We start from the raw sequence: 72,089 nt of genomic DNA on the forward strand, positions 1-72,089 counted from the left end.
GAGGTCTTCTCCTCTTGTACTGGTCTGAAGGGGAGTGACACCTAACAGGTCTTCACAGAACGCTTTCTGGACTGGTCATATTGGGCTCTGAGACCACTTATTTTCTGTGATCTCACTTCAGATTTGAGTGGGTATGTTTGTTCAAAACCTTTATGTTTCGTCTCATAATGGTGTTTCACATTGGCCCTTTTTATAAGTGTCACAGTCTCTGAACATATGAGACACACTGTTTTAATGCTCCCAGTGGGAAGTATGAACAGAAACGAGTCTGTCCATTCCGGATTGAATGCTCTATTTTTGCTGTCCACTTTTCTTTTTTTGGAGAGCGCCATTTGTTACTTAATTCTCTACCTTTGTCCGGCTCCGTCGTCCGTTCCTCTCCCTTTGTCCGTCTCACTCCTGTTTCTCAACTTTCTTCACGTCAGTCGTCTGTATATCTCCCTTTGTTTTCTCTAACAGTATGCTATCTATCGTCTTTTCATGTGTGACTTGACTCAATCTCTGTTCTGTCTGCACTGTAGATTCGCAATGTTTACCGCCTGTAATGCACAGACTTGATTGGCTGCGTAGTATCACGTGGGATTGGTCTGTGCGTTTCCACAGCAGCTGAACTGCTACCGTAAAGACTGCAAAAGCTGCTGTGGTTAAAATGGAAGCGCGCCGTCAGGTTTTATCACAGCAGCTGAACTGCTACCGTAAAGACTGTCAATCATCTGGGGGGGCACTTGGGGTAGCCAATCAGATTTGAAGGGGGTCAAATGCCCCCGTAGCCACCCCTGTAGCTCCGCCCCTGATGTTATCAGCCTCTCTTGCGACAACAACCCCGACATTCTGGTTTTAGGGGATTCCATTGTAAGATTCGTGGACCTCCCTGGTGCCTTAACCTACTGCCTCTCTGGTGGCAAAGTTGCGGACTTTATTGAACTCACACCAACTTTGATAGATCTTCACCCCTCTGCACATACCATCGTACTGCATTGTGGGACAAGTGACGTAATGTCCCGACAGTCAATCAAACTCCAGTACGAGATTGAATCTCTCGCAGTAACTATTGAGAGCCTGGGTAAACACTGCCTCTTTTCTGGTCCCGTTCCCACCGCATCTAACAAACCTGAGCGTTTTAGCCGCCTTTTTAGCCTCCATGAATGGTTGAAATCCTTCTGTATAGCAACAGGCTATGGTTTTATCAGCAACTTTGATACGTTTTGGACAAGACATAACCTGTACAAATCTGATAGCCTGCATCTTAACTCAAAAGGGATCAAGATGCTGACATCTAATTTCATCAACTATATTGCATTTAACTCTGTCTGACTAACAGCTCAGCATGACCCAAGTCAGTCAGTTAATCTATCCAGTTTTAATAGCACGGGCCCTGCTGATCCTTGTCCCCCTTCTAATATTTCGTTTGGTACCTACTCCACTTTTGAATACCTATCTCCTACTCCTCTCAATATTGGCCCCAGTCCTGTCATAAATACAGTTCCAATGGATTCTGCCTCTGCTGTGGCTCGCCTGGGCAATCCATGTGTTTTTAAGGATAGAAAAGGAATTGGGTTGATCCACCTCAATATCAGAAGTATATTGCAAAGACATAAAATGGATCACCTAAATATTTTAATCGACCAAACAAACACTGATATCCTGGTATTATCAGAAACATGGTTGAAGAGTGAAGTTGATGACTCTGAAGTCAATCTTTTAGACTATAATTTATTTAGAATCGATAGAGCTGGCAGGGGCGGGGGGGTGGCTATTTATGTGAAGTCACATTTTTCTGTCACAGTTCTTTATTCCTTGAGTGAACCTAAGTCTTTTGAATTGATTGCACTCAAGGTATATTATGGCTCCAACAACAACTTCTTTGTAGTAATAGGGGTCTATAGACCTCCGTCAGCTGATTCTGAATCCATAGATCAACTGGCAGAATTGATATCTAGATTCACTAACTCAGAAGTTCTTGTGTTAGGAGATTTTAATATTGATTGGCAAAAGAATGCCTCCAACCAGCTTAGAGAAGTTTTCTCTGGCCTATTTCTGGATCAACTTATTGATGAACCTACAAGGCCAAACTCAAAAAACCCTTGTAAATCATCTCTTATTGATCTACTTTTTACTAATAAAATTAACAAAATTAGTGCAAGTGGTGTTTTTGATTTAGGGATCAGTGACCACTGTCCTATTGCCTGCATTAGGCATACAAACCTAAAAAAAGCACCGCCTCGCATTGTGGTTAAAAGAAACATGAAACATTTTAATGAACAAGCTTTTTTAAATGATCTCTATGAAAGTGACATTCATCTTACAGCAGCGGTTCCTGATGTTGACTTAGCTCTGCAGTTTTTCTCAAACTCATTTTCTTACATTGTTGATAAGCATGCACCATTAAAAAGATCAGAGTAAAATATAGAATAAATCCATGGTTTACCACTGAACTCTCCTCTCTCTTCCAGTCAAGAAATAAAGCTTGATCATTAGCTAGGAGGACCAAGGATGCCTCTGACTGGGCATGTTTCAGAAAAATCAGGAACAGATGCACTTTATCTGTGAGAAAAGCTAAATCTGACTATTATTTTAATCTTGTCTCTAGCTCTTATTCTAATCCAGCAAAATTCTGGAAGGCTGTTAATTATAAAAACAGTAAATCTGTTACGCCCATGCCTTCTTCCATTAAATTTGATAATTGCCTATTACAGGACAAATCTGACATTTGCTGTGCTCTAAACAAACACTTCTCTTTAGCCAGTCAAATTTTCGATAATAGCAATAGTCATTCCTGTACATCTCAGGCTGGAAATGTCTCTGCAAATGATGTACATATCACCGGAGACAATGATCAGCAATTCAAGATTCAGCCTGTTTCAAAATATAGAGTGCTATCTGCTTTACTAGCAATTGATAGTCGCAAAGCAACTGGAGAAGACCACCTAGATCCTTTTTTTTTGCGCACTGCGGCACACATAATAGCAGAGCAATTATTGCACATTTTTAACTTTTCCATGTCCACTGGGGTTGTCCCTTCACTATGGAAATTTGCTCACATCACCCCTCTGCACAAAGGGGGTGACAAGACTGACCCTGATAACTATCGACCAATTTCTAAGCTATCATGTCTCTCAAAAATATTAGAGAAGCTGGTGAATGATTAGCTAAAAGAATTTTTAAATGCTTTTAATATCCTAAGCCCTCTCCAATCAGGCTTTAGGCCTAAGCATAGTACAGTCTCTGCTGTTACTAAAGTAATGGATGATATTGTCACTTCTTGACAAGAAAAAACATTGTGCTGCCATGTTCGTGGACTTGTCAAAAGCATTTGACACCGTGGACCATTCTCTGCTCCTGCAAATTTTGCTCTGGTATTGGTTTTAGTGCAAGTGCTTGTAGATGGTTTCAGAGCTACCTATCCCACAGACATCATACTGTGAAACTGAGTAACACACAATCTGACCCCCTTTTAATAACTAAGAGGGTCCCGCAAGGCTCAGTTTTAGGCCCGGTACTCTTCACCATCTACATAAATAGCATAGTCCCTCTTTTCTCCAAATGCTCTGTGCATCTTTATGCAGATGATACAATTCTGTATTGTGTTGCAGATTCTGTTCACCTGGCCCTGGAACAATTACAGCAGTCTTTTAATATCCTGCAAAATGCCTTAATTGGTCTTAAGCTTCTGCTCAATGCAAGTAAGACTAAGTGCATTGTTTTCACTCGATCTAAGGATTGTAACAGAAATGATCTGAATATCTCCACTCTACATGGGTCTGTTATTGAAAGAGTTTCACATTATAAGTACCTAGGGATCTGGCTGGATGACAAATTCACATTTAAGAAGCACATTGACTGTCTTGTGACTAAGCTTAGACAAAAGCTATGTTATTTACACAGAAACAAATCTTGCTTTCCAGTTTTCTGTAGAAAAAAAATAATCGAAGCTACAATTTTGTCTTGCATTGATTATGGGGATGTGATCTATAGGCATGCACCACTCTCTAATCTTAAGGCACTCGATACTGTTTATCATTCAGCTCTTCGGTTCATTACTGGAGATCCCTACATTACTCATCATTGTTTGTTGTATGACAAAGTTGGGTGGGCTCCACTTTCTCAAAGAAGGGACATGCATTTATTTATGTTTATCTATAAGGCCCTTACTGACAAGCTTCCACTCTATATATCCTCTCTTTTAGTTAAGTATGCAAATCCATACCAAACCCGTAACAGCAATTTGCTGGAGGTACCGTATGCCCGCACTGAGCTGGGCAAAGCTGCTTTTAGTATCTGTGGACCTTCAGCATGAAACACTATGCAACAAAGGGTGGGTCTTGATACTTTTATGTCTCAAGACCACTTTAAAGAAATGCTCAGAGGTTTTTTACACATTCATGTACTTGTTTTAATTCATACTTTGTTTATTTAATACTTTTTTTATATGATATAAGTTGTGTATACGTTGCTTTATATATGTCTTATATATGTTTATTTTATATTTTTTATATTGTTACATTTTATATGTTTGTTTTTTACTCGACATCATTGTAAATGAGGGTCAGGCCCTCAATGATTTTTCGAGTTTAAATAAATGAATCAAATCAAATCAAATCAAGGCGGCTACGCTCCTGGCAGGGTCTGGGTGTAATGGCAGGCAGTTCGACACTCTCCTTGTTCCTCCTTGGAAGTAGGCTGCTACGCTCCTGGCAGGGTCTGGGTGTATTGGAAGGCAGTTCGACACTCTCCTTGTTCCTCCTTGGAAGCAGGCTGCTACGCTCCTGGCAGGGTCTGGGTGTATTGGCAGGCAGTTCGACACTCTCCTTGTTCCGCCTTGGAAGCAGGCTGCTACGCTCCTGGCAGGGTCTGGGTGTATTGGCAGGCAGTTCGACACTTTCCTTGTTCCTCCTTGGAAGCAGGCTGCTACGCTCCTGGCAGGGTCTGGGTGTAATGGGAGGCAGTTCGACACTCTCCTTGTTCCTCCTTGGAAGCAGGCTGCTACGCTCCTGGCAGGGTCTGGGTGTAATGGCAGGCAGTTCGACACTTTCCTTGTTCCTCCTTGGAAGCAGGCTGCTACGCTCCTGGCAGGGTCTGGGTGTAATGGCAGGCAGTTCGACACTTTCCTTGTTCCTCCTTGGAAGCAGGCTGCTACGCTCCTGGCAGGGTCTGGGTGTAATGGGAGGCAGTTCGACACTCTCCTTGTTCCTCCTTGGAAGCAGGCTGCTACGCTCCTGGCAATGTTTTTATGAACTTAGTCTTGTTTGTTGACATTCTGGGCAAAGGTTCATTAGTTATGGAACAGTTGTAACCGTCATCCATCTTATCTATAAGAAAACCAGGTCCTCCTGTACTTTTTCCTAAAAGCAGTTTTATTTCCTCCTTCTTGAGGCCTGTAGCTAACAGAATATCGTTTTGAACCTTTTGCTGTTGTTGTTGCATGTCATCAGCCTCTCTTGCGGCCTTCAAAGCAGAGTATTTTTCATTCTCCCTAATCTGGTCAGCTGAGGCACGTTTTTGTGCTTCCAACTCCTCATTGTATTTCATGTATTCAATGTTGGTTCTCCGTTTTCTCTGAGCAGTCTCCTCTTCTTGGGAGTCGTCAATCAGTTGGGCCTCAACCCATTCGCTCTCTCTCCTTTTGTCTTCAGCCTTCTTCTCCTCTTTTATTTTTGCCTGAACTTCTCTATAACTTATAATTTCTTTGAGGTCTGCAGCTCGTTTTGTCACCCTCTCTTTCTGCTGCTTCTCCTTTTTAGTATCGTAAAATCTGATCTCGAGCTCGAGTTTCTGTTTTCTTACATCTTCGATGGCAGCTTGTTCTTTCTTAATGGCCTCTAATTTGCGTGACGCTCTTTCTGTACGAACCTGTCGCTGTCTGATAATTTAATGCGACCCTTTTGGCCTTTTCTCGGCCTGTTCTTCTATATCCCTAACAACACGTTCTCTGCGTTCATCCTCAGCCTTTTGTTTTCTCAACTCCATTTCTTTTGTGAGCTGATGATCTGAAATGTCCTGATGTAGCCGCATTAATTCCCTTTTCTTTTCATTAGCCTTAGTGATGTCTTGCTTCTTATTTTCTTCTAGATATTCTTGGTAAAGAAACTTTCGTCTCTCATCTTCTCTCTTCTCCTCTTGCTTCTTCTTGTCAGCCATTTCCTTCCTTTGTCTGATTTGTTCAAACTGTTCTTGAACGTTAGCACATTTTTTAAATCTTTGCAGCCGAACCTTCTCCAGCTGCTGCTGTTCGGTTTTAGCCAAATTTAGAAGCATTTCTTCTTTGGCTTTTATGTCGAACTCTCTGTGAAGTCTTTCTCTCTCTCTTTTCATCTCAGCCAAGTCTTTATTGGCCTGTTGGACTGTTGCCACGTGGAGGGCGTGGATACATTTTCTTCCACATTGAATTGCAGCATCATATGTGTTTTGCTGTTTTTTAATTTCTAATGCGTCCGCAGTAAGCTTTCCTAAATATTCATCCACATTATTCACTGTCTGCCAGCGTGTCAGTTTCGGTTTCATTACTTTCTCCATTGTTAAAAACAAATCTGTGTGTCTGAGACAGTAACAAATTGTGTTTTTGCTTTAAATGTATTCTGTGCTTTGATATCAGATTAGAACTTCTATCTGTGTACTGCCAGAGGCATATACTCTGGAATGGTGATGTCATCTTTGAAGTCACAAATGATTATGCCTTTAATGTTAGGACAGTTTGACAGAAACAGGGGGCAGAGAGATGGGAAAGATACGCAGCACAGGGCAACTCTGTGTGGGAGTTGAACCGGGGCCAGCTGCAGTGAGGACTGTAGCCTCTGTACATGGGGCGGCTGCTTAACCCACTACGCCACCGACCGCCCCAAGTTACTCACTGTTTAAATTTTCTCATCAGATTTTCCATTGGGGTCTGTACATGTAAGCAGGTGCCAGAAAGAAAGCATTTGCCAGCTTGTTGCGCTCCTGATAGGGTCTGCGAGTGATTGCAGGAAGTTTGACACTCGCCTTGTTCCTCCTTGGAAGCAGGCTGCTACGCTCCTGGCAGGGTCTGGGTGTAATGGGAGGCAGTTCGACACTTTCCTTGTTCCTCCTTGGAAGCAGGCTGCTACGCTCCTGGCAGGGTCTGGGTGTAATGGGAGGCAGTTCGACACTCTCCTTGTTCCTCCTTGGAAGCAGGCGGCTACGCTCCTGGGAGGGTCTGGGTGTATTGGCAGGCAGTTCGACACTCTCCTTGTTCCTCCTTGGAAGCAGGCGGCTACGCTCCTGGCAGGGTCTGGGTGTATTGGCAGGCAGTTCGACACTCTCCTTGTTCCTCCTTGGAAGCAGGCTGCTACGCTCCTGGCAGGGTCTGGGTGTATTGGCAGGCAGTTCGACACTTTCCTTGTTCCTCCTTGGAAGCAGGCTGCTACGCTCCTGGCAGGGTCTGGGTGTAATGGGAGGCAGTTCGACACTCTCCTTGTTCCTCCTTGGAAGCAGGCTGCTACGCTCCTGGCAGGGTCTGGGTGTATTGGCAGGCAGTTCGACACTCTCCTTGTTCCTCCTTGGAAGCAGGCTGCTACGCTCCTGGCAGGGTCTGGGTGTAATGGGAGGCAGTTCGACACTCTCCTTGTTCCTCCTTGGAAGCAGGCTGCTACGCTCCTGGCAGGGTCTGGGTGTAATGGGAGGCAGTTCGACACTCTCCTTGTTCCTCCTTGGAAGCAGGCTGCTACGCTCCTGGCAGGGTCTGGGTGTAATGGCAGGCAGTTCGACCCTCTCCTTGTTCCTCCTTGGAAGCAGGCTGCTACGCTCCTGGCAGGGTCTGGGTGTAATGGGAGGCAGTTCTACACTTTCCTTGTTCCTCCTTGGAAGCAGGCTGCTACGCTCCTGGCAGGGTCTGGGTGTAATGGGAGGCAGTTCGACACTTTCCTTGTTCCTCCTTGGAAGCAGGCTGCTACGCTCCTGGCAATGTTTTATGAACTTAGTCTTGTTTGTTGACATTCTGGGCAAAGGTTCATTAGTTATGGAACAGTTGTAACCGTCATCCATCTTATCTATAAGAAAACCAGGTCCTCCTGTACTTTTTCCTAAAAGCAGTTTTATTTCCTCCTTCTTGAGGCCTGTAGCTAACAGAATATCGTTTTGAACCTTTTGCTGTTGTTGTTGCATTTCATCAGCCTCTCTTGCGGCCTTCAAAGCAGAGTATTTTTCATTCTCCCTAATCTGGTCAGCTGAGGCACGTTTTTGTGCTTCCAACTCTTCATTGTATTTCATGTATTCAATGTTGGTTTTCCGTTTTCTCTGAGCAGTCTCCTCTTCTTTAGAGTCGTCAATCAGTTGGGCCTCAACCCATTCGCTCTCTCTCCTTTTGTCTTCAGCCTTCTTCTCCTCTTTCATTTTTACCTGAACTTCTCTATAACTTATAATTTCTTTGAGGTCTGCAGCTCGTTTTGTCACCCTCTCTTTCTGCTGCTTCTCCTTTTTAGCATCGTAAGATCTGATCTCGAGCTCGAGTTTCTGTTTTCTGACATCTTCGATGGCAGCTTGTTCTTTCTTAATGGCCTCTAATTTGCGTGACGCTATTTCTGTACGAACCTGTCGCTTTTTGATAATTTCATGCGACCCTTTTGGCCTTTTCTTGGCCTGTTCTTCTATTTCCCTAACAACACGTTCTCTGCGTTCATCCTCAGCCTTTTGTTTTCTCAACTCCATTTCTTTTGTGAGCTGATGATCTGAAATGTCCTGATGTAGCCGCATTAATTCCCTTTTCTTTTCATTAGCCTTAGTGATGTCTTGCTTCTTATTTTCTTCTAGATATTCTTGGTAAAGAAACTTTCGTCTCTCATCTTCTCTCTTCTCCTCTTGCTTCTTCTTGTCAGCCATTTCCTTCCTTTGTCTGATTTGTTCAAACTGTTCTTGAACGTTAGCACATTTTTTAACTCTTTGCAGCCGAACCTTCTCCAGCTGCTGTTGTTCGGTTTTAGCCAGATTTACAAGCATTTCGTCTTTGGCTTTTATGTCGAACTCTCTGTGAAGTCTTTCTCTCTCTCTTTTCATCTCAGCCAAGTCTTTATTGGGCTGTTGGACTGTTGCCACGTGGAGGGCGTGGGTAAATTTTCTTCCACATTGAATTGCAGCATCATATGTGTTTTGCTGTTTTTTAATTTCTAATGCGTCCGCAGTAAGCTTGCCTAAATATTCATCCACATTTTTCACTGTCTGCCAGCGTGTCAGTTTGGGTTTCATTACTTTCTCCATTGTTAAAAACAAATCTGTGTGTCTGAGACAGTAACAAATTGTGTTTTTGCTTTAAATGTATTCTGTGCTTTGATATCAGATTAGAACTTCTATCTGTGTACTGCCAGAGGCATATACTCTGGAATGGTGATGTCATTATGATGTCATAAAGGACAATGATGTCATCTTTGAAGTCACAAATGACAGACAGCTGCCTGGCTTTAGGGGTGGAGTTACTAGAAACGGGGCGGGGTCAAGGGTCCCTTGAAAGTTGCCTAGCAACAGTATCAGCCTTAACCTTAACCCACAAATCAAGAGAAGGCAATTAACTACTGAGCTTTGCAGAGAGGATCCTGGAGGTCCTTCCTGCCAACACCAATAACTCTAACTCTTCACTATGAAAGTTTATGATGATTGTTTGCAAAAAGAGAAATGCTGCAACAAAATAATTCCATTTGGGATAAATAAAAGTGATCAAAGTTTAATTTTAAGAATTGGCATGACTATTTTATAATCAGGAACTGTTAGGGAGCTACCTAGCAGCCATTTGTGTTGGCAATTTCTATTTGTGTGTTCCTTCAGTTTTTGGGTAAGCTTCAGGTCTTTATCTTGCTGAAAATCGTGGAGCATTTTGACATGCTTGACAGTGACTGTGTTTGATGTTAAATTAAACTTTTCAACAACCTCCTTCCCTAAAATTATGGCATTTCCATTGACAAGTGCCGCTTTCATATTTTTGATGATGTGGGGAACATCAGCAATGAAATGCAGAAATCTGCCCTTTGTTTACAGTCCTACTGAATTTAGAGCAAACAATGCCAAAACATAGCCAAAGTGCACGATTTGAAGCACCCATGTCTGATGTTATTGCTGTCACATGTAGCCCAATGTCTTTGGCCTTCTTCAGTATCTCAAGTACAAGAGGCTTTAGTTTTGTGCCATCCACTGAATTGCTGGTGAAGTGATATCCAACTGTTTGTTTCCATCGTGTAGTCACTCCGGCAAGCATGAAGACAAGTGCATGTGTAGCTTCACATGCGAACTTTAATGGTAGACCTTTTTTGATAGTGTCAGTAGACCATTTTGTCCCCCGTGTACTTGCTTGGCTAAGTTTGTAAAGCTGATTTGTGTTGAAGACTCCTGATTCTACTCTCTATTTCTATGGTTCGCGCCATTGACGCAATTTCCGGTGTTACCCATTAATCTGTCCGAGAAGATTCGGACTGCATGTTCAAAAGTTCCATCGCACGCAGATCTCAATTAAACATGTACACATTAGGTTGGAAATATTATCAGAAAAAAAACATAAAGGTATATTCTAACTATTTCATAAAACCAGTAAATACCATACTTTCCTACTTTTCCATAAATAATCAAATCAGGATTCTACTTTTGTATTTAAATTGAATGGAAAATAATTAACATTGGTTTAATCTACCTCAAAGTCATATCTCAAATATCTTTTCACACAGCAGACTTTATTTATTATCACTGTGGAGAAACCACACAGTCTACAGTGCAGAAATAGACATTCAAATAAACACAAACGTGAATGATTACTAAATCTCAGGGGTGGAAGTAACGAATTACAAATACTCCCGTTACTATAATTAGGTAGATTTTTGGGTACATGTACTATTATGAGTATTTATTTCAAGTGTGTAATTTTACTCATACTTGAGTACAATTTACACCATGTAATCTAATTCAAAAGGTGCTGCTGAGTATGCCCACAATTTGAATGAATATTCTGAGCCAGTAACTTAGTAAATACAGAACTCGGATACCTACGTCTCAATATGAGAGAGTAACGCGGATAGTTTGACAAATACAAATCTAAATACAAAAGAAAAACATTGTGGGTTCCCTTTTATTCTTAAAATTTTATGTACAAGTGTGACTGATTCTTTTTTTAAATGTACATTCAATATAGAAAGTTTATATACGTAATATTACATTTCACAAATTGCACTAGTCTTTCACATAGATTCATAATCAAAGGCATTCGTCACGTCAGCAGAAGCTCATTTCCTGTGGTTATTTTTCACTCATAAATATTCTAGTGCTTTTTGCATTCTGGGGAGGAGAATTACTTAAAAAAAAATATGAGGCAGGCAAGAAGAGTAGCCTTCAGAGCAGAGTGTAGAATGAAGAAGATCAGAGGAATAAAAGGCTGGACATTAGGAGAGGAGATCTGTGTCATGACCTGACAGAACCAGACAGCTCAGCTTCCTTCTGAGGGTCACAGTCACATCATTTTGTGAAGAAATGGGACAGAGAAACAATACATTTCATCATCTCCTGGGTAACTTTTCTTTTCTTTTCGATGTTAGAATCCGTTACAAAGATTCGGAAATTACATTTACTAAAGAGGACAGATCCAGTGCACAAATGTGGCAAAAAACACCCTCAGATGAGTCGTGGCTTTCAGAACAGACGGTTAGGGATCGAGGGAACGGGATGAGGAGGGAGGAAACAACTTCCCAAAGACGAGCCTTGGTCTTCCCGCGTCTTTCTCATCAGAAAGAAAAGAAGAAAAATCGAAAGTAAAAAATATATTCATACAAAAAGTAAACTTTTTTTCTGTCATTGGAAGAAACAAAAGTGGAACAGGAACAAAACAAATGTGGTCATCCATTAAAACAAAGTGTTTTTGAAGACTTGAGTGTCCTTTGTAAAGAGGGGCTGGGGCTGAGATTGTGGTGAAATTCGGTGACGGCTCGCTCTCCCCAGTTGTCTTCCTTCTCCATCCCCTCTTCTGGGGAGCTGAACAGGTTCTCTCTGAGCCGCAGACGTGAAACTGCAGGGCAGCCTGGGTGCCTGAGCGCGACCGTGCGTTGGTCCTTCAGCCTTGGTCTCCAATGTCATTGTCCACAGGGGGTGGGACGCTGGGCATAACAGTGGCGCCAGTTCCTGCTGTCAGGTAACCTGCCACTCCTGGACCTAAAAGAAGGGAGGAGAACGGCAAGTTACGGCCCCGGTGCGACCTAAAGGTAGCTCGAGTGCGACTGGTGAACTGCAATGATGCACTAAACTGGAGCCGAGTGTCCACAAAGTGTAGTTTGGCACTTTTCTGAAATATTCATTATTTTTTTATATTATATTATATTCATTATTAGATTATATGATATTAAAAATATATATTATAACATATATATAATATATTATTATAATTATATTCATTCTTTTTTTCATCATACAAGTAGAAGTCATCATCCAGGCAACATAAACAATGGAAAAGAAGTACTTCTGTCTGCGTCTGTCCATCCTATACTGTACCGGAGAAGCTCAGCCAAAACGTTGGCGAGCATTTCGCTCCCACTGTAAAAACACTGTGTGGACACACCCAGAAACTACTGACTGTGGTTTATGAAGGGGTGATGGCTGCAGGATTCTAACTTTGGATGCTTTTGTACGAGGGGTTGTACATGGAGTATGAGGGTCAATAGTTGTATTCAGTTCTGTGGGGAGAACCACTAAAACACAGAGCTTCAAGGCTAGATGAGTCAGCCAGGAGTTTTAGGCGTTAAGCCAGAATTTGTCTTAATGGTAACTTGAGCATATAAGCTCCTTGGAGGCAGATTATGTGCTCTCTTCACTCGACTGAAGAGGCGGAGTGCAAGCATTAAAAGGATGCATCGAATGCTCCTTTTCTGTAAGCATGGACCAGGCCCGAGTGAGTAAAGATGAGTTAAAAAAGACAGAAAGTATGTTACAACCATGGTGATACCGACTGTATCCGACTGGAGTTTGTTGGTCCAGTTAGCACTAAGAAAGCTTGGCTATCCTGAACTCACTTTGCAGTTGATTAATCTGGATATTTTCTGTTTTTAGCATCTTTTTCTGATTAATTTGTGATGCAATTTGGTCCTTCCTAAGGACACCTTAACTCAGATTATGATATATACAGTGTATACACATAAATCTTTGAGAATTTCGATTTGACCGTTTTTAGCCAAAAGTCGTTAGCCTGGAAGTGATGAGGGCATCGAGTATCGCAGCTACAAAACGCTATTTTTATACCTCTTCTACAGCTCCAAACAACATAACACTTACGTGGTAGTGAGTAGAGGGTCCCTAAAGCCAAACCGAAGTGTCCCGAGGTCTTCATGTGGTCGGAAATAGAGTCCAGAATGAATTCAATCAAGCCAGTACCTTTCTGGAAATGTGTCTGCTGCCGCTACAGACCGTGGTGAAGTTGGTTTGATATTGGATATTCGACAGATATTCACAATAAGGAAATAAGGTGTCTTTTTTTTCAAACCAATATCAAACCAACTTCACCACGGTCTGTAGCGGCAGCTGCAGCAGACACATTTCCGGAAAGGTACTGGCTTGATTAAATCCATTCTGGACTCTATATCCGACCACATGAAGACCTCGGGACACTTCGGTTTGGCTTTAGGGACCCTCTACTCACTACCACGTAAGTGTTATGTTGTTTGGAGCTGTAGAAGAGGTATAAAAATAGTGTTTTGTGGCTGCGATACTCGATTCCCTCATCACTTCCAGGCTAACGACTTTTGGCTAAAAACGGTCAAATCGAAATTCTCAAAACACATCCGAATGACATGATTTTGATGTCAACTCAACGTATGTACTCCCAACATCCCGTAAATTGATCTAAAGTGCATTTTACTCCGGATTATCCCTTTAACTCAGATTATGGTATATACAGTGTAAACACATAAATCTTAAGGATGGAGCAGATGATTTAGTGAGGATGAAATGACATCTTTAGTACTGTGAGGTGAAAAGATGAGAGTGGAAAAGGGATGAAAGTAAAGAGGGAGAGGATGGTAGTAGTAGTCAGGTACGAGTCTACCTGCATCAGAGCAAGAGAGAGGAGGGCTGTGAGGGCCGAGCTCTGGAGTCTAAAGCCCACCTCGCAGTGGGCTGCTGGAGGCCAGGAGAGAAGGAGTGGAAACCCCTGAGGAGGAAATCCGGAGGACAGAGAGGAAGGGAAAGGTAGAGCCAGGTGGTTAAAAGACGTGGACAGACGGAAGGGTTGCTGGGTTTCAGGTCAAGTGAAGAAACAGCCAGGTGTTTGGTTTTGTTTTTTTTTAGGGAAAAGCAAAGCATTGAGAATACTTCATAGATCAGAGAGAGTAAGAGAATCAAGACCTACCTTTAAAGTAATCAAAGAAATATTTTGCTGTTGATAAACCCGTTACCTGTCAGGTAGCCTGCAGTCTGGGACTCTGAGATGAAGAGATCATGTTTCTGGTCTTTGAAGGCACTCCACACCTCGCAAGAATTTCATTCACCTACAAAGCAAAGGGCTTTAAGTCACATCCATCACTGTGATGTCACTGCATTAGTTAAACTACTAACTCATACCTGCTCTCCAAACTGTAGACTGCGAGTCATGGATTTGAGGGCTTTCACTATCTGGGCCTTGGTAGCTGCAGGGTTATCTAACGTCTCCAGGCCAATTCCTTCCAGTAATTTCAGGAGGTATGGAACGAGCTCCACTTTGAGAGCCTGTTAATCAGTTATGAGACGTTTCGTTAAGGCCGCGTTGAACGTGGTGAAGATAAAGCAACAAAACTGAGAACTCACCTGAGCAACTAGTTCCGTCTGCTCCTTTTGGAACATCCGGTTGAGAGCTTCACACGCCAGGCCGGCCATGTCTGCCCGAACCTTCATTCCAGCCATCAGAGGGCCGATCGTCTCCAGAGAAGCCATGGAGCGAACACACAGCTGTGCAAAACAACGCAGCTTTAGCACTGTATTATGTCGCAAAGAGAGGGGGAAGTTTAAGCCCCTGTTGGGCTTTCTGTGATCTAGTGTCAGCTCAGACACGGAACGCTTTCCTCGTTGTCCGACAGGACGTGGATGAGGCGGATGGAGCTCTTGGGCACGGCGTTGTTCTTGTGGTTGAGTGCTGCCAGGACGCGAGGCAGGTGGCCCAGAGGAGGAACCTGGTCAGCCAGCTGGCTCTGGGTGCTGAAGAGGCAAACTGCCGCCGTGGTAACCGTCTCCAGGGCCTCTCCCTGCAGGAAACCACAGATGCCAGTTAGAAAGGCAAAAAGAGCTTACACACACATGTACATATTACACTTATTATATTCATTCAATTGCTACATATAGATGTCTTTAACTGTTAGTTAAGTAGCCCCCTACAATTGTGTATTGTTCTGGAATTGTTGTGAAAAAGAAACAACCAAAAACACTAGAGGAGGTAGACTGTGTGCTTTTTTTTGTTAACTCATCAAGATGCACATTATTTTGACTGTATCAATATGTTTGCTCAAACTGACAGTGGTGATACAATGCTCAATGTAAATGTGACATTGATTTCTATTCCAATGTACCATACTTCCCAATAAAAATATTAAACAAAAAAAAAGAAAGGCAAAAATAATTAGTTTTTTTTAGTTTCCAAATAGCACATCTGCTCACGCTGGGGTTGTTCTTTTCCAGCAGCTCGGTCAGGGTTTCCAGGAGGGACACCAGGAACTCTCGAGGCTTGCGTAGCACCCACCCAGGCTGAGCAATAAAGATGCGCAAGAAGACTCCACCGACCTCAAGCTCCCCCTGACCCGCTCCATAAGCCACCGTGAAATCATCCGGCAACTGAGCACAAAGGCCAAAAAGTTGATTTTCACACCGAGCCACAAAACATTCGGACAAACTGATTAACACTTACCTTCCAGTTCACATCAGGATTGTCCTTCTGCTGCTTAAAGTGTCTGCAGAGACATAGAAAAGCATCGACATCACCCTCTGAGACAGTTCTGGTAACGGCTGCTTACACCACAAATCAAACATACTCAAGCATCATCTCCCGGACGGTGGTGGACACTTTCTCCCTTGAGTTGTCGTTCCAGATGAGCTCGGGGTTTTCGTGCGTTCCTTCAAATATGTGAACGGCCGCCTCTGCGTTGTCTCGCATCGCATCCATGAAAACACCCGGAAGGAAGCGCACGAGTGTGAGACGTACCTGGCAGAGAGCAAGAGACACAAAAGGTGAGTTATTTGCAGATATAATGATGATTATACAACACATCAGTCCAAGCTGACCTTTGGTCCAACCAGTTTGTCTGAGGTCATCTTGGAGAAGAGCTCCGCAGTCTGAGTGCGAACCTGGGGGTGTGTGCAGTTACAGAAGAGGTCCAGCAAGTAGATCAGAGCACCTGTGAGACACGTAGATAAACGGAAACATTATGCAGGCAAAAATCACACACATATAAATATATATATATGTAAAAAAGTACAAGTTCACCGACCTTTGGCCATAGCCTCTTTGACTATCTTTGTGTTTGAAGTCAGTGCATAGAGGGTTTCCAGCACCAACTGCCTGCCTAAAGATGCAAGAACATGAATTTAAGCTCACTGCTCAACAATGAAAGCAGAGAAAGAATCCCACACAGAATGATCGCTATTACAGCTGCTTACTGGAGGGAAGTGAGTGCATCAGCAACAAAAGGTTGGACAACACCAGGGACTCGGCGATGTTGCTCACGCATTCTTGGTTTGACGTCACCGTATTCACAACCTGCAGGAGAAACCGATGCGATTACGATGAGGCCTCACAGGGATCCACACAAGATATAAAAGTCCGGACCCAGATTTAATCGACTCTACCTCCAAAACCAGCTGCTGCACTCTACCGGCTCCATGCACCCGCAACAAAGAGAAGAGCAGCTTGAAATGGCCAATGCACTCGGATTCTGAGCCTGTGGTTGAAAGCAGAGAGCAGCTCAGAAAAGAAGCTTTAAAGCAACTAAATACAACTCAGCATTCATTGGTGTTCCTTCTCACCAGCGTTGTTCTTGATGACATTACGCAGAGCCTCCAAAGCCATCTCAGCGAAACGTAGCCTCTCGGCGTGGTGCTGGGACTCCACCTTGTTGCTCTGACTCATAGCCAGCAGAGTGTGGAGGTACTGAGCCTGCGAGCCGACGTAGTCCAGCAGACTGGCAGCAAAGGCTTTGGGGAACTAAACAGAGAGACGGTAGAGAGATTTACATACACTTCTGACATTAACAGCGATTTATTATTTGTTTAGTTATTTTTTATTTATTTATATTAATCAACATATCAGCAGAGCATCAATGTAAATATGCCAGAGTTAGCACAGTTGCTAAATTTCATCCGTTGTCCAAAGGTAGGTATCATTAAAAAAAAAAAAAAAAAAAAAACACCATGACAAACGGATATAACATGCATAAATCTGACACAAAAAACAAACAAACAAAAAAAACACTAATTCACATCAAAGTTAAGAGTTCATACACAAAATGGAAAAGACGGAGGGGTTACCCATGAGAGCAGGTCTGGTTGCTCTCAACCACTGTTGAAGGGTCTTTTTAAAGATGAGGCTTAAGAATGGAGCTTTGTGTTATCTGCCTGGAAACCTCTGCCTCTGTAACGCCAAACAACAACACGACTAAGCGGAGCTGGAACACTCACCTCCAGCGGGAAAGAAGGTTGCTCGTTGTACACCCGGACAAATATTTCCCCCACGATGAGCTCTTTGCTGTGATCACTGAACAGAAACTCTGCACCGAAGCTCTTGTCATTTTCTCCCTGTTGAACGAAACAACGCGGCTACGTGAGTAATCGCGCATGGACGTCACTCTGTCACCTAAATCTGAACGGCTGCGAGTCTTCCTGACCCTCTTGATGTTTCCCTCCTGTTGACCCTCCAGGAACTCCAACAGCTCGGCTCGTGTTCCATTGTTCCAGATCAGGTAGGGATTCTCAGAGTTACTATTCAGCAGCTTCAAAACCTGAAATCAGCACAAGGAGAATCTAATTATATCCTCTGATGATCCGTGACATGCAGCACGAACCCAACTCTGCTCGACCCCCCGTTCGACTGACCTCAGCAGGAGATCCTGTCCCCAGCTTCTTTGAGATGTACGGTGTGAGCATGGATGCTAAGCTCTTACGGATGGTGGGGTTCTCTGGAGGGGTTCCCTCTATGCCGTTGGTCTCTGAAACAGGGTTATTGCCATCCGGGGAGTGTGGCGTCTGAGCGTAGCCTCCCAGACGACTGAGTGCCACCAGGCTGAGCTTGGCCAAGCTGTTGGCAACCTCCTGCTGGTTTGTGTCCTGGTTAGCCTGCACTCCACTCTCCTCCAGGGTGTAGTCGTAGTTGAAGAGGTGGACCAGAAGGTGCCAGAGCACACCAGCGTGATACAGATGGGTTTGCAGGAAGAAATCCACCGCGAAGGAGCTGACACACTGAACTGCCAGTGCAGCAGTCTTTGGGAGACCCTGAGAGGAGGCAAGGTGGAAACAGAATGGATCACTGTTGGGCAACACAATTCCTATGAAACACTTCCATTTAAGCTCGTCTTTCTCATCATAACACATTAATAAAACTAATTATTTGAAAACTGATTCTATTCAGCACCTAAACAGCTGGATTCCATCTGTATTTCCTGATCATTTGGAGAGCAGCGGGTGGCTCTTAAAGGGGTCAAAATCACTGATCTAAAACTATTAGAGGCAGAAGAAAAAGATGGCTAGCAGTTATTTGTTAAGCAATTAACACTGATGTAAGATAACAGCCTCTGATGACAGCAAGCATTAACACACAAGTCATCAGTCAGTGGGGTTACATGGCACTGAAAGGATCGGATTATTGTCTAAATTACAGATTAATAAAACTGCATGTAGACACCTTAATCTGACAAGAAATTGGATCGGATTAAGACCCCGAGATAACTCGGTTGAAAGTAAAAGTAAACCTGCTTGTTGACCGTGAATCAGACTTTGCGTTCTGCGCATGCTCCAGATGTTTTCCCGGGGTCGTGACCCGGAAGTCAAAGGAGACGATATTCCGGTTGTTGTCGCCGTCAGAAAGAAACAAACAACGCGATGGAGAATGCTCCGTTGGGCATCGAGTTTGTGCAACAAGCAGCTCATCACAGACCAAATGTAGAGGGACGTAGCTTCATCTGGCTCTGCGTTCTCCATCTTTCTCCAATGCCTGAGTTTGTTGTTGTTGTTGGTGGTGAAGAGGTCAACAGGAAGTGGCTCTATTAGCAACAGCTGGAATGGGTACAGCGCCACCTATCATACCGGGGTATGACACGCTTTGTGCCTCTGATCCCATTCATTCACCGCCATATATCCAAGGAGAATTACCCTCGCTCAACTCATTCTTATTGTAATTTAGACAATCTGATCCTTTCAGCGCCATGTAACCCCAATGAGTGTGAAAATGTCAATGGGACACGTTCATATCTGATCAGAACACAGATCCAAACCTTTCCGTAGAACAAGATGTGACAGAGGTCCCGGATGATGTTGGGCAGTTCAATGATCTTCTCCTTGCATTCTTCAAACTGTGCTGCCACACTGTAGCACCTACAGATGTGCCCGCACACCTGTGGGTGGAGTAAGAGTTGAAGAAATCTTTCCAAATACCAAAAAACAAACAAAAGCATGTTCTGATCATTCTACCTGTACAGCCATGTCATCAAGCTTGCTGGATGCCGTTAACACAGCAACACAACGAGAGAGAGCCTCCAATAATATCTGAAGAAACAGACTCGGTTACCCGCAGATAGCATTCCCAGATGCTGATATTTAAGGGCTCAATGTGTCGTAAATACCTCGATGCCGTTCTCACGGCGCAGTTCCTCTGCATTAAGAGCCGAGCAGTTCACCGTGTGGAAGGCCAGGTCAGTAGCAGCCGGGAGGAGAGGTGATGTTTTATAGAAAAGCTGCTCGTCCTCGGTCTCCATCGTGATGGTTTTGATGAGCATGGGGTAACCGGCATATTTGTAAGGTTCCAGTTCTGTGGAGGAACATAACAATTAGCAACGATTGAAACAAAAAGCCCACATCACATCTTCACTTTCACTGTAACAATCTTTTCGACCTACACACCTTGTTTGTGTCGGTTGAACAGTATGCTCTGGGCTTTGAGGATGAGGATAATGTTTTCTGGGTCGGGGCCGTCCACGATTCGGGCAGACTTTGTGCAGAGGAACTCGTAGGCTTTGTTAACTCTCTCAAACATGTCCTGAAATACAAAACAAGTTGCTAAAATCATTCTGAATAGTTATTGTTAGGGCTGGGCGAGTTAACTCGTTATTATCGCATTAACGCGTGATTTATTTTCTTTATTTATTTTAGTTTTCGAATAAAAAAAAAAAAATTGGGGGGGGGCCTTTTGTGCCTTTAATGGATAGGAAAGTTCAGAGAAACAGGAAGCAGAGAGACGGGGAACAACACGCAGCACAGGGCCGTCCGATGCGGGACTCGAACCGAGGCCAGTTGCAGCGAGGACTATAGCCTCTGTACATGGGACGCCTGCTCAACCCACTACGCCACGGACCACCCGTTTTACTATTTATTTTATTATTGTAAAAGTCTGTTGCTCACAGGCTTTTATTTTGTAAAAGTCTGTTGCTGTCTGCTGATCCACCAAACATGGAGAAGGGTACGGAACTTTTACTCGGCCATTTTCTTTTTAAAGTTCTTCCAGACGGCAGAGTCGACAGAACCAAAGTCATCTGTAAACACTGCCAAGTTGAATTGTCTTCTCAGCGTAGTAGTTCCAGTCTAAAATATCACTTAAAGGCAAAACACACAACTGATAGCAGCAAGTCATTCAAGGAAACAGACAGTGGAGCGAGGCTTCTACATAAAAACTACAGAAAGATGCTGATGTTAAAAGTGTGTTTGCACAACAAATGTTATGGCACTTTCATTCATATGGCAGCACATTTAAAATAAAACTAAATGCTAACAGCTATACACTACTTTTGGATTTTGCGTACAAATGCGATTAATCGTGATTAATCAGGTAAATCATGTGATTAATTAGATTAAATATTTTAATCGTTGCCCAGCCCTAGTTATTATTATGCATATTATATGCACGCACCCTTCCCTCTGGGTTTTTGTCAGGATGGTACTTCTGTGCCAGTCGGAAGTAGGCTTTCCTAATTTTACTTTCCTCATGCCTGAAGACAAAAAAAAGACAACTTTCAATGACAGTAAGGGGCATAATGCCACAGGAAATCAACTCAATGTGTTGTGTACCATCTATGATCATTTTAAAAGCAGAACGTGTTTTTTTTTTTTACTCACTGGCCCTGTCCTTTAGGCAGATTGAGGACTTCATACGCATCATCCACAGACATCGAAGGAGGCTTCTTTTCCACCTCTCTTTTCCAAGCTTCAAGAGTGTCTTTCAGTAGCTTCACCTGCAGGAGTAATCAGAGTAGTGCCTCATGAACCCTTTGGTAGAAAACAGAAGCAGGACACTAAAAAAAAGTAAGGTGAGAAAACACATACAGCATCCCTAATGGGCCAGTTGGGGAAGCGAATGGTGTCGCACAGATGTCTGAGGTAGTAGATGTTGCAGAAGAGCTCGTTGTCCAGCTGAGGGAAGCTGATTACAGGAATGGGGCAGTACTGGTAAAGGGCTCGTGTGTTGCTCTGCAGCCTGGGGCTGAAGTCTGCAACATGAGCTGCTATCTTCTCTATCATCAGCCGCCTGTAACAGAGAGTTCAAAGACATTCACATAAACCAGACAGCCATCTAAATAAGAAGGAGCCAGGCAAGACAGAGGCCTCTTCACACCTCATCTCGCTGCTCCATATGGCCTCTGGTGTGTCAAATTCCCCAAGGAATATCTATTATTTTCACCTCTTCTGATTTGAAGGCTTGTTTCAAATGAGTGTACTTCAGGAACCTAAAGAAAAGAAGGAAATGTCAGATATCGCGGCACACACAACACTGACCTTTCATTTCTTTTCTTTCATTTGTGTAGAACATAGAAGTAGATGAATGTGTTAGACAGCGTGTATGGTCCATGACATGCTTTTACCTTGCAACAGGAAGAACGTTGGAGCCTGTGTACATCATGATGAAGAAGAAGACCCCTGTTAAATAGAGGCGTTGCAGGTTGGGGTTGTCCTGCATCACTAGGTACATAAGATTAGCAACCTTTTCCACCAGGATGGGGTCAAACGTCAACAGCAGCTGGAGTGGACAATGGGAAACCACAGAATGTCACTTCATCTTATCACCCCATCTACTCGAGTAGGACTTATATAGCACAACTTTACCTGGACAATGTGTGGGAGACAGGCATTGTCGCTGATCATCCTCTTGATCTTAGGTAAAGGACGGATAATGGCGTTATCTTGGTCCCTAGATACAAAGTAAATTAAGAGCGTTATCATAATTATTGTTCACCGATTTATCCTTCCAAACAAACCTTAAAAACAACCCGACAGGTTCATGAAATTATTACTGTAAAAAACACAAGATGGGAAAACAAAACACACAACCAGTAGTCCCCACCGGCTTGGGTAGTACGAGCACATGGTGATTAGCATGTTGAGGATCAGCGTTGCCAGATCAGACTCGTTCATCACTGCCTGTCCGGAGGCCAGGAGGCACCACTTCAGTTGGGGAATGGCCTGTAGAGGGCGCCAACCATCCATCCCCTGTGCCCAGCAGCGTGTCTTTGCTGTGAGGACACCTGTGCTCCAAAACTCCTGCATCTGGACAAAGATGCAACAGAAAAATGGTAAAGTAAAGCATTCCTGTTGGAAAGGATGAATCTCAAAAACCAGGCCAAAATCCCCAAAACTGGGCCAAAATGACCTGTCAGCAGGATGAATCCCAGTTAAAACTGGGCCAAAATGACCTGTCAGCAGGATGAATCCCAGTTAAAACTGGGCCAAAATGACCTGTTAGCAGGATGAATCCCCAAAACTGGGCCAAAATGACCTGTCAGCAGGATGAATCCCAGTTAAAACTGGGCCAAAATGACCTGTCAGCAGGATGAATCCCAGTTAAAACTGGGCCAAAATGACCTGTTAGCAGGATTAATCCCAGTTAAAACTGGGCCAAAATGACCTGTCAGCAGGATGAATCCCAGTTAAAACTGGGCCAAAATGACCTGTTAGCAGGATGAATCCCAGTTAAAACTGGGCCAAAATGACCTGTTAGCAGGATGAATCCCAGTTAAAACTGGGCCAAAATGACCTGTTAGCATCCCAAAAACTGGGCCAAAATGACCTGTCAGCAGGATGAATCCCTGTCAAAACTGGGCCAAAATGACCTGTCAGCAGGATGAATCCCAGTTAAAACTGGGCCAAAATGACCTGTCAGCAGGATTAATCCCAGTTAAAACTGGGCCAAAATGACCTGTCAGCAGGATGAATCCCAGTTAAAACTGGGCCAAAATGACCTGTCAGCAGGATGAATCCCAGTTAAAACTGGGCCAAAATGACCTGTTAGCAGGATGAATCCCAGTTAAAACTGGGCCAAAATGACCTGTCAGCAGGATGAATCCCAGTTAAAACTGGGCCAAAATGACCTGTCAGCAGGATGAATCCCAGTTAAAACTGGGCCAAAATGACCTGTTAGCAGGATGAATCCCAGTTAAAACTGGGCCAAAATGACCTGTCAGCAGGATGAATCCCAGTTAAAACTGGGCCAAAATGACCTGTCAGCAGGATGAATCCCAGTTAAAACTGGGCAAAAATGACCTGTTAGCAGGATGAATCCCAGTTAAAACTGGGCCAAAATTACCTGTTAGCATCCCAAAAAACTGGGCCAAAATGACCTACCACTTCAAAACTAAAAGGCCCTCTTCGTTCCTTGTCTGCATTACCAAAGTACCACTCCTTCTCACTTTCTCTCTTCATGTCCGGTGATGCCTCCAGCACGTTGCTCTGTGGAAACGGAGAACAAAGATTTTCACATATGGGATGAGCCGAGTGGAGAATTCTACTTTCTGGCCACAGTTCATACCTGAAGTGGCACAGTCGCTCTGCTGGTGTGCAGGTGGGCTATGGTGAGCAGGTCCACCAAGATGCGGACTCCATTTGAATCCATCACGTCTTTCACATTTTTCTGCAAAAATGAACAAGTTAGGCCCCTCCCTTTATCATTCATTTATGCATCTATTTTTTTTAACAATTTACCTTGTTGAGAATGAGCTTGTTGAGAAAGAGGATGAGTCTGTCCCTTTCCAGCTTGTCTGTACACTGTAACCAAAAGGTATGTGATGTAGATTTGAGCCTTTATTGATAGATATAAAAGCACCGTAAACGCTTGCAGGTACAGTTTGGCTGCACATACCCGGTCCAGCATGCCCACGATGTATTTTGTGTCTGCGAAGGGGCCGATCTCCTCGAAGCACTTGCCGTAGACTATCGCAAGCGCCTGCAGGCACAGGCACTTCATCATGACTTTGGGTGTAAGCAAAAAGCGGTGGTAGAGCTCGTTGAAGAACTCATATCTACAAGCACACAGAAGCAGGGTGATCAATCGTGTTTTTACGGAACCGTTGCTGAAAAGCAGAGGTGTCAAGTAACGAAGTACAAATGTAGAACTAATCACTTTTCAAATTAAGCTTGCAATTCATATAGTGGCATCTACCTTTGTGTGTGGGTTTTAAAAAAAAAAATTATTTAAAGGTTACTTTATACTTTTATACTTTAAGTAGGTTTTGGAGCACATACTTTTTCACTTTTACTTGAGTAAAAAGGTTAAGTTGATACTTCAACTTTTACCAAAGTGTTTTTAAACTGCAGTATCTATACTTCTACTTAAGTAACAAATATGTGTATTTTTGACACCACTGCAAACTGCTCGCTCGAACGGCTCAAGCCTGATTCTTACTCGGCACAACCACGCAACTGTTCTGGCTCGAGAACCATTAATGACGTCATCGAAAGCGCCAGCCCCTTCACAGTTCCTTCAGCTCATAAGCGCAGTTTGCGCCGAGAATGCGTCACATTTGCAGTTCTCTCCAGACCAGCGAGCGTCACTGTTGAGGAAACAAGCTGAAAAGCATACGAAGAAAGCATACACAATGCCACCTGTGGTGTCATTGTGGTGTCTATTGCTGGCTACTGCTTCCTCTGCGGATGCAGATCTCGCAAAGCTGCCTATTTCATTGTGGGCAGCTCATAAATACGATGTTGGCCTTATTAAAGATTGTGAACCAGTTGTTATTATTGTTGTACCCGTCTATGTCAGGGATACACTGAAAGTCCAACTATTTTAACACAGCATTGAAAGAATCTCTGGCTGATTTGACTCTGACTCCTGGAACTGTCCTTATCCAATACGTTGATGATTTATTACTTTCAGCAGGATTTACGGATCAATGTAGGACAGACATGTTGAAACTGCTTCAACATCTTCAAAGGAAAAGGTCACAAAATTTCAATTTGTGAATTTGTGAAGGAAGAAGTGACGTTTCTTGGTCATGTTCTCTCATGAGCAGAAATCTGTCCTCTCAGCGCATTGATGCAGTTCTGAACATCCCAAAACCTCTCACAAAGAAACACATGATGTCATTCTTGGGTATGGCAGGTTATTGCTAGCCTGGGTGCCAGCCGAACTTAGCCCCGCCCATAAAAGTTTTGGTCGGGAAGTTCGGTCTGGCTCTGCTCAGTTGGGAAATCATTATGCCCGACCAAGAATCGGTCGACCCAATCAGATTGCCAGGGCGGGCTTTATACGATGATGGACAGATGATCAACAGGGACATTATCGACTACGTCACTAAAGAGCTGAACATGGCTGCCGCTGGAGAGCTAGGGTGTGTAGATTCTGCCATCGAGTCTGTTCTACATTCATTTTGAAAGACGAACAGAGGAACGCGATAAAGGCTTTTATGGATAGAAAATATGTTTTTGCCGTCCTTCCTACAACAAATGTGTGTGTTGCTTAATCTACGTCACATACTACGTTGCTCTGATTGGTTGTAGGTCTATCCAATTGAGCGAAGAGGCATTTTTTCTCCTGGTTCGGTTGAAACACGCCCCATACTCAAATCTCTATTGAGCGGTATCAGACTCACATTCTGACTAGAATCGTGAGTATGACGTAGTCAGGCTAGGTTATTGCAGAGTTCACATTGCAAATTACTTTGAGCTGGAAGCGCCATTGGCCAGCTTAATATATGGGAGGGGCTTGGCAGCCCCTAAGCAGAATTGGCCTTCATTGATTTGAAAAACGCCTTGTCCGCTGCGTCTGCATTGGCCTTACCAAATTCTGAGAAACCATTTATCCAAATGGTGGCTGAAAAGGCTGGTTTCATGTCATCTGTGTTGTTGCAATCCCATGGTGATAAATTGCAACCTGTGGTTTATTATTCCAGTAGGCTTAATGCAGTCGCAGCGCTGTTGCTGCAGCTGAGAAAGCAGTGTTGGCGTCATGTGACATTGTTGGATATAATCCACTAACAGTTTTTGTTCTACATTCTGTTTGTGTCATCCACCTGGAACAAAAGACGTCTCATTTATCAGTAGCAAGGTGGCTTAGATATTCATTATATTATTGGACATGCCCAACATTATAGTTAAACGCTGTATCACTTTAAAACCAGCCACACTTCTGAGGAGGATGGTTAAAAGTCAACTTCTGCTTACTGAGGGGGATGGAGAGCGGCATGACTGCGCAGCTGTTTTGAATGTTGTTTGTTCCCCCGTCCTGATAACGGGACACCCCTTTGTCTAACCCTGATCTTTTCCTGTATGTTAATGACTCCTCCTCTCGTTTTGCTGTGGGTTTGAATTAATTGCTTTAACTGAGGCTTGCAAGTTAGCGGAAAGAAAACCTGTGACTATGTCAGGTTTTGTGTAGAGAGGGGAGGACACGGATGCGGACTTTCAAAAAAAGGTAAAGGGTTTATTAACAAAAAACAAAGTATCAACATAAAACGCGGCAGAGCCGGAGAATAACGAAGCTATAAACAAAACAAAACACTTAACATGGCATGGATAATAAATACTTAACTTAGTTGGAAACGTGGCGTGGAAACGTGGCACAACAAGCAACAGCGACAACAACATGCAACAACACCAGTGACATCAACAAAGATCCGGCCAACTGAAAGGGGAGGCAGGAAACTAAGTAGGGATTGAGTGATTAAGTGAGTGGGTGCAGCTGGTGCGGAATGAACAGGTGAGGGGAATGAACTAATGGCCTGAGTGAGGGAAGTGAAGGGAAAACTAAACATGGACTGAAAAGAAACATAACCTAAACATGAAAACTAAAAACATGAGTCTCTGGGCGTGACAGAGCCCCCCCCTCAAGGGGTGGATCCCAGACACCCCAAAAAAGTCCAAGGGTGGGAGGGAGGGGCTCGAAGCCGGTCGGGGAACCAGAGACGGGCGTGGTACCGGCTTCGGGCAGCAGGAGGCAGTGGTCTGGCGGACGCCCAGACTTCCGTCGGCGTGGCGGCAGGAGACGGCGGTGGTCTGGCGGACGCCCAGACGTCCGTCGGCGTGGCGGCAGGAGACGGCGGTGGTCTGGCGGACGCCCAGACTTCCGTCGGCGTGGCAGCAGGCGGTGATCCGGCGGACGCCCGGACCCCCGATGACGTGGCAGCAGGAAGCGGTGGTCCGGCGGGCGGCCAGACATCCCGTGGCGTGGCAGCAGGAAGCGGTGGTCTGGCGGGCGGCCAGACATCCCGTGGCGTGGCAGCAGGAAGCGGTGGTCTGGCGGGCGGCCAGACATCCCGTGGCGTGGCAGCAGGAAGCGGTGGTCTGGCGGGCGGCCAGACATCCCGTGGCGTGGCAGCAGGAAGCGGTGGTCTGGCGGGCGGCCAGACATCCCGTGGCGTGGCAGCAGGAGGTGGTGGTCTGGCGGGCGGCCAGACATCCCGTGGCGTGGCAGCAGGAGGTGGTGGTCTGGCGGGCGGCCAGACATCCCGTGGCGTGGCAGCAGGAGGTGGTGGTCTGGCGGGCGGCCAGACATCCCGTGGCGTGGCAGCAGGAGGTGGTGGTCTGGCGGGCGGCCAGACATCCCGTGGCGTGGCAGCAGGAGGCGAAGACCGTCCCCCGGTCGGACGGACCTCCGACGGGGGGGGAGCCCCCCCTTTAAGGGATGGATCCCAGACATCCCCAAAGTCTGGGGGTGGGAGGGAGGGGCTCGAACTAGTGAGTCCATGTCGGGCTCTGCCGCCTTATGGTCAGGCCCGGAGGTCTCTTGGTCAGGCCCGGAGGTCTCTTGGTCAGGCCCTGCGGCCTCGTGGTCAGGCCCTGCGGCCTCGTGGTCAGGCTCTGTGGCCTCGTGGTCAGGCCCTGTGGCCTCGTGGTCGTGGTCAGGCTCTAAAGCCTCGTGGTCAGGCTCTAAAGCCTCGTGGTCAGGCCCTGTGGCCTCTTGGTCTTGGTCAGGCTCTAAAGCCTCGTGGTCAGGCTCTACAGCCTCGTGGTCAGGCTCTACAGCCTCGTGGTCAGGCTCTAAAGCCTCGTGGTCAGGCCCTGTGGCCTCGTGGTCGTGGTCAGGCTCTAAAGCCTCGTGGTCAGGCTCTAAAGCCTCGTGGTCAGGCTCTAAAGCCTCGTGGTCAGGCCCTGTGGCCTCTTGGTCTTGGTCAGGCTCTACAGCCTCGTGGTCAGGCTCTACAGCCTCGTGGTCAGGCTCTACAGCCTCGTGGTCAGGCTCTACAGCCTCGTGGTCAGGCTCTACAGCCTCGTGGTCAGGCTCTAAGGCCTCGTGGTCAGGCCCTATGGCCTCGTGGTCAGGCCCTGTGGCCTCGTGGTCATGGTCAGGCCCTAAAGCCTCGTGGTCAGGCCCTGTGGCCTCGTGGTCATGGTCAGGCCCTAAAGCCCCTTGGTCAGGCCCTAAAGCCTCGTGGTCAGGCCCTGCGGCCTCTATAGCTGGGGCCAGCTCAGGAACGGCTGGGGCCAGCTCAGGAACGGCTGGGGCCAGCTCAGGGACGGCTGGGGCCAGCTCTGGGACGGCTGGGGCCAGCTCTGGGACGGCTGGGGCCAGCTCTGGGACGGCTGGGGCCAGCTCTGGGACGGCTGGGGCCAGCTCTGGGACGGCTGGGGCCAGCTCTGGGACGGCTGGGGCCAGCTCTGGGACGGCTGGGGCCAGCTCTGGGACGGCTGGGGCCAGCTCTGGGACGGCTGGGGCTGGGGCCTGGGATGCTGGAGTGGTGAGGGAGGGTGTGTACAGCGCGGCTACCTTCTGTGGCTCCATGCCAAAGATATCCAGCATAGCAGCGCGCTGTACACCCCTCACCTCTGCCCAGATGTGCGTCACTCCTGACATGTGCCTGAGAACCTGCTTTCGTACAAAAAAGTCAATTAGTTCATTGGCAGAGTTCAGTTTCTCCCAGGAGGTGCAGCTCGATGAGAGGCACCAGAAGTCCCCAGCCAGCTCCCAGAAGGTTGTGTAGTCCGCCGCGTCCATTTCTGGCCGGATCTTTCTGTCAGGTTTTGTGTAGAGAGGGGAGGACACGGATGCGGACTTTCAAAAAAAGGTAAAGGGTTTATTAACAAAAAACAAAGTATCAACATAAAACGCGGCAGAGCCGGAGAATAACGAAGCTATAAACAAAACAAAACACTTAACATGGCATGGATAATAAATACTTAACTTAGTTGGAAACGTGGCGTGGAAACGTGGCACAACAAGCAACAGCGACAACAACATGCAACAACACCAGTGACATCAACAAAGATCCGGCCAACTGAAAGGGGAGGCAGGAAACTAAGTAGGGATTGAGTGATTAAGTGAGTGGGTGCAGCTGGTGCGGAATGAACAGGTGAGGGGAATGAACTAATGGCCTGAGTGAGGGAAGTGAAGGGAAAACTAAACACGGACTGAAAAGAAACATAACCTAAACATGAAAACTAAAAACATGAGTCTCTGGGCGTGACAGACTATTTATTTATACAGATTCCAAATATGTTTTTGAGGTGGTTCACGATTGCGGAGCTTTGTGGAAAACATCGCTTTTTTTTTTTTTTTTTTTTTAAATCGGATGGCTGTACTTTTGCCAGCGGTTCTGGTTGGCATTTTTCTGATGGTAGGCCATGCCTACCTAAACATTTTTTTTTCCTTGTTTGCTAAGTGGACGGACAGATTAGATCATGCGTCCAAAGGAGGAATTCTGGATATGGTTGAAAAAATTGATATTGTTTATGTTAACTTTTGTGGGAGCTCTAATAATATAAATTAAAATACAGTCCATGTCCATGGTTCTATGAGATTAATTTAATTAATTTGGCACAGTGAACTATTGATTAAAAAATTCAATTGAAATTATATTATCAGGGATATCACGAGGAAGGGAAGGAAGGCATAGAGGATGTGAAATTCTGGTTGATTCAAGCAGGAAAGAAAGAAGGAACTGGAGAAAGTAAACGCAGAGAAAGAAAAATCAAATCAAGTCAAGTCAAACTGGACCAAAAACAAAGTGATGTTTCACAGAAAGGAAGATGATTTGTGTTTGTGTGCGGAGAATGAAAGTGGAACAAGAAAGTGATGATGATGGAGATTATGGTGGAAAGATATTTGTGAAAAGGCAAATGGAAATTAAGGCAAGAGACTTATTTGTTCTCAAAGGAGCTGGATCACCCCTTTATTGTTACAAATTAAATCTGCTAGAGAAAGATCCAGCTGGTGCAGCCACAGCCTTTTTAACTGAAGGAAAGAATGTAGTGTCCAGATTACAAGACTATATGTCAGCAGAAGCGTTGCATGTTACTTTTGGGTTTAAAAATAACCCGGGACCCGATGAAGATTATGAAAAATAATTAAAAAAGAGTAACCCCAGTAAAAATAAGTTTGTTTCTCATGTATATGCGGATGGAAAATAGATCCAGAGCTAATTTGAGCTAAATCCTTTTTGGAAGGCCCGCAAACACAGGAGGAAGACCCAATACTAACTTAAGCATGCTAATAACTGCTCATTTTGAATATTCCATGTTGGAATATCGTAAGGTTCTGTCACGTTCTCTTTCTGTCTCTCATCAGATAGTGAAAGCTGCCCTCCCTAGTGGCCGATAGACCTCGGCACCAGTTCCAGCCAGGACAGTGGGTGCTGATCAAAGAGACCAGGAGACGTCACTGGAGAGACAAACGGTGTAGAGGTCCGTTCCAGATTCTGCTGGTGACTCACACTGCCATGAAGGTCCAGGGAAAAGACACTGGGTTCATGCTACACACTGCAAAGTGTTCACCACACCATCTGAAAAGCATCCTGGTTCTGAACCCCCTACCTAGAGGGGCTTCCAACGACCGCCCACCTGTGCCAGACTGGTAACAGCCTGAAGCGCAGAAGCCACTCAGACAGAGGCAGCGGGAATTTATTTATTATTATATTGTTTTATGGTAGTGTTTCTTCTGTTTTATTACAAGAAGAAAGGACATTCCACTACGAGATTACAATGCAGTTGTATGGAAGATGGCCTGTTCCAACATTGCATTGGTACTGTGAATATTCTGATCACCCCTGTTTTTATTTGGGGAAAGGTACAGCAAAGACAGTTTGTGATTAATCTGAGTAATTATCCTAATAATACTCATCAGCTGACTCGAAGAGAGATTCATCACTTCCCTGACGATCATGCTGATAACAACTGGTGGCAACTGATGCATCAAACGGCGAGGAAAATAAGGAATGACAGTTGCTACGTTTGTTGTTTGACTCCACATGCTATTAATGATCAACCAGTGTTGATATTAATGACTTGTCAATTGAGTTAGGAAATCTTGCTGCTGTAACTGAAGACGGTTTCATTTTGCTGACAAAGGAACAGCAGGCCATAAGAACTATGAGTCTGCAAAGTAGAATGGCTTTAGACTACTTATTAGCTGAGAAGGGAGGTGTCTGTCATTTAATAGGGGAACGATGTTGTACTTTTGTTCCTGATATGTCTAATAACATGACTGACATCCATGGTAGATTACTGGAGGTTGGACCTCCTGGTTAATGAGGATTGGAGGGATTATTTTCTTTTTCTTTTTGATTTTGGTGTTTCTTTCGTGTTGCATTATTCCAAGGGTTAAAGCTATGGTAGTGAGACTGATTAATGTTTCCATGCTGAAAGTTGATATGAATGTAAACTTGATTTCTGTTTGTGTTGATTCTGCATTTGAGATAACAGATTGCATGGATGAGGATTATATTATATGAAGATGGAAATGATGATGTAATGACTCAAAACTGTTTGGGGAGTTGAGACTGATATTTAGAATTATTGTGGTATATATATGAAGTTAGGAATATCCTTTAACATTACTGTTCTCCTCATTATTTTAGCTTTATTTTGTTAGTGGTCTGAAGGATATTAGATCCAGGAAAACAACACATGTGTTTGATAAATTTTTTTTGTTTCCATTTTAATCTTTATGGTTTAGGACGATGGTTTTGTAGGATTTTAGTTTTATGTTTTGTGATTATCTTGTAATAACAAAGGAATGTGATGGGAAAATTCTTAGTGTAGTCTTTTAGTAAGTAAGTACTAGTGGTATTAGTTGTCCCATTTTATCCAAAGTCTGTTGTTTTCCATCTTAACTATTCAACTTGTGACCCCTTCTGTATGGTCAGTGAGGGAAAACAGATGTTTACTCTATCGGGGGAATGTTTATGGTCGACACCTTTCGGGGAGGTTAGTTCAGGGGGTCGTAAAGAGGCTACCTCACAAACTGTGTTATTTTAGATGTACAACAGAGCACAGAGCAGGGGGGGCTCTGTTGTTGTTTAAAGATAGCCCCCACCTGATGGGGATATTAAAGGGACATGTGAAAGTCTCCTCTTTGCTCTCTGTCCTACACAGGAGACTGTTCAAACGCTGTGTGCCTGTAAGACTGCAAAGGTAAGTCAAACCGTCCAGGCTTAAAAATGTCCAAAGAATGCACACCAAAAAGAGAAAAAACAAACATGATCCAAAAGTTTGCAGAGCTCTGATTCTTTTACATATTTCTCTTCATAGGGAACAAAACAGGTCTTACTTTACATGACCACAGGATGCCATTTTCTTATTCCTCAACCCCCAAGAGACAGCAAAAACAAAACAAAATCCCCCACAGTCTGAATGACACCCCTTTTAAATGATCAGCCTACACCACTTCTAATTCCAAAGGGGTGAAAAACCCTCAACACTAAACACAAACAGTCTAAACTCAAACAACATTCCTAAACATCTCCCCTCCCTCTCAACCAGTGTGGATTCCCCCAATGAGGGGGAATCCAATCAGCACTGCTCATGGGCGCGCTTCCATGGCAACACAGGACCAGATGACCTCAAAAAGAAGGAGAAAAGAATTAACACAAATCTTAAACATTAAGTTAACACGTCACCAAGTTTAAACCACATGGACGCAGAAAAAACCACATTAAATCAGAATATAAAAGAATACAAACATACGCATGTTAGTGAGGGGAAAATACATCCCCCACAGTGCCTTTGAATAAAACTTACAGAAAGACAAAATCCAGATTTTCTCTTGTTATTGAGTAACTTCTTATCCACCTTGATAAAAAAAAATCCACTACACTTGTTTCTCTTAGTTGAAAAGATCTTTCTGGAATGGTTAAGAAAACATCCTAATGCTACAATTATCATGGGAGGAGATTTCAATACTGTCCTTGATGGAAATCTTGATAAATGGCCGCCGGGTAAACCAAATGCCTCAAAATCAACTGTCAAATCATTTATGGAGAGGTTTAATCTAATTTAATCTAATCTAAACATTTGGAGAGCTATTCATCCACATGAGCATTTATTTACTTGGAGTAATAAGTCTTCATCTCAACAATCTAGAACAGACTTTTGGCTTGTCTCAGATTCAGTAAACCAGGAAGCTGTTACTGTTAATATCTTGCCTACCCCCCTTACAGACCATAAAGGAATCGAAATAATTATTTCATTTTCAGACAAAAGACACTCTCTTGGCTCTACTTCATTCTGGAAATTGAACAATTTATTGCTAAATTACAAAGAGGTCTCTACAAAGATAAAACAATTTATTAAATTTTTTTGGCATGAAGCTCAAATTGAAAATCTTTATGGTCTTAAATGGGAACTTTTTAAATTTGAACCTGGTAAATTTCTGTGAAAATGTAGTAGTGATAGAGCCAAAGTTAATAAAGCTGAGGAAACCAAGATTATATCTAGGATTCTTGAGCTTTCTCATTTAAACCCCTCTCAATTAAACAATTTAGAACAACAAGAGTTATCTGCGTTACAAATCAAATTAGATCATTTTTACATTAACAAAAGTTAAGGAGATTTTGTTAGATCAAGAAGAAAGTGGCTAGAAGAGGAAGGACAAAAGACTCATTACTTTTTTAACCTAGAAAAACATAATTCTGTCAATAACTCTATTACCAAACTTAAGGTCAACAACTCTGTTACAGATGACCCTGATGTCATAGCTAAATATTGTAATTCTTTTTATGAAACTCTGTATCGTTCCAGCTTCTGCCAAGCTTCAGCTGATGCCTCGTTGACCAATCTAACAGTTAAACCAATCTCTAATGTTGAACAGAAATGCTGCGATGAGCCAATTTCTCTACAGGAAATTCTAGATGCTGTCTCGCACCTCAAACTGAACAAATCCCCCGGGATTGATGGTTTAAGTGCTGATTTTTATAAACGTTTCTCATCAGACCTTGCCCCTTTTCTTCTGAAGGTTTTCACAGAAACCATAGAAAAAGGCTTCCTCCCAACAACCCTCACCCAGGGTTTTACCACGTTGACACCAAAACCTAAAAAAGATCTTCTACTGCTTGATACTTCTTTATGCCGATTACAAAATATTTGCTTTAACTGTGGCTAAAAGATTAAAATCTGTTCTACATTCAATTATTGATGAAACTCAATCTGGTTTTATGAAAAATAGGCACATCACAGATAATATACGACTCATTTTGGACATTTTAGATTACCCTGATTTTGTTCACGACAATGGTTTTATGTTATTCTTAGATTTCTATAAGCCATTTGATACTTTGATAATGGATGGATGGATCATCCATCCATTATCTACACCGCTGAAGTCCATCACAGGGCCACATAGAGACAAACGAGACAAACAACCATGCACACTCACACTCACTTCTAAGGACAATTTAGAGATGCCAATCAACCTAACATGCATGATTTTTTTTTTTGGACAGTGGGAGGAAGCCGGAATGCATTTGATACAGTAGAACACAATTTTATTTTTCAAAGTTTGAATGAATTTGGATTTGGAAAAAGTTTTACTTCCATAATCAAAACCTTAACAAAAGGAAAACAATAACAGTTCCATCAAACTAAAAAATGGCTCTTCTCCTAGATTTAACATCTGTAGAGGAATCAGACAGGGGTGTCCTGTCTCCCCCTATCTGTTCCTCTTGGTAGTTCAGCTTCTGGCCGATCCAGGTTTGGATTTGAGTGCCTTGGAGGAGAGGGTGGCTGGCGTGATCGGAGCTACGTCCTCATCGGGCGTGCCAGGGAAACTTGACACTGATGCGCCCATGCTAGAGCTCGAGAATGGTAAGAATGACTGCACACCCAAGACGTTTAAATAAAACGGTTGCTTTAATTTTCAACACAAATGAGGTTCCTAATCAAACTAATATTTTTCATTCACAGATGAATCCGAAGTGGCATCCGGGCAACCTGACCCGCGCGACGAATACGCGGCCCCGTCAACATCCGAAGCCTCTGCCTCTGCCTCTGCCCCCCAGCGTCACACCGGCCAGCCGTGTTAACCACAGAGGTCCTAGAAAGACAAAGAGAGATCGTGAAGTGGATGATGGCTTTAACACACACCATGCAATCTATCGACAGTACATTGAAAGACATAAATGAAACACTGAAGTCACAGAATAAATGCTGAAAGAAATCCTTGTTCTCCTTTCTTTTTTCCTTGAATAACAGAATGCTTACCAAAAGTCAGAATAGCTGAATAAGTTCCTCTCTCCTCCTGAGCGCTCTTGGCTGTGCAGGCTGGTGGTAGGGATCTCTGGATACGGGGTCCTCTGGATGTACATCTGGAAATGGCACTCCATTTTTTTGGGCAATGTTATGGAGATCCCCGCATGCAATAATAATATTGCATACCTTTTCGGGCGTATAGGGTTCCCCCCGCAGCCGAGAGACAGATCCAGCTGCCCTTTAGGAGCCCTATACACCTCTCCACAGTGGCACGCGTGCGCGTATGCGCAGTGTTAAAGCGCCTCTCCTGTTCGGTGTGAGGGTGCACGGTTGAATAATGAGCCATCACTCTTCCAATTACGGAGTTGTACTTGTTTAATTTATTTAATTTGCGTTTATGTTTATATTTATGTTGAAGTCAAATAAAACATGGGCCTTCTTTAAAGTGATAAGTCTGTAATTTTGACCTAGGGATTTGTTGCGACTCCTGAGCACGCACTAGTGACGCTGCTGTATTGCAGTCACCGCAAGTCAAAATGGAAAAGTGCGTACACGGCCTCAGACCTGTCGTGGCGATTTCATCTTTCCTGCGTTCACGATGGATTTGATAAATGCCAACCTTTGCGCAGAAAAGAACGTACACACGACCTACGCACGTTTTTCGTCTTACGCAAGTTTGATAAATGAGGGCCATTGGGTCTACAACAAGGTGTCTTTTAAAAGACAAGTGGTTAGCAGACATCAAATGTACCATAACATTGGTTACTGATAAAGTGATTACATTAACACAACTGGCAGATGACACTACCTTATTTTTAAAGGACGAAAATCAAATCCCCTTAGCCATCAATGAAATTAGCATTTTCTCTAAAGCTTCTGGTCTTTATCTTAACCTTAAGAAATGTGAAATAACGGCTCTTAAGGACTGTTCCAAAACCTCAATTGAGAGCATAGCAGTTAAAGATGAGGTCGTCTTTCTAGGTATAACCAGTGGCGGAACTAGACTTTTTTTCTTGGGGTAGCAATGGGGTGGCCAAGTGTTTTTCAGGGGGTCAATGGTTTACACCACACACAAATAAGTTTATGCGCTAACAGTGATGTGGCAGCAGAAGAACATCAAACCATCTGTTAGTAATTGAGTAATGTATATCTGTTATTATTATTGTTATTGTTTTATTATTATTTATTCCTATATGGACTTACGCATGTTGTTCTCTTGTCTTGTGTTCTTCTTTGATATGTCATGACTTTTGATCATTTTTGTCTTATACTATATATATATATATATATATATATATACATATATATATATATACATAAATACACACACACACAATTACCAGGGATTACAGATGAAAGATGTGAAGTGATTATTTCTGGTGTGTATTGATCTTTCTTATATAAACCTATAAACAGTCATTTCAATTTGCAATAATGTTTAAGTAGCCACGTATTATTTATGTACAAAATGAATATGGTGCATTTACCAACACCCTGATACCATTGACAGAAACTAAAATGCACATAATAACTGAGTCACACAGTTACTCAGACACTGGATCTGTTACACAGTTACTCTCACACACAGGTAGTCAGTTGTTCACACAGTCAGCAGTCCCTCAATTGTCAGCAAAAAAACAAACAAAAAACCCAAAACCAAAACAAAAAAGTAAACTGCCAACAATTTGACATGACATACAAAGACTGATAAGGTATTAACTAAGCAAAACATACTACACAGGTAAGTAGGACACAGTGCAGAGCATGGCCATAACCAGAGACAAACAATATCCATCTTAGCTTCAACAAAGCATAGATCTTCTACCTTCTAGGGCAGGGGTATTCAACTAAAATTTAAAGAAGTCCAGTTAGAGACAATTTCTTGAAGCAAAGGTCCGGAAGATCATAATGTTTAACTATTTAGTGTGATATATGTTTAAGTTTAGTGTGGGGCTGGCGCTGGCACAGCGGCCTCAAACACTGACGCTGTGTGCAAGAAGGGGATGAGCAGACTTTATTTCCTAAGGAAGCTGAGATCCTTCAATGTGTGCAGCAGGATGTTGGGGACCTTCTACCACAGTGTTGTTGCCGGTGCCATTTTCTTTGCTGCTGTGTGTTGGGGAAGCAGCATCAGAGCCAGCGACTCTAACAGGCTGGACAAAATCATCAGGAAAGCTGGCTCTGTACTGGGACAAAAATTAGAGTCACTGGAAACCGTGGTGGAGAGGAGGACACGGAAGAAGCTGTTATCTATCATGGATAACAAACAGCACCCTCTCCACCACACAGTGGACAGACAGCGGAGCACCTTCTCATACAGACTGCTTCAGCTCCGCTGTCGAAGGGACAGATACAGGAAATCTTTCCTGCCACATGCCATCACCCTGTACAATAACAGTTAAGTGTCATTATGGTATCTCAATACCATAACTGCATAACCGCACAACTGCATTGTTGCACTTTGATGTACATCTATCTTTATTATATTTATTTTATTCTTTATTTTATTTTATTTGTTTTATGTCTATTCTTATTTTTATTTTTACTGTCTGTACGCTGCTACTGCAAAATAATTTCTCAGCTGGGATGAATAAAGTAGTTCTATTCTATTCTATTCTATTCTATTCTATATATATTTAAGTAGCCAAGTAGTTGTATCAACATCTGCATGAAATCAAAACCTGACGGTTAAATCAAATGAATTCAGTACAATTCAAAAACTTTTTGACAATATTTATTGTCACGTAACATAGAACTGAACATGTATGTATGACTGCAGATAAGTATAATGTTCTCGATCATAGCAGGGGCTCCATCTGTGGTTATTGAAACCACTTGTTTTGGCTCTATTCCTCTCTTTGTTAAAGGATAAGACCGGTTTTTTGACATTGGGCCCTTGATTTCACATTATAACATGATGTTCTACTCACCCCTGCTTGTTGTTGGTCATTTGGAGCTGTTCCGAAGATATTCGCGAGGCGTCTGCCTGCTCTCTTGAGATATTCGGCCATGAAACGGTTTCCTATGGGCAAGCTTATACAGGCACAAACTATGCTGTTTATAATTTATTAATTACTGTACACTAGCACTGATAACGTGGAGGTGCGTCGCTTACTTAAAAAAATCCGGGTTACTGTAATTTTGATTTTTTTTGTCGTAAAGTGGGTGTTACTGACGTCCTCATCGTGCTACTGCCACAGACAGCCCACAGACCTGCTGCCTATTTATTCATTCAGCTAAAATTCAAAATTAGTAACCCGGATTTTTTTAAGTAAGCGACGCACCTCCACGTTATCAGTGCTAGTGTAGAGTAATTAATAAATTATAAACAGCATAGTTTGTACCTGTATAAGCTTGCCCATAGGAAACCGTTTCATGGCCGAATATCTCAAGAGAGCAGCCAGACGCCTCGCGAATATCTTCGGAACAGCTCCAAATGTTCAACAACACGCAGGGGTGAGTAGAACATCATGTTATAATGTGAAATCAAGGGCCCAATGTCAAAAAACCGGTCTTATCCTTTAAAAAGTAACGCATTCTAGATGTTTCATATGTCATGTCATGTTTCCATATCATTATGATCTGATTCGAAATTATGTATTTATTCATGAATTAATTACTGTTAATTAATTACGCTACTGTACTGTTTGTAAGAAAGAACAGTGAAAATGATCTGAACAACAGAAAAAGGGGAAAAGTACAACTGCAACTGCAGTTGTTAGTTCAGACAGACTGTCAAAACAAACACAGACTTCGGCCAACGGGCCCTGTAACTGAGCAGAAACCTGTAGTCTGTGGGGCTCCTCATTCCTCCTCATCGAGCCTCTCACTACCACCTTTCCATCAACTACATTTGACAATATACAGAATGTTATTTTCAGGAGTTGCTAAAAAAAAACAAGCAAATGACTAGCTCAACGTTTCCTTGGCTAACCTAATACTGAGAGGAACAGATTAGGTCAGCGGCTCTGGTTTTGTGCGCTCCTCGTCGCTGGTGCCCCGAAGGGAACTCGTCTTGCCCCTGGCTATTCGCTTGGGCTAATTGTTGCAAATTGTTTGGCCGTACGGCTCCATCTTTATCCCTCCGACACGCTCGGTCTACCTTTATTCAGTATACACCACGAGACGAGTCCGTAACCGGAGTCGCCTCTCAGGACTGCGTGTGCCAGCTACAGCGGGCCCGTGGGGCTTCCAACCAAGAACGGTCAGAGTTGCCGCTGTGTCCTCCCGTCTGTTCACGGTAACGGCCGCTCTCCATTGCTTGCTAGCCTCGGCGGCTTGGCCGCTTGTAGGTTTGGGTGCGTGTGCATGGCGCTGAGCTTGCTGCTAGGCTGCATCATCTGTCCCGTGATTAAGTGTTTGTCTTGTCAGTTTGGTCAACGTCTGCCCTTCTCTGTGTGCGATGGCTGTATGTGCTTTTAGTGAACTTGTAACCCGCCAGTTAACGGTGTATTCCCTCTGTTGAACCTGGTGTGCTGGATATTTTGCTTTTGTGTGTTTTGTTTGCCGTCCTCATTGTTTTGCTGTGATTTATTTTGCTTTCTTACTATTCGTTTGCAGTGCTTTGTTTGTTAATTGTGTACCTCAGCATCATTTGGTCCTGTTTGTCGAAACCGCTCCACTAGGGTGGAGTGTCCAACCAGTGTCCGGCGTGTGTGTGGTTGTGTGTGTGTGCGTGAGAGTGATTTTAATGCCGGTAATTTACCTGTTTATCACCAAAGAAAAATGAAGAATTGTAATTTTGTAACCCACGTCTGTGTTATTCACCCCCTACAACCGGTGTATATTTAAAGGACTATTGAGTTGCATAAAATTGATTGTTTAAAGTAGTGTCTACCTCTCGGCACTGTTAGACAAACATGGCGTCCACGAAACACGTGACCAACCCAGAACCAATCAGCATAGCGGGAATGCAACAAGGACTCATGGGAGAGACATTTTACCCCAAAAAAGGGCGTATAGACCTTTTTAATGCACTTGTAATGACGTTGTGATGACACCTGTGCACCTTACTCACCTCCCTTTTCCCTGCTGTGTATCGATAGAGCGGTGTTGACCGCGGTACCGTCACTGTGAACGAGAGAGGGTGAGAGCACTAAAAATAGTTCTCGTTGCTATAGAGCTTGAAAGTCCCGCCCCCTTTTTTGCTTCTTCTTCCTATTTCCGTCGTCCCCATGGGACCTCATGCCTGGATCTATTAACATGGGCAGGATGATGTCTTCTGTTCCCAGTCATTATATATTATATTTTTACAGTACACGCATGATGTTCTGGGGTTAAATATGGATGAGTTCATGCAAAAACATTGGCGATTTGTCGTAGGAGTGCCTGGTTAAACGTTGTAAAAAAAAGTTAGGGTAAAAAGACTACATTGCGTCGCATATGCTACGTCACTGATCCCACATTAACTGTATACCGGCGGTCTCGCTGGCTGGCATAGACGAAGCCAGACATATCACCACCAGCATAGCAGAAGCTCTCCACGTGCCCCGACTGGTAGTGGTTCTCTCCTCGGCTCACAAGTTTTGGTTCGCCCTCGAAAAACTGAGTGAAACTGGCCAACGACAGCGCCATTCTTCCACTCCTCCGCGCGCCCAAACGTGATGACGTTTATTTTCCGTGCCAAACGCTACATGCTGTAGTTCGAGAAATGCTCAGAAAAATAACTTAACAATGAAGCACTTATGCCCGCTAAACTGTTACACTACTGGTATGAAAAAATATAAAAAAATGTCCTACACAACATATGTGAAATGCAAGACTCAATTCCATCAAGCGCAAAAAATAGTTTTATTCCGTCTTGGCTCCGTCATTGACTTGAATTGCAAATTATTACACTTCCGTGGTCCCGAGGGGAGGAAGTTGAATGACGTCAAGGAGGCGGGACTTTCAAGCTCTATAGGGCTCGGGCACGTGACGTCACTACGTGAGCGGCGGCCATACTGGAGGCTCAGAACTGTTTTGTTTACATTGTTTTCCACTGCGCGCAGACGTACTCCCGCCTGGTCTCGGAACTTTCTTCGTTGGTTTATCTATTTTACTTATTGTCTTTGCCACTATGGTCGCACGTTGCTGTGTCGTGGGGTGCAATAGCGTAAGCCGTGACAGGAATGGGGGGGGGGGGGGGGAATCGTAAATGGTTTATCTTTTTACCGGTTTCCTGCTTGGAGACGCACCCACGGAGACCAAGTGTCCGAGATAACAAAGCGTCGTCGACTAGCATGGATCGCTGCTGTAAGACGACCAAGCATAACTTTCCACTCAATCCCGGTGTCGATGAGAGTGTGTTCTCTGCAATTTCATTCTGGTAAGTTACAGACTTTTGTGTGCTGAGGTAAAGATCCCCGCCTTCACAAGAGGACACTGTCAGTTGGAAGCAAGGGATGTCTCAATGGGTTAAAAGCGGAGGACAAATTTCGTGTGTATGCATGTATACATGACAATAAATCTGATCTTAATCTTAATTTAATGTGGAAAATACAAGGAAAATTGCCCATCTCCAAATTCACATGGAAAGGGCGATTGGAACTGTCAGAAACAATACACCTTTTTGTCAGCAAAAGTACCTATCAACATAGTTCTGCCATGCGAAGGTGAAGACAAAACATTCTTTGACAAGATTGTGTCTGTATGTTGTACTCTGACCACCATGAGCAGGAGTGTTGTGCAAAGTTGAAGTCGTCAGAAATAAATATGCTTTGAGATACAGCCAAGTGTGTGTGTTTCATTATTTATTTACAAGTAGAGTAACATGACAAAAGTGTAAAGTGTCATTATAATTGACACTGTTGCAAAGTATAAGCACTGGCACCACATACTATATACGCAATTATGTCCGAAAGGGTGAACTTAGGCAGTAAATCTTCGTCGACAGTCCATTCCTTGCTCGGTATTTCATAAGGGTCCAGTCCGTTTATAACGCCAATCTTCTGTATGTACCGATCTCTGGCTTCCTTCTGTAATGTATCCCGGTATATCCCACATCCTTTCTTCGATTTTAACATGCTTTTCTCTCACTTTTCTCTCACTGTTTGGTCCTTGATCTCCGTCTTGCCTCAGGGTTTGTTTACGAGATTGTGCCTCCAATATGGCGACCATATCCCAGAATGCAACGCGTGTGCCCGAGCCCTATTGGTTATATAGGTGATTGGAGCTAGCTGTCTGGAGCACCACACCGACCTCCCTCAGGAGATAGACATCTCTGTGGATCTTACGCGGCATTTCCCCCGCTACCTTAAGTATGTTCGGGCCGCGAAGTCCAGGGTGGCAGTGTGCCACAAAAAAAGAAATAATACATCCATGTAAGTCCACCCCAGTCAGTGCAAACTCAGATGTCTATCTTGTGAGGGACAGCGCTGCGGTGCTTGACAAGGTGTTAGCCGGAAAAGCTAACAGTCAACCAGCCGCAGCAGCTCAGATCACTCTTTTCATTTTATTCATTGGAGAATGCTCATGTCTTTTTTTAGCCTTTTTTTCATTCTTATTTATTAACAAATAACAAGAAAACATACTTTATCATCCAAGTATCTTTCTTAATATCTTTTAATTACTGCTACGACTCTTAGCGTTGGCGAGCTAAACTTAGCTAGCTAAGGAACCAAAGAGGCATAACGTTAGCCTGTTCAGGCCATGGTTAAGGCCATTGTGGGCGCTTTCCCACCATAGTCCTGTGATGGTTACAGCTCAATTATGGATGGATTTCTGCATGCCCTAGACTCGTGGTGGGAGCAGTATCGGAGCGGAACTGGAGCGCATTTCATCAAAACTGGCTCCATGCTCCAACTATATTTTGCAGCTCCGCTCCGTTCACATGCTCTGATCAGCACGCCGTGCAGCCGTGCAGCCACAGTGAAGTAGGCCCCAGCACATCTTCAGGCACACCAGCGAAAGCTGACACACTATAGTGTTCAGACCAGGGGTGGAAAGTAACCAATTACATTTACTCGCGTTACTGTAATTGAGTACTTTTTATGAGTAATTTGTCATTTTCTGAGTAGTTTTTGAAATGTGTAATTTTTACTTTTACTCGAGTACATTTTGACCCAAGTACTTTTACTTTGCTACATTTGAAACCCCTCACGTTACTGAGTAAAACAAATATTTATGGTGAAAAATTAAATGCGGGCGGAAATTTAAACAGCTGTCCCGGAACTGAAAGTCAATAGCTGGGTTTCACTTGACGTCACTTCTGTGTTTTCTAAGCGCGCGAACCTAAATGGTGGGCAACTGGAGCTGGGTCCCATTGAAAACACTGTGTTTTGTCTGCCACTTTTTTGCCCAAAATGCCTCAGTTTTGTGCCGTTTTTGGATGTTGCAATCGCTCTAACCGAGAGAAGGGAAAGGGTTACTATAGAGTACCTAAGGTAATCGCCCATAGAGGTGAGAAATGGAAAAAACTCACAGAACAACGCCGTAAAAAGTGGATAGTTAACCTAGCTGCTGAAATTGAACAAGAGCTTTTCCGGTCCAGAATTGTAGATTATTCTTATTTTTATTTTTACTGTCTGTACGCTGCTACTGCAAAATAATTTCCCAGCTGGGATGAATAAAGTAGTTCTATTCTATTCTATTCTATTCTATTCTATTCTATTCTATATATATTTAAGTAGCCAAGTAGTTGTATCAACATCTGCATGAAATCAAAACCTGACGGTTAAATCAAATGAATTCAGTACAATTCAAAAACTTTTTGACAATATTTATTGTCACGTAACATAGAACTGAACATGTATGTATGACTGCAGATAAGTATAATGTTCTCGATCATAGCAGGGGCTCCATCTGTGGTTATTGAAACCACTTGTTTTGGCTCTATTCCTCTCTTTGTTAAAGGATAAGACCGGTTTTTTGACATTGGGCCCTTGATTTCACATTATAACATGATGTTCTACTCACCCCTGCTTGTTGTTGGTCATTTGGAGCTGTTCCGAAGATATTCGTGAGGCGTCTGCCTGCTCTCTTGAGATATTCGGCCATGAAACGGTTTCCTATGGGCAAGCTTATACAGGCACAAACTATGCTGTTTATAATTTATTAATTACTGTACACTAGCACTGATAACGTGGAGGTGCGTCGCTTACTTAAAAAAATCCGGGTTACTGTAATTTTGATTTTTTTGTCATAAAGTGGGTGTTACTGACGTCCTCGTCTGCTACTGCCACAGACAGCCCACAGACCTGCTGCCTATTTATTCATTCGGCTAAAATTCAAAATTAGTAACCCGGATTTTTTTAAGTAAGCGACGCACCTCCACGTTATCAGTGCTAGTGTAGAGTAATTAATAAATTATAAACAGCATAGTTTGTGCCTGTATAAGCTTGCCCATAGGAAACCGTTTCATGGCCGAATATCTCAAGAGAGCAGCCAAACGCCTCGCGAATATCTTCGGAACAGCTCCAAATGTTCAACAACAAGCAGGGGTGAGTAGAACATCATATTATAATGTGAAATCAAGGGCCCAATGTCAAAAAACCGGTCTTATCCTTAAACATCTCCTTTATGGCCAGGTACGCCACCCCCAGGCCAAATTAAGCGTATCCCCGCAATCCCGAGACATAAATAAGTGTGTGGGAGCGTCTTCCTGGCGACCCAGGCATTGTCCGAATCTCACAGCACTGACCACTGCTTGGTTGCGCGTAATACATACATGCTAGCGTCGCCAGCATCGCCAATCGAAATATTTCGCCCAACGTGAATTAATTTACTTGATTTACCTTCTAATTACTGTGTGAGCGGTGTACTTTCACGTCGAGTGCAAATGAGTGTGTGCAAATGGCTGCCACTAGTAACTCATACTGCTCGCCTCGGACATCTAATGGGAAACAGTTTAAACTCACAAACTCAAACTGGAAACAACAAAATAGATATGGTGAACATTATGCAAAAACAAAATGAAATCACTGCATTGTTAGTTCAGCAAAATGTTTCACCAGCTCTGCCTGCAAGAAATCTCCCTGTCTTTGATGGAGATCCTCTCCAATATAAGTCATTTATTAGTGCCTTTGGAAATGGAGTGGAGGTGAAGACGAATAATGCCAGCGACTGTTTGCACTTCCTTGAACAGTACACCAGGGGGCATCCGAGGTGATCATAGATGAGAGAAGACTCCAGCTAGGGCTGTCGCGATAACCGCAAAATGCAATCACCGCGGTGCTGAGAGGACCTCCGCGGTGCGTGTCCAGGCCACCGCCACCACCGCCCACCGCACGCAAGCTTGCACGCGCAGAACAACTCGAGAAACTGAACGAGTTTTTAAGACTGCACAGTAGATACAAAGCGACTGACAGAACTGATACTTTTTAAAGCCAGCACAGTAATAATGATACATTGTATATTCCCCTCAAGGCAGGAGAAACACATTAACACAGCGAGGTGCCGCGTTTCTGTCGTCATCTTTGCATATAGGCACCGCACACGCACACACGTCTGCATGCTACTCGTTGTGGTCTCATTCTCCCTCGGCAGCTGATATTACAAGAATATGCCTACTCAGTGTCGTAGCAATAGAAGTTAAAATAAAATGCAGTGGCCTACCTTTATCTCGGCTTTACTCCTCTGCCTAGTCCGGACACTTTATGGCTTTAATCTTCCCTTATTATCCATGTTTAACGTTGTAAATGCGACCGTCTAATATCAACAATAAACTAGCTTCCACAGAACCACAGCTTGGTGTGCACATTTGCTGTTGGGAAATACCTGATCATTTCAACAAAACTGTGTAGGTGAAACTATTAAAAAAAAAAAAAAAAAAGTTTAAAAAATGTGCCGGGGTTGATTGGTCGGCGGCAGTCTGTTATAAAAAAACTGTATCCCGGACACGTGAGCTCAACTGCTGCCCTGATCTGCTTCGTTTTTCTCCGTCATTACTAAAAGAAACGTGCGCAGGTCTGCAACAATGTTGATATTTGCCATGTGGCACTGGCAACAATGTTGCAGAACTGGGGTATGCGCCGCTTGATCTCTGCTATGTTGGTCTGTGAGCGAGTAAATGACAGACAAAGCAAAGTGAAATGTCAGAATCGCTGGGAAAAAAGCCGGATTATGCGCTCGATTTTCATCTAACATTGCATGTCGTGGAAAGTAGCCTAATGAACAAAAATGCGATATCACCGCATACCGCGCTGTTGAGTGGCTATGAGTCACCGCGGTGGGAATTCCCTCACCGCGACAGCCCTAACTCCAGCGCAGGTCCGAAGGAGAGAGACTGTGGACCCGACATTACCGTGATGCACACAGGGTTTCCGTGACGATGAGGAGCTCCCAGCCGGATGAGAGAAGCTGATGTTAAAAAAAGCAATAAAGGAGGACTTGGGGTAGGTCCTTTTTAGTGTCACAAAGTCGTGATCAGTTAAAAGGCACATTATATACTGCATTTAGATGATATTAGCTGATATTATAGAAAAAGTAAAGAAACAAGCTGCTACTTTAAAAACAAAAGATGACAAATTGTCACAAAGTTATGCTTAAGCTTAAATCAGGACTTTCTTTCTGTCTTCCTTGTAGGACCTCACAGTGGACATCCACCAGTCCCAGGAAGCTCCAGCTGCACAGCCGTCCCCTGAACACACTCCAGCACCACATCTGCTCCCAGACACCGGACTATTGATCGGCCCCAGCTGAAACGATGAAAAGCATCCCACACCGAGCCGTACAGATGAAGCCGTCTCCGTGTGTGAAGCTCCTCACAGACACACAGAGAAGAAGATCTGCTCACCTACACCTGCAGAAATAACAGTCGAGACGAGACGCAGATAACTGGGACTGAAAGACAACCAGTGGGACAGTGTTGTTCTTTAAAGACATTATTCCTAAATGATGTATTTAAAACAACATGTTTGCATTTACATTTTACATGCTGCTTTGGTGCTGGAATCAATAAAAATGAACAGTTTTTACACTTAGCCTCTCCTCTGCTAAATGAAACACCAAACAATAACTTTGCCTCAGAGAACGACCATCTTCTGATGCAACACTCTTAAAAGCAGACCCTACAGAGCTTTCTGCAGTCTGTCAGACACATAAGGAATGTTTTACTCATCTGAATTCTAAATGATCAGCTATAACATTTGATTTAGTCTTTCTTTGACTAATATCCACAGATATGACAGAACAAACATGGGAGGCAGTTTACAGCAGCTGTTGGTAGAATGCCTTTAAAGCCCAGAAGAAGCTTTTTTTCAACTCATGTCTACTAAAGTGCATCAAATTAAATTGTATCATCCAAGAGTCTGTAATTCAACAGGTTTTTCTTCAGGTTTCCTTAACAATGACATGACATCACAGCTCTTTCAGCTGCACCATGTGGAAATATTTCAGGGTTTTTTCCAGAGGGCTGGCTCAGTCTAATGAATTTATCTGGAAAAATGCATAGTACTGAGGAGGATGTTGTTTAAAACTCCTCTCTATTTATGACAACATCAACCAGCCATTTTCATTTCTGGATATTTGTTATAAAAATAATAATTAAAAAATACATATATATCTGAAAGGGTTTTAAAGGTTCTCCTGATTTACCTGGATGTTTATGCTCATCGTCCCAGTGCAGAAGCAACTGAATAATAGTGCTACCCTCTAAAACACAATGGCATGGGTCTCTGCAAGTTAGAGATATGGACTGAAAAATGCGCCTCTCATCGCTGCCGAAGCTGCCACGAGCCTTTAGTAACTTAAGACAAAGTTGCTCATTATTTTACACATCATTTCTGCTACCACTGTAGACACATCTGAAACTTCCAACAGAATACTGAATTTGTTTGAATTTTGTCGTGTTTTATTCTGTTTTTGAACGTAAACTTGCAAGATTTTCTACAGTAAATAAATAGCAAAGGGTTTCCCTAAACTCAGTACACAATGCAAAATATAAAAAGTTAAAATATCGCCTAATATGCGATGATTATGTGTGAATTATGAGCGAAGAGCTGTTTTATGATAGCAGGAAAATGGATGGATGGATGGAGAGAGGGAGAGACAGTGATTGGTCAAAAGTAAGCCCACAGAGGGAGACATGATTGGCTAATGTGGGCTTACTTTGGCCAAATTGACGGGACACAGTAACATGAGAGCAAACACTCTACCATCTGAGCTAATCCCCCGTGTGAACATAGCAAACCATCGTCTGGGGCTACATCATCAGTAGTGAAGTCAGGGGAATTTGATCGTCCTCCAAAGCTAAGTGGAAAATACGTCTATTCCATGTCTGCATCAGGTCAGGTTGTTAAGGAGAAAATGACAACGCCCATTGCATGTGTCACTCCGATGGGCTCTCCTTCAAGCACTCATTTTTGTTATCAGAGCTGTGTCCCATTAACCTGATGGGCCGTGATCTCATGTGTAAACTGGGCATTATTTTAACTTCCACACCAGAGGGTGTTAAGGTGATGTCGCAGCCGGAGAAAGTTTTCACAGCGGTGCAGTTTGACTCATCAGCACTTACATATGCTTATGAGTGGAAACTTCCCAGCTCTCCTTCCTCACAACAGCTCGTGGAGGAAGCAAAAGCTTTAGTTTCACCCCTTTCTGAGTTCATGCAACCTGCTGATCTGCACTGCACATCACACATTTCTTTGGGGCCTGACTATGACTATGAGAAGAAGTGGTTTAGCACTCCTTTTGAAAAAATATGTACGTCTACTTTATTTTGGAATTCACAAACTGCTGCACTGGCTGTGTGTCTCACTCCAGAGCAATTAGAGTTTTTTAATGTTTGTGGTACTCGCCCTCACATCTCCTTGGCCAAACCTACACATTGGCACTGGCAGGGTGTGGGAGAGTTTGTTGCAACTTGTAAAAAAGAAACTGATTGGACAGTTTCACCTGCTGATCCAAATTTGATGTTTTCTGAACGATTGTCAGCATACAAGAAAACCTTTTTGAGCACAATGCATTGTCAAAGAACTGTGGAACTAGTTCCCACTACAGAGTCACATTTTGAAGCATGTTTTTTATCTGAAACAGATCTGCCTCCTCGTAGCACTGAATGAACAAGGCAAGCTGCTGTAAAATGTAACATGTTGTTTCAACTTAAAAATATGAGTGAAAGGGCTGCCTTAAAATTCTAAGTTAATTTAAAACAAATCATTTGTTATCTAAATGAAATATTCCTTGTTGTGTAAACATCTGTGTAAGTTTGGTTGATTTAGATTTCATAATTGATTTAACTCCTTTGGGTAGTTGTTTGAACTAGCAAAACAATTTCAGCTTAATTAAAATGGTCAGTTGTGTAAACCTTTTGTTTCAGTTAAGTTGACTTGGATATATTAATTGATTGAACTTTTTAGGATTGTTATTTGAATGTGAAAATCTAATTTAGCTCAATTAAAAGTGTCAGGTCATTTGAATTAAATTCATTAATCTATTGAACTCATCCAAGATTTCTTTGAACTGAAACGTCTATTTCAACATAACTATTGTAGCCTGTTGTAATAACTTTGTCTTAGTACAATAGATTTAAATTTGTACATTATTCAACTCCATTTCCGGTTGTTTAATCTTCCAACTCCATTGTCCATGCTTAGCAAAACCTGACCAAATTATTCTTATTTTAACAAAACAAATTTTACAATAACCTACTTAATGCCTATAGAAAGTAGAAACATGACAACCAACAACTAACATGCAGCCAGTTACATGTTTATTGGGGCACACACTGTCAAGATTTACTCAACCACCTTAAAATTTACAGCATTGCAAGTATTATGTGACAATATTGCCATCGAAGAGAATGAATGGCTTTACGTATGCTCAACTGGCTGTCAATAAAAATGAAAATGCTGTCAGTGGAGGGCCAGAAAGATCAAGGATGACATTCACATCCAACAACACAGGACATATTTGAACGGATCAAGACTTGCTCAACCCCCTGCAAAATTAAAATCTGAACATTCCAAGTATCAAATTGTCAATTAAAAAAAAAAAAAAAGTAGCTTTACATATGTAACATATTCTTCAACTGCACATATGCCTGTCACCATAAAACTGAAAATGTTCAAATGCATACATGCACACACTACCTCAAATGTGTACCTTAGTTCCTTTGGATAGTCTATGTTGAGGCAAAAAAGAAGACCCATCAGCAAGGCAATGGCACGTGGAATGTCCTTCAGATCAGACAGGATCACTGCTTCCTCAAGGACCACGGACGTGTCAATGATGTCTTCGCCGTCCTTCACTATCACAACACCAACTTTCATCCCCACTGTGAATGTGTCATCAGCTGTGGCCTACACAAGATTTCAAAGGAAGCAAAAATATCTCATCATCTTTGGTTGTATCATGTATATATAAAGGGATCTATATGAACAGAAACAGGTTTACCATTTCAGACATGTTAATACCAATCATCACCCGACTAATGGGCCACAGAACAAAAAGTTCCATTTACTGATTTAGAACAAACCTGGTGTCAAATGTGAATCAATTTTATCTGAGCTGGACAGATCTTTTCAACCGTTTTTGTGATGGAATTGAGTGCATATTTTTGTCTAACACCTACAGAAAGCATGTTTATTACATATATTTTAGTAAGTATGACTATGCAGGCCCTACAGGACATTTTAACTTCAATACTGCAATAAAGAAATGAAATAATACAAACCTCGACAGTTTTAAAAAAAACGGAGGGATCCTCCTTAAGAAAGTGAGGAAGGCCCAGCAGAAGAATTGTCCTCTTTCGGTGTGTGGAGCTCTGATTAAAAAGAAGAAAAAACATGAAAACTTAAACAATAACTGGTATTTGTTCTGTCTGCTTGTAAACAGTTATTTAAGACCTCTCACAAGCAAAAAGACATTAAGACACATATGGCCTTACATTTTTAAAAGCTCAGCTTATGACTTAGTCTACCAGCTGTATGGGCAGAAACTCAATATACTCTTTCCAACCCTGATCACTACTGCACAGAATCTGGCTCCAAATAATGTCACCAGCACAAGATGGCAGCACTTGTATCTGGGATATTTAGGCTTCAATTTGGACAGTGGGAGGAAGTGGAGACGAGCTGTCAATCTTCATTCATGTCAGTGATTGCAGAGAACCCCCCTATTTGGAGTTCAAATCTGAGGATAAAAAAAGCATCCAACACAGAAGAAGCTGTGTGCACTACTGCTGATCAGGAAGGATGTTTCACAGAGACGGTGTGGAAGATGCTAACAACAAATGTGGGAGGCATGGATGAAGACATTTTTTTTTAACACTTACGTCTTCATTGAGACATCTCATCAGCCTGGTCAGGTCCGCTATGCCACTCTTTGCTTTGTACAGCTCAAGGAACCTTGGCAGATACTGGTCCAGCCCAGTGAAGAAGGAGCCGTTCAAGTCAACAGATGTAAGGCGAGCAAATTCTGCTTCAATCTGTGGATGTGGATAAAAAAACAAAAAGAGTCAAAGAGTATGCCTTTAATTAGTACTCTCAAACTGGACACTTTATTTAAGTTTAAAGAGATAGTTTTAATTATTTGAAGTGCGGTTGTATGAGTACTTATTCATACTCAATATAGTAGCTACAGTAGATGCTGGTCAGCACACTCCAAGTTTGGAAAAGCAGAGACAAGCACCAGCAACAAAGGGTGTTTAAAAGGTCCACCATAAAAACAAAAATACTTCACCTTGCCACCAGACAGACAGTCGGCCTTTTCTGATGGGAAAACCCACAAGTCATGGGTAAAGCAGATAAAGGGGTGAAAATATTCTTAAGTGTACATTGATTAGCTTCTGACACCGGCAGTACTGTATGCAATACAATGACTAGGAATAAATATTCCATACAATCAGACTTCAAATAATCCAAAGTGTCCCTTTAATAGCAAAATTTAATTTGAGAAAACCACTCAAAAACTCTTTACCTGCCGTTCAAAGAACAAGGCTTGTTCATCTTCAACAATCTCTTTCCTCCGTAAAGGAAATGTGTTACTCATCATTTCAGCGATTTGCTTCCAGTCAACCTTGGACCTTGCATGCAAGTTTCAAGAGCACTTTATTACAACTCAGAGAATTCAAATTTTCTAAAGTGAGGTTGTACCAGGTACTTATCTATAGTCACCTTTCATAGATGGCGTTCAGCAGGGCCCATTACGGAGAAGCAGCAGGAGTACTGGTGCAGGAAACTCCGCAATGTACTGCTGTGGACAGTCAGTAACAAAATGTATTTAACATCTGAAGATAGTAAGTAAAATATTTTAAAAGAGCAGCCAGGGCTCTCAAGTTTTCAAGTTTGCTTGGTGTTGTGATATGTAACTACAGGTTGCCGTAATCACGGCAGGTGATGCCACCAGCGTGCGCGTACGTCAGGACATGTGGTGTACGTGCCTGGATTATGCTCGGTTAGCGGTAGCAACTCCTGTGGGTAATAAATCAGCTCTTTACCAACAAGACGGTTTGGTTCCTCCTTTTCTTATCATCGACACATGACATGGTGTCAGAAGTGGCCGACTTCACGCTCACAAAATAAGACATGGCGAAGCTTGGACCTCCGGAATCTTTTGACTTCACTCGCCCGGCGGAATGGCCAATGTGGCGCCGGCGCTTCGATCGCTTTCGAGTGGCGTCGAAGTTGAACAGAGATAGCGGGGAAGTTCAAGTCAACACGCTTCTCTACGCCATGGGGAGAGAGGCGGAGGCAATTTATGATTCTTTTGTGTACGATGAAGATGATGACGACGATGATGACGATGACGGCGAGGCGGAAAGAGACAGACCGGAGTTGAACTACGACACGGTGATAGCCAAATTCTCCGACCATTTTGTGCCCAAGAGGAACGTGATCCATGAAAGAGCATGTTTTCACAAGAGAGCTCAGAAGCCCGGTGAGTCGGTTGAGGCTTTTGTGAGGAGTTTATACGAACTGGCACAGTACTGTGAGTTTGGGCGGACTAAAGATGAGCAAATTAGAGACAGAATTGTAATTGGCATTTCTGACAACGATGTATCACAGAAATTACAGCTAGAGCCTGAACTCTCCCTTGAAAGGGCTATCCAAATAGCGCGCCAGAGTGAGCAAATAAAGCAACAGAATGTGAGTCTGCGCTCGGAGTGTGCAGTGGACGCCATGAGGCAGGGGAGGCGACAGTTCCATGACAGCAGGAGCAGCAACAAGGGACAATGGCAGGAACACAGTGAGTCAAAACAACATCCTACCTGTTCCCGCTGTAACAGACAACGTGGTAAAATACATCCCTGCCCAGCCAAGAATAAAAAGTGCAGAAGGTGCAATAAAATTGGACATTTTGAAGCAGCATGTCAGACGAGGATGCTGAAAGAGGTAGCTGAAATGTCCAGCAGCCCCACTGATACAGACGAGATGTTTTTCCTTGGAGAAGTTACTGAAACAGTGTCAGACGTAATGGATCTACCTGATTCAGAAAATGAGTGGCTTGTAAACTTACCTGTCAATGGCAGCACTGTGGAATTTAAAATAGACACTGGGGCAGACATTACTGTAGTGTCGCAGGCTGCATTCAGGAGACTGCCACAGCGCTCATAGCTGGTATCTGCAAGGAAAATACCCATCACCAGCCCCGGCGGCGAAGTAAAGAGTATTGGCAAGTTTCTTGCAACAAGTGAGTACAGGGGAAAGAAATACAGGTTCTGGATAACTGTAATTAAAGGGCCATACTCTCACAACCTCCTGGGACGAAGTGTTGCCACAAGGATGGGACTGCTCATGAGAGTTGATGGAATGGACACTGTAATGTTAAGTGATGTGTTTGGGGATATTGGATTGCTCAAGTGTGACCCTGTTAAAATTGAACTAAGAGCTGACTGTGAGCCCTACTCACTGACTACGCCACGTCGCATCCCGTTTCCCCTCCTGCCTAAGGTTGAGGCTGAACTCAGACGCATGTTAGCCCTGGACATAATTGAGGAGGTTACGGAGCCCTCAGACTGATGTGCCCCAATGGTTCCAGTTGAGAAGAAGAACAAAGAGCAGGTGCGAGTGTGTGTTGATCTAAAACGTTTAAACAAGGCAGTCAAGCGTGAGAGGTACATCATGCCAACATTGGAGGATATTGCTCCTAAACTGGTTGGAGCTAAAGTGTTCTCAACCCTCGATGCTTCCTGCGGATTTTGGCAGATCCCCTTGGACACTTCCAGCCGGAAGCTGACAACCTTCATAACCCCAATGGGGAGATTCTGCTTCCGACGTCTGCCATTTGGTATCACGTCTGCTCCGGAAATCTTCCAGAGACAGATGTTGACACTGTTGAAGGATCATGATGGAGTTGTCGTGGTAATGGATGACATACTTGTTTATGGAGCAACAAGGAAAGAGCACGACACTCGTCTTGATGCGGTGCTGAAGACCATAAAGGACAGTGGTTTAAAGTTGAACAAGGCCAAGTGTCATTTTGGCGAAACAGAAATACAGTACTTTGGCCACATCATAAGTGCAGAAGGCATGAGACCTGACAGTGACAAAGTTAAAGCCATCACACAGATGCCAAGTCCAACTAATGTTACAGAACTCAAACAGGTTCTGGGTCTTGTCAACTATGTTGGAAAGTTCCTGCCCGGCCTCTCCTCTGAGCTGCATCCCATCACTCCCCTGCTCAGGAAGGGAAATGAATGGGTGTGGAGTGGTGCACAAGAAGAGGCGTTTGAGAAGGTGAAAACTATGCTTGTGTCAGCCCCAGCACTTGCATATTATGACGTCAACCGCAACACCGTAATCAGCGCTGATGCAAGCAGCTACGGATTAGGAGCAGCGTTATTGCAAGAACATGAGGGGGAGTTAAAGCCAGTGGCATTCTGCTCCCGCACACTATCAGATGCAGAGAAGAGATACTCCCAAATTGAAAAGGAGTGTCTTGCAGGCGTGTGGGCATGTGAACGATTCGCCCGCTATGTGCAAGGCATGGAATGCTTCCGTCTACAAACGGACCACAAACCACTCGTGCCCCTCATAAACACATATGATTTGGACAAAGTCCCTCCAAGGTGCCAAAGACTCCTAATGCGTCTTCTGAGGTTCAATGTTGTGGCTGAGCACGTCCCGGGAAAGCACCTCGTTGTGGCCGATGCTCTCTCCAGGAGCCCACTCACTGACAGTGGTGATGAACACACAGACCAGGAGGTACAAGCATATGTGGAGTCAGTGGTGGAAAATGCACCTGTTTCATCACAAAAACTGGACAAAATCCGCTCAGCCACACTACAGGATGAAGAGCTGCAAAAGATAGTGCAGTTCATTAGGAACGGATGGCCACCAAAGACAGCGCTGCTTCCATCCCTGCATGGATATTACTCTGCCAGAGCTCACCTCTCTGAGACCGATGGACTGGTGTTGTATCAAGATAGACTCGTCATCCCTGCTGCACTTAGATCAGAAGTGCTCAAACAGCTACATGAGGGACACCAAGGTCTGACAAGGTGTCGTGTTCGGGCCAGGATGTCAGTATGGTGGCCTCGGATCAGTGCAGAGATCACAAAGACAGTGTCAGCATGTAAGTTCTGCATTGAAAACAAACCCACTCAAAGACGTGAACCGCTTCTCACCACATCTTTACCTGAGGGCCCCTGGCAGCGCATTGCTGCTGATTTGTGTGAGTTAGAGAGGCAGAATTATCTCATTGTGACTGACTACTACTCGAGAGACATTGAAATTGCTCACCTGTCTTCGACATCCAGCCACCAGGTCATTACCAGGCTAAAAGGCATGTTTGCTAGATGGGGGATCCCGCTGCAACTGGTGAGTGACAATGCCACACAATTCACCTCGGGTGAGTTTCAAGACTTCTGCCAAAGGTATGGGTTTGCACACATAACCACCAGCCCTCACTACCCCCAGGCAAACGGTGCCGTAGAGCGAGCTGTGCAGACTGCTAAGCGCATCTTAAAGCAGCCTGATCCGTATCTCGCTCTGATGTGCTACAGAGCCACCCCGAGTGCTGCTACTGGGGTGAGCCCAGCTTTACTGATGACTGGAAGACACATCAGGACCACACTTCCTAGGCTGGAAGACAAATCACAAGCTACTCCTGTGAACAGACAGCAAATCCAGCAAAAGGATGCTCAGACTAAGTCAGCTTACCAGTTTTTCTATAACCGCCGTCACTCTGCACTGCCACTTCCTGAACTTCAAACTGGGCAAGCCGTCAGAGTGAAACTGGATGGAAAAAAGGGTTGGAGAATGTCTGCTACGGTCATTGGCAAGAGCACTGAGCCCCGGTCTTATATTGTGAAGACGGACAACGGTGCGGTGCTGCGACGCAATAGAAGACATCTGCAGGCAGTCCCTGAGCCTGCTGAACCTCCAGACCAGCAGCTGCAGCCTGAGGGACCTCCGCTGCAGCCGCCCAGCAGCCCTCCTTCTGTAGTTGGACCCAGCCACAGAGACCCTGCTTCTGTCCAGAGACAGAAAGATCCACCGGTGATGCGTTCACCACCCCAGTCATCCCCAGACAGGGCTGTTCAGGTGACATCCAGAGGTCGTGAGGTCAGGATACCTCTCAGATATGGAGACACTTGAACACTTAATGACACTCTACTTCACACTGTTTCCTGTTTTGAAGTAATTTTGTGGGGTGAGATGGGTATGGAAAAAAAAAAAAAAAAAAAAGAATAAAGTTATGTTCCATATGTACAGAGTGTTATGTTTCGGGTAAGATCTGATAATGGACAGGATAAATAGGAATTGGAATTGTACAATTGCCTGAAATCACAAAAGAAGGGAAAAAACAAAAGAAGAAGCAATGCTGATGTAATACATCAACCACCCAGAGACTGTTCTGAAAACTGTTCACACACATCATAGGAACAGCAACTATTGGGGGCAGAATAAACCCTACGTTGCTGTGGACGGCGGGCAGTCTACCCCAAAGTCCTAGAGCATGACTGTTATATTCATGTTTATCTTTAATTGAAGTGATGTACGCCTGGTTTAATTGTTTATGTTTAAACTTTTGAAAAAAGGGAGATGTTGTGATATGTAACTACAGGTTGCCGTAGTCACGGCAGGTGACGCCACCAGCGTGCGCGTACGTCAGGACATGTGGTGTACGTGCCTGGATTATGCTCGGTTAGCGGTAGCAACTCCTGTGGGTAATAAATCAGCTCTTTACCAACAAGACGGTTTGGTTCCTCCTTTTCTTATCATCGACACATGACAGAAGAGAACCGTCAGGATCTTCAGCAGGTCATATCTTCATTTATTTTAATCTTTTATTAGTTACTATAGTTTTCCTACTCTTCGTAAAAGACCAATACCTGCCGATTAAAGTGTTCGTTGGAATAGTAGACCTAAATATTCAGCACACACCCTTTGACATGAGCAACTTAATGAAAAATAAAAAATATGTTGGAGTGTAATTAGGCTTCCGTGGTTAATTTTTTTCAAAGGTGACTGGTATGAGCAGATTCCCAATAAGGCTATCTACAATTGCCAAACTGCTATTAGTTCTGCCACACTGAAATGCTGATGCAGCGAGGGTTTTTTCCATGGTCGGGCTCAATAAAACCAAGACCAGGAACACGTTGGCTCTAAATGGAACTCTGTCATCCATCATGACTGGGGAAATGGCTGACATTGAGCCACAGTGCTTTAAATGGGAGCCCCCAATATCAGTCATCAAGCATCAAAATCTGCCACAAACACTTACAACAACACTCATAAACAAACACACACAGAGAGGGACTGCTAAAGGGGCCCATTTGGGGTTATGTTTGTTTTTCTTAATTTAATTTGTCTGTTTTTTTGTTTGTTAAGACTTTGCATACCTAAAACAATTTATTTTAAAATATAGCAGAATTTAGTGTAAAAGTGAAGATTTGTGATTTTGGTATAAATAAAACAATTTCTTTGTTCTTTAAGTAGCTAGTTTATGGCGATGGGATACTGTAAGGGACCCCCCCCCCCCAAAAAAAAAAACCCGAAAGAAACCCCCCCACACACATGGCCCGGCCCCTGCCCCGCCCGAATCTCACTCCAAGCAAACTTGAAAACTTGAGAGCCCTGCTACCACCTTTCCATCAACTACATTTGACAATATACAGAATGTTATTTTCAGGAGTTGCTAAAAAAAAAAACAAGCAAATAACTAGCTTAACGTTTCCTTGGCTAACCTAATACTGAGAGGAACAGACTAGGTCAGCGGCTCTGGTTTTGTGCGCTCCTCGTCGCTGGTGCCCCGAAGGGAACTCGTCTTGCCCCTGGCTATTCGCTTGGGCTAATTGTTGCAAATTGTTTGGCCGTACGGCTCCATCTTTATCCCTCCGACGCGCTCGGTCTACCTTTATTCAGTATACACCACGAGACGAGTCCGTAGCCGGAGTCGCCTCTCAGGACTGCGTGTGCCAGCTACAGCGGGCCCGTGGGGCTTCCAACCAAGAACGGTCAGAGTTGCCGCTGTGTCCTCCCGTCTGTTCACGGTAACGGCCGCTCTCCATTGCTTGCTAGCCTCGGCGGCTTGGCCGCTTGTAGGTTTGGGTGCGTGTGCATGGCGCTGAGCTTGCTGCTAGGCTGCATCATCTGTCCCGTGATTAAGTGTTTGTCTTGTCAGTTTGGTCAACGTCTGCCCTTCTCTGTGTGCGCTGGCTGTATGTGCTTTTAGTGAACTTGTAACCCGCCAGTTAACGGTGTATTCCCTCTGTTGAACCTGGTGTGCTGGATATTTTGCTTTTGTGTGTTTTGTTTGCCGTCCTCATTGTTTTGCTGTGATTTATTTTGCTTTCTTACTATTCGTTTGCAGTGCTTTGTTTGTTAATTGTGTACCTCAGCATCTTTTGGTCCTGTTTGTCGAAACCGCTCCACTAGGGTGGACTGGAGTGTCCAACCAGTGTCCGGCGTGTGTGTGGTTGTGTGTGCGTGAGAGTGTGTGTGCCGGTAATTTACCTGTTTATCACCAAAGAAAAATGAAGAATTGTAATTTTGTAACCCACGTCTCTGTTATTCACCCCCTACAACCGGTGTATATTTAAAGGAATATTGAGTTGCATAAAATTGATTGTTTAAAGTAGTGTCTACCTCTCGGCACTGTTAGACAAACATGGCGTCCACGAAACACGTGACCAACCCAGAACCAATCAGCATAGCGGGAATGCAACAAGGACTCATGGGAGAGACATTTTACCCCCAAAATGGGCCTATAGACCTTTTTAATGCACTTGTAATGACGTTGTGATGACACCTGTGCACCTTACTCACCTCCCTTTTCCCTGCTGTGTATCGATAGAGCGGTGTTGACCGCGGTACCGTCACTGTGAACGAGAGAGGGTGAGAGCACTATAAATAGTTCTCGTTGCTATTGGTTATATAGGTGATTGGAGCTAGCTGTCTGGAGCACCACACCGACCTCCCTCAGGAGATAGACATCTCTGTGGCTCTGACGCGGCATTTCCCCCGCTACCTTAAGTATGTTCGGGCCGCGAAGTCCAGGGTGGCAGTGTGCCACAAAAAAAGAAATAATACATCCATGTAAGTCCACCCCAGTCAGTGCAAACTCAGATGTCTATCTTGTGAGGGACAGCGGTGCGGTGCTTGACAAGGTGTTAGCCGGAAAAGCTAACAGTCAACCAGCCGCAGCAGCTCAGATCACTCTTTTCATTTTATTCACTGGAGAATGCTCATGTCTTTTTTAGCCTTTTTCTCATTCTTATTTATTAACAAATAACAAGAAAACATACTTTATCATCCAAGTATCTTTCTTAATATCTTTTAATTACTGCTACGACTCTTAGCGTTGGCGAGCTAAACTTAGCTAGCTAAGGAACCAAACAGGCATAACGTTAGCCTGTTCAGGCCATGGTTAAGGCCATTGTGGGCGCTTTCCCACCATAGTCCTGTGATGGGCACAGCTCAATTATGGATGGATTTCTGCATGCCCTAGACTCGTGGTGTGAGCAGTATCGGAGCGGAACTGGAGCGCGTTTCATCAAAACTGGCTCCATGCTCCAACTATATTTTGCAGCTCCGCTCCGTTCACATGCTCTGATCAGCACGCCGTGCAGCCGTGCAGCCACAGTGAAGTACGCCCCAGCACATCTTCAGGCACACCAGCGAAAGCTGACACACTATAGTGTTCAGACCAGGGGTGGAAAGTAACCAATTACATTTACTCGCGTTACTGTAATTGAGTACTTTTTATGTCATTTTCTGAGTAGTTTTTGAAATGTGTAATTTTTACTTTTACTCGAGTACATTTTGACCCAAGTACTTTTACTTTGCTACATTTGAAACCCCTCACGTTACTGAGTAAAACAAATATTTATGGTGAAAAATTAAATCCGGGCGGAAATTTAAACAGCTGTCCCGGAACTGAAAGTCAATAGCTGGGTTTCACTTGACGTCACTTCTGTGTTTTCTAAGCGGGCGAACCTAAATGGTGGGCAACTGGAGCTGGGTCCCATTGACAACACTGTGTTTTGTCTGCCACTTTTTTGCCCAAAATGCCTCAGTTTTGTGCCGTTTTTGGATGTTGCAATCGCTCTAACCGAGAGAAGGGAAAGGGTTACTATCGAGTACCTAAGGTAATCGCCCATAGAGGTGAGAAATGGAAAAAACTCACAGAACAACGCCGTAAAAAGTGGATAGTTAACCTACGTTTACAGACTGGAGGAACTGAATCTGCAAATGCTCGTGTCTGCGGTGACCACTTCGTCAGAGGTATGTGCCAAATCTAATTGTTTTGTAGTAGTGCAGTAAAGTATTATGTTGTTAAATGCCAATCAACAGTAATGTAATACGGGCTACATTTGGGCTTTGTTTTGAAGGCTGCCCCAGCGCGTTGTTGGCTACCGAGTCAGTGGACTGGGCTCCGACGTCAGTATTTGGATATTTGGATCTCGGCATTTTATCAAAACATAAACATTTTTTATTGTTATTCCACAATGAAGTCCCGCAGGTAGAGGGTTCTGGGGAATTGGAGGGGTACCTTGCCTGTGTGTCGGAGAGCATGGACCTGCTGAACTCCTTCCCAAACATTAAGAAGCTTTCTCTGAAACTCAACACAGGCCTTCCAGCCTCAGCTGCCTGTGAGAGGCTTTTTAGTTCAGCCGGGTTGCTCTTCTCAACAAAGAGAGCAAGACTTACAGCAAAAAACTTCGAAAATCAGCTGCTGCTGAAATTGAACAAGAGCTTTTCCGGTCCAAAATTGTAGATTATAGGCAGATTTGTGGGATCCTGTGGGCACTGTATTTTGTATAGTGGGATCCTGTGAGCATTTTGTTTTATTTTGAGATGTGGGATCCTGTGGCATTTTATTGTGAATAGTGGGATCCTTTGGCATTTTAGTTTGATTTGTGGTATCCTATGGGGACTTAATTTTGTGTGCATTTTGTTTGTTTTAATACTTTGATTGTAGTTTAAATTTCTTTATTCTTATCATAGTGTTGTCCATTGGACAATAGGACTGAAAATTCTTTGCACTTTAATCCATTCAATTCAAAAATACTTTATTTATCCCAGAGGGAAATTAAATGTTGATGTAGCTCAATTAAATCAAGGAGTTATTATAGATGCTGATGGCTGTGGGCAGGAAAGATTTCCTGTAGCGGTCCGTTTTGCATCCAAACTGAAGAAGCCTTTGACTGAAGAGACTCTGTTTTCCGATAACAGTCTCATGGAGAGGATGTTCAGGGTTGTCCATAATTATGGTACAAGTTGTGACTGTCCTTGTGAGGAAGTATGTTCCTGAGCCCAGTTGATCTTTTGCAAGTGTGGATGTGCACTTTAATACACCTCGAAATAGATTAAAATAACTTGTACTGAATTTGAGTCATAACGCATCCTTTTTTGCATTAAGAAACTGAAAGTAATTAAGTAACTTTTACTCAAATTACATTTTAAATGAAATAATTTTTTACTTACTCAAGTAAATTTTGAGATGGGTAATTTTACTTTCACTCTGAGTAGAATTTAGGCAAAGTAAAGATACTTTTACTTAAAGGCGGGGTAGGGGATCTTTTTCTGGAACAGTTTTTTACATATTGTTTGAAATACTCTTCACACCCTCATTGCAACCAATTAATTAAAAGTTTTGACACAAATATGAAAAGTTTTAGTGGCCTCTAGAACGTACAATCTAGGAAAAACAGATGATGCCGTCTATCAAACTGCAATCTGCCCCCCCCCCCCCCCCCCCCCCCTCCTTCCCCCTGTGCGCGTACCCTGCTCCGTGAACGTCCAGAAGCTTGGCAGGAAGCTAAACTAGAGCCAGCTTGGCTAGCACCTAGCATTATTAAACGTATAGTTAGCATAAACTAAATACTAAATACGGCAACGATCGATGCTTGCTGTCAGAACAGCGCTCGTGCACCTTCGTGCTCGTGCGCGTTCATGTAGTCTAGAGGCGTGCCTTCGGGGGGAAAGTGAAGAAAAGGGTTGGGACTTTTTACCTGTGTATTTTTAAAACGCAGCTTCGCTGGACTCCAAATCCAGGATCTCCTACCCTACCTTTAATTACAAATTTTCAGTACTCTTTCCACCTCTGGTTCAGACATACAAAAGCACACACAAAGGCAAAGTGTCATCTCAGATCATATTACAGCATTACAGAAAAGTCTTCTAATGAGCCTCAGAATCACTGGAGTCAGTTCAAACCCCCCCCAATTAACACAAGAGGAGCAAATCCTGTTGTGCAAAAAAATAAAGAAAATAAAAACTTTAACTGAACAAAAACATCAAACTATTAAATGTGGTTTGCTGAATATCAGATCTCCCCTTTCCAAGTCTCTGTTGGTGAATGAGTGGATGTGTGGTCATCATATTGATATATTTAGTCTTACAGAAACCTGGCTGCAGCAGGAGGATCATGTTAGCATTAATGAAGCAACTCCCTCTGACTGTTTAAATGTTCACCATCCTGGAACCACAGGCCGAGGAGGAGGAGTGGCAGCTATCTTCAGATCAGGGTTACTAATCAGTCCCAGAGCCAAGATTAGTTTGAGCTCTTTTGAATGTGTGATTCTCAGTTTTTCCCAAAGTGGAAATCACAGAAACCTCTTGTGTTTGTTGTTGTGTATCGTCCACCTGGCCCTTATTCTGAGTTTCTGTCTGAATTCTCAGAGGTTTTATCCCAGTTGGTGCTGAGTACAGATAAAGTCATTGTAGTGGGTGACTTTAATATTCATGTAGATGTTGGAAATGTCAGCCTAAATATGAACTTTAATTCTACAGTAGACTCTATTGGATTTTCCAATAGAAAATCTGCTCCATGCATTTGTTACTTCAGGATTGGACTGCTTTAATTCTTTATCATTGGGCTGTCCCATTGCCTTTTGCACACTCTATGATGGTTTTTTTAATATTTTTTGGGGCTTTTAATTCCTTTAACGGATAGACAGTTGGAGAGAGACAGGAAGCCGAGAGATGGGGAAGACCTGCAGGAAATCTGTCATTTGAGCACTTTATAGCCTGTAGTCTACTGTTTTCTTTTCTTTTTTACAGTGGAGGCTTTATCAACAATCAGTGAGGTGGAACTGTACTGAAAATACAGAGAAGTTAAAGTTACATTTTTATAAAAGCCAAAAAAAGACCAGACTTTATCATGTTGATATTTCAATTTCAACCTGCAGGTTAACAATGTGAGTGACTTAAAGTGTGGAAACAAGTCCACAGAAGTTTTTCTTTTAATACTATGTCAACTATTTGCAAGTAGGGCCCACAGGCAGTGTCCTTGCTGTATGACCAGGTAAGACATCTGATTCTCACATGTAGATGGAAAATTTAATGTTGCATTATGCCCAGTATTAATCAGACATGTTTGTGTATGTTCCAGACAGGATAGTGAATGCTTCTGTGCACAGTCCACTGTGTGGTTGTACAGGTCACGACTTAACTGAATATATTCCAACACCAAAGACAATCGCTTGTCTTCTTGCATCCAAACGCATAACAAAATAGATGTTGTATTTGTAAAATCTGAAGAAATGGACAGAATCCATGAGAGTTGTTTGATCTGGTAAAGGGGCCACAGTGAAACTTTTCTACATTTTGCTGAGTAGGAATGTAAAAGCATGTTGTTCAGAAAGTGGGTTCTACTGACCTTCTCCAGGTGACTTAAGGACAAGCAAGCACTGCAAACCTTTCTCAGAAGAGGAAGCGTACTGAGATGGCCTGTCCTTCTCATCCTCCTTCGCTATTTGCTGAACCTGGTCCACAGGCCTTCAGCCACCATCCCACCTGAAGATCTCCCAGCAGTGTCATCTGTGGCCTGCAGCCTTCCAGGTCTCCGCTACAGGACCACGGCCCTCTCAAGATTCACAACCACCGGGTGGAGGAGTGTGCTGAAGAGGCCAGGGTACAGTGGGCTCAATAAAGCATCACCACAGATTGGTAAATTGAGGTTTGGGTGCAATCTATTAATTGATCAGAGGTTTTGTGTTCTTTGCAGGGATCATATTGTACCACCAGATGGCGCCACATAGCTGAAAGCTGTCTGATCTGAGTGTCATTCCTTACGTCATGTAAGACCCAAGCAAGACACAACACAGCAGTTTCCACATGTGGAACATTCTGTGTTTTCTCCTTTTTCTGTAACCTAGGAGCTGGTAAATAGTTATAGTTAAGTATTTGTAGCCCACGCTCGTGCATGTCAACACGTTCATACACATATAATATCGTGCGCTCACAAACAGGCTTTGATGGCCAGCTGGGCGCTGAGTCTCGGCTAACAGGGCAGCAGTCAGGCTCTTTCCATGCGTACAGTATGAGGCTGTAGCTGTCCATCTGAGCCTGTCATACATATGTTAAAGCCTGGTGAAGATTCATTTCTATGTCTGATCTTTTACAATGTTATGGCACGGCCATAACATTGTAAATTGTAGCAGAAATGAAGTGTAAAATAATGAGCAACTTTGTCTTAAGTTACTAAAAGCTCGTGGCAGCTTCGGCAGTGATGAGAGGCGCATTTTTCAGTCCATATCTCTAACTTGCAGAGACCCATGCCATTGTGTTTTAGAGGGTAGCACTATTATTCAGTTGCTTCTGCACTGGGACGATGAGCATAAACATCCAGGTAAATCAGGAGAACCTTTAAAACCCTTTCAGATATATATGTATTTTTTAATTATTATTTTTATAACAAATATCCAGAAATGAAAATGGCTGGTTGATGTTGTCATAAATAGAGAGGAGTTTTAAACAACATCCTCCTCAGTACTATGCATTTTTCCAGATAAATTCATTAGACTGAGCCAGCCCTCTGGAAAAAACCCTGAAATATTTCCACGGTGCAGCTGAAAGAGCTGTGATGTCATGTCAGTGTTAAGGAAACTTGAAGAAAAACCTGTTGAATTACAGACTCTTGGATGATACAATTTAATTTGATGCACTTTAGTAGACATGATTTGAAAAAAAGCTTCTTCTGGGCTTTAAAGGCATTCTACCAACAGCTGCCGTAAACTGCCTCCCATGTTTGTTCTGTCATATCTGTGGATATTAGTCAAAGAAAGACTAAATCAAATGTTATAGCTGATCATTTAGAATTCAGATGAGTAAAACATTCCTTATGTGTCTGACAGACTGCAGAAAGCTCTGTAGGGTCTGCTTTTAAGAGTGTTGCATCAGAAGATGGTCGTTCTCTGAGGCAAAGTTATTGTTTGGTGTTTCATTTAGCAGAGGAGAGGCTAAGTGTAAAAACTGTTCATTTTTATTGATTCCAGCACCAAAGCAGCATGTAAAATGTAAATGCAAACATGTTGTTTTAAATACATCATTTACGAATAATGTCTTTAAAGAACAACACTGTCCCACTGGTTGTCTTTCAGTCCCAGTTATCTGCGTCTCGTCTCGACTGTTATTTCTGCAGGTGTAGGTGAGCAGATCTTCTTCTCTGTGTGTCTGTGAGGAGCTTCACACACGGAGACGGCTTCATCTGTACGGCTCGGTGTGGGATGCTTTTCATCGTTTCAGCTGGGGCCGATCAATAGTCCGGTGTCTGCGAGCAGATGTGGTGCTGGAGTGTGTTCAGGGGACGGCTGTGCAGCTGGAGCTTCCTGGGACTGGTGGATGTCCACTGTGAGGTCCTACAAGGAAGACAGAAAGAAAGTCCTGATTTAAGCTTAAGCATAACTTTGTGACAATTTGTCTTCTTTTGTTTTTAAAGTAGCAGCTTGTTTCTTTACTTTTTCTATAATATCAGCTAATATCATCTAAATGCAGTATATAATGTGCCTTTTAACTGATCACGACTTTGTGACAGTAAAAAGGACCTACCCCAAGTCCTCCTTTATTGCTTTTTTTTAACATCAGCTTCTCTCATCCGGCTGGGAGCTCCTCATCGTCACGGAAACCCTGGGTGCATAACGGCAATGTCGGGTCCACAGTCTCTCTCCTTCGGACCTGCGCTGGAGTCTTCTCTCATCTATGATCACCTCGGTAAAACACAGCAGGAAAAGGAAGGAAAAACTGCACAAGTACCTAACATGTGTGAGCTAGCATACATTCATTTCTGTAGTCAGACGGAATCATGCACTCACCTGTTTCGCACAATACGATACCTGCGGTCAAGGGGAAATCCTTTAACTTCCCCTCGCAGGATTAATAAAGTACTTTGATTTGAATCAGGCCTGGATCAGAAGGAGGGACCCCCTCCTGAAACTTAGCCTGTAAGATAGTTCCACCTTCCTGTACTTCTATGACTGTGACATGACACAGGTAGCAGTGAAGAGAATGCTTACTATTATATCTAGTTTCCAAATGAATTACAAAGCCATGTCCTGCAGATAAACCGGTTTGTAAAACTCCACAACACACTCGCTCACAGTCCTATCTTTTGCCTGAAAAAATTCCAAAGGTGAGTTCAGTCCGTCCCCCTCTTTCTCTCTGACATGCAGCAACCACTCAGTCAAAGCAATAACTACCAGGTGAGCACGACACCGTTACGCACTATGATGATTCCACCTTAGAACAGAACACAAGTTTTATAAACCATACGTAACCTTTTACATCCGTCAATATTTCCACTCGGCCCCCGAAGCGTTGTCCGACTCTAACCCAACATCAACACCAGAGTTTGGGTGCCTTGCCCAAGGACACTTCGACATCTGAACTTGAGGATGTGGGGATCAAACTACCAACCCTTTCTCCTGAAACACTGCCACCCCGTCTCTCACTCTCTTGCTAGCTGTCATTTAGCTCTTTGAGGTCTTGTTTCTCAATAAAATTCACAAGATCAATGAACATGGCTCTATGTCCTCTTCTTTCCAGCAGATCACATGCCACATTCCTCCATTTCTCTCTTAATTTGTAGGGAAGTTTCAGGATTCTGCTCCGCATGTTAGAAGGTATGTCCAGTTCACTCATGTACATCACTTGTTCCATTAAGTTTGAACAACACTTTTCAGAGATTATGTGGGACAGCCCAATGATAAAGAATTACAGCAGTCCAATCCTGAAGTAACAAATGCATGGAGCAGATTTTCTATTGGAAAATCCAATAGTGTCTACTATAGAATTAAAGTTCATATTTAGGCTAACATTTCCAACATCTACATGAATATTACAGTCACCCACTACAATGACTTTATCTGTACTCAGCACTAACTGGGATAAAACCTCTGAGAATTCAGACAGAAACTCAGAATAAGGGCCAGCTGGACGATACACAACAACAAACACAAGAGGTTTCTGTGATTTCCACTTTGGGAAAAACTGAGAATCACACATTCAAAAGAGCTCAAACTAATCTTGGCTCTGGGACTGATTAGTAACCCTGATCTGAAGATAGCTGCCACTCCTCCTCCTCGGCCTGTGGTTCCAGGATGGTGAACATTTAAACAGTCAGAGGGAGTTGCTTCATTAATGCTAACATGATCCTCCTGCTGCAGCCAGGTTTCTGTAAGACTAAATATATCAATATGATGACCACACATCCACTCATTCACCAACAGAGACTTGGAAAGGGGAGATCTGATATTCAGCAAACCACATTTAATAGTTTGATGTTTTTGTTCAGTTAAAGTTTTTATTTTCTTTATTTTTTTGCACAACAGGATTTGCTCCTCTTGTGTTAATTGGGGGGGGGGCTTTTTGAACTGACTCCAGTGATTCTGAGGCTCATTAGAAGACTTTTCTGTAATGCTGTAATGTGATCTGAGATGACACTTTGCCTTTGTGTGTGCTTTTGTATGTCTGAACCAGAGGTGGAAAGAGTACTGAAAATTTGTAATTAAGTAAAAGTATCTTTACTTTGCCTAAATTCTACTCAGAGTAAAAGTAAAATTACCCATCTCAAAATTTACTTGAGTAAGTAAAAAATTATTTCATTTAAAATGTAATTTGAGTAAAAGTTACTTAATTACTTTCAGTTTCTTAATGCAAAAAAGGATGCGTTATGACTCAAATTCAGTACAAGTTATTTTAATCTATTTCGAGGTGTATTAAAGTGCACATCCACACTTGCAAAAGATCAACTGGGCTCAGGAACATACTTCCTCACAAGGACAGTCACAACTTGTACCATAATTATGGACAACCCTGAACATCCTCTCCATGAGACTGTTATCGGAAAACAGAGTCTCTTCAGTCAAAGGCTTCTTCAGTTTGGATGCAAAACGGACCGCTACAGGAAATCTTTCCTGCCCACAGCCATCAGCATCTATAATAACTCCTTGATTTAATTGAGCTACATCAACATTTAATTTCCCTCTGGGATAAATAAAGTATTTTTGAATTGAATTGAATTGAATTGATTAAAGTGCAAAGAATTTTCAGTCCTATTGTCCAATGGACAACACTATGATAAGAATAAAGAAATTTAAACTACAATCAAAGTATTAAAAAAAAACAAAATGCACACAAAATTAAGTGCCCACAGGATACCACAAATCAAACTAAAATGCCACAGGATCCCACATCTCAAAATAAAACAAAATGCTCACAGGATCCCACTATACAAAATACAGTGCCCACAGGATCCCACAAATCTGCCTATAATCTACAATTTTGGACCGGAAAAGCTCTTGTTCAATTTCAGCAGCAGCTGATTTTCGAAGTTTTTTGCTGTAAGTCTTGCTCTCTTTGCTGTGAAGAGCAACCCGGCTGAACTAAAAAGCCTCTCACAGGCAGCTGAGGCTGGAAGGCCTGTGTTGAGTTTCAGAGAAAGCTTCTTAATGTTTGGGAAGGAGTTCAGCAGGTCCATGCTCTCCGACACACAGGCAAGGTACCCCTCCAATTCCCCAGAACCCTCTGACCTGCGGGACTTCATTGTGGAATAACAATAAAAAATGTTTATGTTTTGATAAAATGCCCAGATCCAAATATCCAAATACTGACGTCGGAGCCCAGTCCACTGACTCGGTAGCCAACAACGCGCTGGGGCAGCCTTCAAAACAAAGCCCAAATGTAGCCCGTATTACATTACTGTTGATTGGCATTTAACAACATAATACTTTACTGCACTACTACAAAACAGTTAGATTTTGCACATACCTTTGACGAAGTGGTCACCGCAGACACGAGCATTTGCAGATTCAGTTCCTCCAGTCTGTAAACGTAGGTTAACTATCCACTTTTTACGGCGTTGTTCTGTGAGTTTTTTCCATTTCTCACCTCTATGGGCGATTACCTTAGGTACTCGATAGTAACCCTTTCCCTTCTCTCGGTTAGAGCGATTGCAACATCCAAAAACGGCACAAAACTGAGGCATTTTGGGCAAAAAAGTGGCAGACAAAACACAGTGTTGTCAATGGGACCCAGCTCCAGTTGCCCACCATTTAGGTTCGCGCGCTTAGAAAACACAGAAGTGACGTCAAGTGAAACCCAGCTATTGACTTTCAGTTCCGGGACAGCTGTTTAAATTTCCGCCCGCATTTAATTTTTCACCATAAATATTTGTTTTACTCAGTAACGTGAGGGGTTTCAAATGTAGCAAAGTAAAAGTACTTGGGTCAAAATGTACTCGAGTAAAAGTAAAAATTACACATTTCAAAAACTACTCAGAAAATGACATAAAAAGTACTCAATTACAGTAACGCGAGTAAATGTAATTGGTTACTTTCCACCCCTGGTCTGAACACTATAGTGTGTCAGCTTTCGCTGGTGTACCTGAAGATGTGCTGGGGCGTACTTCACTGTGGCTGCACGGCTGCACGTCGTGCTGAATTCAGAGCATGTGAACGGAGCGGAGCTGCAAAATATAGTTGGAGCATGGAGCCAGTTTTGATGAAATGCGCTCCAGTTCCGCTCCGATACTGCTCACACCACGAGTGTAGGGCATGCAGAAATCCATCCATAATTGAGCTGTGCCCATCACAGGACTATGGTGGGAAAGCGCCCACAATGGCCTTAACCATGGCCTGAACAGGCTAACGTTATGCCTGTTTGGTTCCTTAGCTAGCTAAGTTTAGCTCGCCAACGCTAAGAGTCGTAGCAGTAATTAAAAGATATTAAGAAAGATACTTGGTTGATAAAGTATGTTTTCTTGTTATTTGTTAATAAATAAGAATGAGAAAAAGGCTAAAAAAGACATGAGCATTCTCCAGTGAATAAAATGAAAAGAGTGATCTGAGCTGCTGCGGCTGGTTGACTGTTAGCTTTTCCGGCTAAAGGCTCTAGCATGGTTGCCGCGTCTGCTCGCGCGAGCGGTGTTGATGACGTCACGAGTTCGTGCCCGCCATAGGACCCTATATAGTGGCGCAAGTCGTTGCGCGCCAGTAGTTGCAATTTTCTCCGTCACAGAGGTGGCGCTGCTACGTGAAGGTTACCTCTACTCTACAACCACGAAAGTGGAGAAGAAAACAATGCCGCTGTCAAGAGCAGGAATACTGTAATTAATGATACTGCTGCAGTTTTCGGATCATTTTAATTTTTTAATTCAGTTAAAAGAGGTGAAGGTTTGAAGCCCCCGGCATCAACAGAGTCTCTGCCCTCTTCTTTGCCTTCACGTATCTGTCCCGTAGCTTCTTCCACACATTCTTACAGAACTCTCCCTCTTTCCCCAAAGTTCTGCCAATCTCTGTGCACCAGTTTTGGGAGTTTACGTGCTCCCTGTGCTGTTTCACTGCAGTTTCGTACAGCTGCCTGTACAAACGCACCTCCTCACTGAGCCTGGTCTCACATCGGTCCATCCGGTTCGTTGTGCTCGGCGCCGCCAAGTTACAAAAATCGACTGGTGCACGACAACGCGCAGCGCCGTCTTTTCAAGGGAAGCGCCATGCCTGAAACGTCATTTTGACGTCACGGTCCACCACCGCCGTGACAGACGCGGCAACCATGCTACCGCCTTAACACCTTGTCAAGCACCGCACCGCTGTCCCTCACAAGATAGACATCTGAGTTTGCACTGACTGGGGTGGACTTACATGGATGTATTATTTCTTTTTTTGTGGCACACTGCCACCCTGGACTTCGCGGCCCGAACATACTTAA

The 72,089-nt window shown here is 43.5% G+C and overlaps 1 pseudogene; it reads right to left on the reverse strand.

Moving 5' to 3' along the window:
* Window positions 1-12,002: 12,002 nt before the first annotated feature.
* LOC142399963 (dnaJ homolog subfamily C member 13-like) lies at window positions 12,003-29,960 on the reverse strand (annotated as a pseudogene).
* Between the last annotated feature and the right edge of the window lie 42,129 nt (window positions 29,961-72,089).

The sequence above is a fragment of the Odontesthes bonariensis genome, chromosome 15 (genome assembly GCF_027942865.1).
Source record: "Odontesthes bonariensis isolate fOdoBon6 chromosome 15, fOdoBon6.hap1, whole genome shotgun sequence".
Lineage (NCBI taxonomy): Eukaryota > Metazoa > Chordata > Actinopteri > Atheriniformes > Atherinopsidae > Odontesthes > Odontesthes bonariensis.